The sequence below is a fragment of the Diceros bicornis genome, chromosome 20 (assembly GCF_020826845.1).
Source record: "Diceros bicornis minor isolate mBicDic1 chromosome 20, mDicBic1.mat.cur, whole genome shotgun sequence".
Taxonomy (NCBI): domain Eukaryota; kingdom Metazoa; phylum Chordata; class Mammalia; order Perissodactyla; family Rhinocerotidae; genus Diceros; species Diceros bicornis.
Window position 1 is genome coordinate 1,169,957 of NC_080759.1, and position 72,089 is coordinate 1,242,045.

The window sequence follows — 72,089 nt, forward strand, 5'->3', positions numbered from 1 at the left end:
TACTAGCTGGAAATAAGGGAGATGGGGCATGAAGTTATTTCTAGGAGTTGGACACATACCAAGTTTGGCTCAGTTCTGGGCATCTTTGAAATACCTATACAAACTTGTTCCTACATAGTAACTTGCATCTTTGAATGAGAATCTGCTTGCTTACAGCAACGTGCTATATGTTCTGAATGCCCGAATTGGCAATCTGTGTCAAAACTTTGTTAGGAATTATGTGATCCTTACTAGCTGGAAGTAAGGGAGATGGGGCATGAAGTTATTTCTAGGAGTTGGACATATACCAAGTTTAGCTCAGTTCTGGGCATCTTTGAAATACCTATACAAACTTGTTCCTACATAGTAACTTGCAACTTTGAATGAGAATGTGCTTGCTTACAGCAACGTGCTATATGTTCTGAATGCCCGAATTGGGAATCTGTGTCAAAACTTTGTTAGGAATTATGTGATCCTTACTAGCTGGAAGTAAGGGAGATGGGGCATGAAGTTATTTCTAGGAGTTGGACACATACCAAGTTTAGCTCAGTTCTGGGCATCTTTGAAATACCTATACAAACTTGTTCCTACATAGTAACTTGCAACTTTGAATGAGAATGTGCTTGCTTGCAGCAACGTGCTATATGTTCTGAATGCCCGAATTGGGAATCTGTGTCAAAACTTTGTTAGGAATTATGTGATCCTTACTAGCTGGAAGTAAGGGAGATGGGGCATGAAGTTATTTCTAGGAGTTGGACACATACCAAGTTTAGCTCAGTTCTGTGCATCTTTGAAATACCTATACAAACTTGTTCCTACATGGTAACTTGCATCTTTGAATGAGAATGTGCTTGCTTACAGCAACGTGCTATATGTTCTGAATGCCCGAATTGGGAATCTGTGTCAAAACTTTGTTAGGAATTATGTGATCCTTACTAGCTGGAAGTAAGGGAGATGGGGCATGAAGTTATTTCTAGGAGTTGGACACATACCAAGTTTAGCTCAGTTCTGGGCATCTTTGAAATACCTATACAAACTTGTTCCTACATAGTATCTTGCAACTTTGAATGAGAATCTGCTTGCTTGCAGCAACGTGCTATATGTTCTGAATGCCCGATTTGGGAATCTGTGTCAAAACCTTGTTCAGAATTATGTGATCCTTACTAGCTGGAAGTAAGGGAGATGGGGCATGAAGTTATTTCTAGGAGTTGGACACATACCAAGTTTAGCTCAGTTCTGGGCATCTTTGAAATACCTATACAAACTTGTTCCTACATAGTAATTTGCATCTTTGAATGAGAATGTGCTTGCTTGCAGCAACGTGCTATATGTTCTGAATGCCCGAATTGGGAATCTGTGTCAAAACTTTGTTAGGAATTATGTGATCCTTACTAGCTGGAAGTAAGGGAGATGGGGCATGAAGTTATTTCTAGGAGTTGGACACATACCAAGTTTAGCTCAGTTCTGGGCATCTTTGAAATACCTATACAAACTTGTTCCTACATAGTAACTTGCAACTTTGAATGAGAATGTGCTTGCTTGCAGCAACGTGCTATATGTTCTGAATGCCCGATTTGGGAATCTGTGTCAAAACTTTGTTAGGAATTATGTGATCCTTACTAGCTGGAAGTAAGGGAGATGGGGCATGAAGTTATTTCTAGGAGTTGGACACATACCAAGTTTAGCTCAGTTCTGGGCATCTTTGACACACCTATACAAACTTGTTCCTACATAGTAACTTGCAACTTTCAATGAGAATGTGCTTGCTTGCAGCAACGTGCTATATGTTCTGAATGCCCGATTTGGGAATCTGTGTCAAAACTTTGTTAGGAATTATGTGATCCTTACTAGCTGGAAGTAAGGGAGATGGGGCATGAAGTTATTTCTAGGAGTTGGACACATACCAAGTTTAGCTCAGTTCTGGGCATCTTTGACACACCTATACAAACTTGTTCCTACATAGTAACTTGCAACTTTGAATGAGAATGTGCTTGCTTACAGCAACGTGCTATATGTTCTGAATGCCCGATTTGGGAATCTGTGTCAAAACCTTATTAGGAATTATGTGATCCTTACTAGCTGGAAGTCAGGGAGATGGGGCATGAAGTTATTTCTAGGAGTTGGACACATACCAAGTTTAGCTCAGTTCTGGGCATCTTTGAAATACCTATACAAACTTGTTCCTACATAGTAACTTGCATCTTTGAATGAGAATGTGCTTGCTTACAGCAACGTGCTATATGTTCTGAATGCCCGAATTGGGAATCTGTGTCAAAACTTTGTTAGGAATTATGTGATCCTTACTAGCTGGAAGTAAGGGAGATGGGGCATGAAGTTACTTCTAGGAGTTGGACACATACCAAGTTTAGCTAAGTTCTGGGCATCTTTGAAATACCTATACAAACTTGTTCCTACATAGTAACTTGCATCTTTGAATGAGAATGTGCTTGCTTACAGCAACGTGCTCTATGTTCTGAATGCCCGAATTGGGAATCTGTGTCAAAACTTTGTTAGGAATTATGTGATCCGTACTACCTGGAAGTAAGGGAGATGGGGCATGAAGTTATTTCTAGGAGTTGGACACATACCAAGTTTAGCTCAGTTCTGGGCATCTTTGAAATACCTATACAAACTTGTTCCTACATAGTAACTTGCAACTTTGAATGAGAATGTGCTTGCTTACAGCAACGTGCTATATGTTCTGAATGCCCGAATTGGGAATCTGTGTCAAAACCTTGTTAGGAATTATGTGATCCTTACTAGCTGGAAGTAAGGCAGATGGGGCATGAAGTTAGTTCTAGGAGTTGGACACATGCCAAGTTTAGCTCAGTTCTGGGCATCTTTGAAATACCTATACAAACTTGTTCCTACATAGTAACTTGCATCTTTGAATGAGAATGTGCTTGCTTACAGCAACGTGCTATATGTTCTGAATGCCCGAATTGGGAATCTGTGTCAAAACCTTGTTAGGAATTATGTGATCCTTACTAGCTGGAAGTAAGGCAGATGGGGCATGAAGTTAGTTCTAGGAGTTGGACACATGCCAAGTTTAGCTCAGTTCTGGGCATCTTTGAAATACCTATACAAACTTGTTCCTACATAGTAACTTGCATCTTTGAATGAGAATGTGCTTGCTTACAGCAACGTGCTATATGTTCTGAATGCCCGAATTGGCAATCTGTGTCAAAACTTTGTTAGGAATTATGTGATCCTTACTAGCTGGAAGTAAGGGAGATGGGGCATGAAGTTATTTCTAGGAGTTGGACACATACCAAGTTTAGCTCGGTTCTGGGCATCTTTGAAATACCTATACAAACTTGTTCCTACGTAGTAACTTGCATCTTTGAATGAGAATGTGCTTGCTTACAGCAACGTGCTATATGTTCTGAATGCCCGAATTGGCAATCTGTGTCAAAACTTTGTTAGGAATTATGTGATCCTTACTAGCTGGAAGTAAGGGAGATGGGGCATGAAGTTATTTCTAGGAGTTGGACACATACCAAGTTTAGCTCAGTTCTGGGCATCTTTGAAATACCTATACAAACTTGTTCCTATATAGTAACTTGCATCTTTGAATGAGAATGTGCTTGCTTACAGCAACGTGCTATATGTTCTGAATGCCCGAATTGGGAATCTGTGTCAAAACTTTGTTAGGAATTATGTGATCCTTACTAGCTGGAAGTAAGGGAGATGGGGCATGAAGTTATTTCTAGGAGTTGGACACATACCAAGTTTGGCTCAGTTCTGGGCATCTTTGAAATACCTATACAAACTTGTTCCTACATAGTAACTTGCATCTTTGAATGAGAATGTGCTTGCTTACAGCAACGTGCTATATGTTCTGAATGCCCGAATTGGCAATCTGTGTCAAAACTTTGTTAGGAATTATGTGATCCTTACTAGCTGGAAGTAAGGGAGATGGGGCATGAAGTTATTTCTAGGAGTTGGACACATACCAAGTTTAGCTCAGTTCTGGGCATCTTTGAAATACCTATACAAACTTGTTCCTACATAGTAACTTGCATCTTTGAATGAGAATCTGCTTGCTTACAGCAACGTGCTATATGTTCTGAATGCCCGAATTGGCAATCTGTGTCAAAACTTTGTTAGGAATTATGTGATCCTTACTAGCTGGAAGTAAGGGAGATGGGGCATGAAGTTATTTCTAGGAGTTGGACACATACCAAATTTAGCTCAGTTCTGGGCATCTTTGAAATACCTATACAAACTTGTTCCTACATAGTAACTTGCAACTTTGAATGAGAATGTGCTTGCTTACAGCAACGTGCTATATGTTCTGAATGCCCGAATTGGGAATCTGTGTCAAAACTTTGTTAGGAATTATGTGATCCTTACTAGCTGGAAGTAAGGGAGATGGGGCATGAAGTTATTTCTAGGAGTTGGACACATACCAAGTTTAGCTCAGTTCTGGGCATCTTTGAAATACCTATACAAACTTGTTCCTACATAGTAACTTGCATCTTTGAATGAGAATCTGCTTGCTTACAGCAACGTGCTATATGTTCTGAATGCCCGATTTGGGAATCTGTGTCAAAACTTTGTTAGGAATTATGTGATCCTTACTAGCTGGAAGTAAGGGAGATGGGGCATGAAGTTATTTCTAGGAGTTGGACACATACCAAGTTTAGCTCAGTTCTGGGCATCTTTGAAATACCTATACAAACTTGTTCCTACATAGTAACTTGCAACTTTGAATGAGAATGTGCTTGCTTACAGCAACGTGCTATATGTTCTGAATGCCCGAATTGGGATCTGTGTCAAAACTTTGTTAGGAATTATGTGATCCTTACTAGCTGGAAGTAAGGGAGATGGGGCATGAAGTTATTTCTAGGAGTTGGACACATACCAAGTTTAGCTCAGTTCTGGGCATCTTTGAAATACCTATACAAACTTGTTCCTACATAGTAACTTGCAACTTTGAATGAGAATGTGCTTGCTTGCAGCAACGTGCTATATGTTCTGAATGCCCGAATTGGGAATCTGTGTCAAAACTTTGTTAGGAATTATGTGATCCTTACTAGCTGGAAGTAAGGGAGATGGGGCATGAATTTATTTCTAGGAGTTGGACACATACGAAGTTTAGCTCAGTTCTGGGCATCTTTGAAATACCTATACAAACTTGTTCCTACATAGTAACTTGCATCTTTGAATGAGAATGTGCTTGCTTACAGCAACGTGCTATATGTTCTGAATGCCCGAATTGGGAATCTGTGTCAAAACTTTGTTAGGAATTATGTGATCCTTACTAGCTGGAAGTAAGGGAGATGGGGCATGAAGTTATTTCTAGGAGTTGGACACATACCAAGTTTAGCTCAGTTCTGGGCATCTTTGAAATACCTATACAAACTTGTTCCTACATAGTAACTTGCATCTTTAATGAGAATCTGCTTGCTTACAGCAACGTGCTATATGTTCTGAATGCCCGATTTGGGAATCTGTGTCAAAACTTTGTTAGGAATTATGTGATCCTTACTAGCTGGAAGTAAGGGAGATGGGGCATGAAGTTATTTCTAGGAGTTGGACACATAACAAGTTTAGCTCAGTTCTGGGCATCTTTGAAATACCTATACACACTTGTTCCTACATAGTAACTTGCAACTTTGAATGAGAATGTGCTTGCTTGCAGCAACGTGCTATATGTTCTGAATGCCCGAATTGGGAATCTGTGTCAAAACTTTGTTAGGAATTATGTGATCCTTACTAGCTGGAAGTAAGGGAGATGGGGCATGAAGTTATTTCTAGGAGTTGGACACATACCAAGTTTAGCTCAGTTCTGGGCATCTTTGAAATACCTATACAAACTTGTTCCTATATAGTAACTTGCATCTTTGAATGAGAATGTGCTTGCTTACAGCAACGTGCTATATGTTCTGAATGCCCGAATTGGCAATCTGTGTCAAAACTTTGTTAGGAATTATGTGATCCTTACTAGCTGGAAGTAAGGGAGATGGGGCATGAAGTTATTTCTAGGAGTTGGACACATACCAAGTTTAGCTCAGTTCTGGGCATCTTTGAAATACCTATACAAACTTGTTCCTACATAGTAACTTGCATCTTTAATGAGAATCTGCTTGCTTACAGCAACGTGCTATATGTTCTGAATGCCCGATTTGGGAATCTGTGTCAAAACTTTGTTAGGAATTATGTGATCCTTACTAGCTGGAAGTAAGGGAGATGGGGCATGAAGTTATTTCTAGGAGTTGGACACATACCAAGTTTAGCTCAGTTCTGGGCATCTTTGAAATACCTATACAAACTTGTTCCTACATAGTAACTTGCAACTTTGAATGAGAATGTGCTTGCTTGCAGCAACGTGCTATATGTTCTGAATGCCCGATTTGGGAATCTGTGTCAAAACCTTGTAAGGAATTATGTGATCCTTACTAGCTGGATGTAAGGGAGATGGAGCATGAAGTTATTTCTATGAGTTGGACACATACCAAGTTTAGCTCAGTTCTGGGCATCTTTGAAATACCTATACAAACTTGTTCCTACATAGTAACTTGCATCTTTGAATGAGAATCTGCTTGCTTACAGCAACGTGCTATATGTTCTGAATGCCCGAATTGGCAATCTGTGTCAAAACTTTGTTAGGAATTATGTGATCCTTACTAGCTGGAAGTAAGGGAGATGGGGCATGAAGTTATTTCTAGGAGTTGGACACATACCAAGTTTAGCTCAGTTCTGGGCATCTTTGAAATACCTATACAAACTTGTTCCTACATAGTAACTTGCATCTTTGAATGAGAATCTGCTTGCTTACAGCAACGTGCTATATGTTCTGAATGCCCGAATTGGCAATCTGAGTCAAAACTTTGTTAGGAATTATGTGATCCTTACTAGCTGGAAGTAAGGCAGATGGGGCATGAAGGTATTTCTAGGAGTTGGACACATACCAAGTTTAGCTCAGTTCTAGGCATCTTTGAAATACCTCTACAAACTTGTTCCTACATAGTAACTTGCATCTTTGAATGAGAATGTGCTTGCTTACAGCAACGTGCTATATGTTCTGAATGCCCGAATTGGCAATCTGTGTCAAAACTTTGTTAGGAATTATGTGATCCTTACTAGCTGGAAGTAAGGAAGATGGGGCATGAAGTTATTTCCTGGAGTTGGACACATACCAAGTTTAGCTCAGTTCTGGGCATCTTTGAAATACCTATACAAACTTGTTCCTACATAGTAACTTGCATCTTTAATGAGAATCTGCTTGCTTACAGCAACGTGCTATATGTTCTGAATGCCCGATTAGGGAATCTGTGTCAAAACTTTGTTAGGAATTATGTGATCCTTACTAGCTGGAAGTAAGGGAGATGGGGCATGAAGTTATTTCTAGGAGTTGGACACATACCAAGTTTAGCTCAGTTCTGGGCATCTTTGAAATACCTATACAAACTTGTTCCTACATAGTAACTTGCAACTTTGAATGAGAATGTGCTTGCTTACAGCAACGTGCTATATGTTCTGAATGCCCGAATTGGGATCTGTGTCAAAACTTTGTTAGGAATTATGTGATCCTTACTAGCTGGAAGTAAGGGAGATGGGGCATGAAGTTATTTCTAGGAGTTGGACACATACCAAGATTAGCTCAGTTCTGGGCATCTTTGAAATACCTATACAAACTTGTTCCTACATAGTAACTTGCAACTTTGAATGAGAATGTGCTTGCTTGCAGCAACGTGCTATATGTTCTGAATGCCCGAATTGGGAATCTGTGTCAAAATTTTGTTAGGAATTATGTGATCCTTACTAGCTGGAAGTAAGGGAGATGGGGCATGAAGTTATTTCTAGGAGTTGGACACATACCAAGTTTAGCTCAGTTCTGGGCATCTTTGAAATACCTATACAAACTTGTTCCTACATAGTAACTTGCATCTTTGAATGAGAATGTGCTTGCTTACAGCAACGTGCTATATGTTCTGAATGCCCGAATTGGGAATCTGTGTCAAAACTTTGTTAGGAATTATGTGATCCTTACTAGCTGGAAGTAAGGGAGATGGGGCATGAAGTTATTTCTAGGAGTTGGACACATACCAAGTTTAGCTCAGTTCTGGGCATCTTTGAAATACCTATACAAACTTGTTCCTACATAGTAACTTGCATCTTTAATGAGAATCTGCTTGCTTACAGCAACGTGCTATATGTTCTGAATGCCCGATTTGGGAATCTGTGTCAAAACTTTGTTAGGAATTATGTGATCCTTACTAGCTGGAAGTAAGGGAGATGGGGCATGAAGTTATTTCTAGGAGTTGGACACATACCAAGTTTAGCTCAGTTCTGGGCATCTTTGAAATACCTATAGAAACTTGTTCCTACATAGTAACTTGCAACTTTGAATGAGAATGTGCTTGCTTGCAGCAACGTGCTATATGTTCTGAATGCCCGAATTGGGAATCTGTGTCAAAACTTTGTTAGGAATTATGTGATCCTTACTAGCTGGAAGTAAGGGAGATGGGGCATGAAGTTATTTCTAGGAGTTGGACACATACCAAGTTTAGCTCAGTTCTGGGCATCTTTGAAATACCTATACAAACTTGTTCCTACATAGTAACTTGCATCTTTGAATGAGAATGTGCTTGCTTACAGCAACGTGCTATATGTTCTGAATGCCCGAATTGGGAATCTGTGTCAAAACTTTGTTAGGAATTATGTGATCCTTACTAGCTGGAAGTAAGGGAGATGGGGCATGAAGTTATTTCTAGGAGTTGGACACATACCAAGTTTAGCTCAGTTCTGGGCATCTTTGAAATACCTATACAAACTTGTTCCTACATAGTAACTTGCATCTTTAATGAGAATCTGCTTGCTTACAGCAACGTGCTATATGTTCTGAATGCCCGATTTGGGAATCTGTGTCAAAACTTTGTTAGGAATTATGTGATCCTTACTAGCTGGAAGTAAGGGAGATGGGGCATGAAGTTATTTCTAGGAGTTGGACACATACCAAGTTTAGCTCAGTTCTGGGCATCTTTGAAATACCTATACAAACTTGTTCCTACATAGTAACTTGCAACTTTGAATGAGAATGTGCTTGCTTGCAGCAACGTGCTATATGTTCTGAATGCCCGATTTGGGAATCTGTGTCAAAACCTTGTAAGGAATTACGTGATCCTTACTAGCTGGAAGTAAGGGAGATGGAGCATGAAGTTATTTCTATGAGTTGGACACATACCAAGTTTAGCTCAGTTCTGGGCATCTTTGAAATACCTATACAAACTTGTTCCTACATAGTAACTTGCATCTTTGAATGAGAATGTGCTTGCTTACAGCAACGTGCTATATGTTCTGAATGCCCGAATTGGCAATCTGTGTCAAAACTTTGTTAGGAATTATGTGATCCTTACTAGCTGGAAGTAAGGGAGATGGGGCATGAAGTTATTTCTAGGAGTTGGACACATACCAAGTTTAGCTCAGTTCTGGGCATCTTTGAAATACCTATACAAACTTGTTCCTACATAGTAACTTGCATCTTTGAATGAGAATCTGCTTGCTTACAGCAACGTGCTATATGTTCTGAATGCCCGATTTGGGAATCTGTGTCAAAACTTTGTTAGGAATTATGTGATCCTTACTAGCTGGAAGTAAGGGAGATGGGGCATGAAGTTATTTCTAGGAGTTGGACACATACCAAGTTTAGCTCAGTTCTGGGCATCTTTGAAATACCTATACAAACTTGTTCCTACATAGTAACTTGCAACTTTGAATGAGAATGTGCTTGCTTACAGCAACGTGCTATATGTTCTGAATGCCCGAATTGGGATCTGTGTCAAAACTTTGTTAGGAATTATGTGATCCTTACTAGCTGGAAGTAAGGGAGATGGGGCATGAAGTTATTTCTAGGAGTTGGACACATACCAAGTTTAGCTCAGTTCTGGGCATCTTTGAAATACCTATACAAACTTGTTCCTACATAGTAACTTGCAACTTTGAATGAGAATGTGCTTGCTTGCAGCAACGTGCTATATGTTCTGAATGCCCGAATTGGGAATCTGTGTCAAAATTTTGTTAGGAATTATGTGATCCTTACTAGCTGGAAGTAAGGGAGATGGGGCATGAAGTTATTTCTAGGAGTTGGACACATACCAAGTTTAGCTCAGTTCTGGGCATCTTTGAAATACCTATACAAACTTGTTCCTACATAGTAACTTGCATCTTTGAATGAGAATGTGCTTGCTTACAGCAACGTGCTATATGTTCTGAATGCCCGAATTGGGAATCTGTGTCAAAACTTTGTTAGGAATTCTGTGATCCTTACTAGCTGGAAGTAAGGGAGATGGGGCATGAAGTTATTTCTAGGAGTTGGACACATACCAAGTTTAGCTCAGTTCTGGGCATCTTTGAAATACCTATACAAACTTGTTCCTACATAGTAACTTGCATCTTTAATGAGAATCTGCTTGCTTACAGCAACGTGCTATATGTTCTGAATGCCCGAATTGGGAATCTGTGTCAAAACTTTGTTAGGAATTATGTGATCCTTACTAGCTGGAAGTAAGGGAGATGGGGCATGAAGTTATTTCTAGGAGTTGGACACATACCAAGTTTAGCTCAGTTCTGGGCATCTTTGAAATACCTATAGAAACTTGTTCCTACATAGTAACTTGCAACTTTGAATGAGAATGTGCTTGCTTTCAGCAACGTGCTATATGTTCTGAATGCCCGAATTGGGAATCTGTGTCAAAACTTTGTTAGGAATTATGTGATCCTTACTAGCTGGAAGTAAGGGAGATGGGGCATGAAGTTATTTCTAGGAGTTGGACACATACCAAGTTTAGCTCAGTTCTGGGCATCTTTGAAATACCTATACAAACTTGTTCCTACATAGTAACTTGCATCTTTGAATGAGAATGTGCTTGCTTACAGCAACGTGCTATATGTTCTGAATGCCCGAATTGGCAATCTGTGTCAAAACTTTGTTAGGAATTATGTGATCCTTACTAGCTGGAAGTAAGGGAGATGGGGCATGAAGTTATTTCTAGGAGTTGGACACATACCAAGTTTAGCTCACTTCTGGGCATCTTTGAAATACCTATACAAACTTGTTCCTACATAGTAACTTGCATCTTTAATGAGAATCTGCTTGCTTACAGCAACGTGCTATATGTTCTGAATGCCCGATTTGGGAATCTGTGTCAAAACTTTGTTAGGAATTATGTGATCCTTACTAGCTGGAAGTAAGGGAGATGGGGCATGAAGTTATTTCTAGGAGTTGGACACATACCAAGTTTAGCTCAGTTCTGGGCATCTTTGAAATACCTATACAAACTTGTTCCTACATAGTAACTTGCAACTTTGAATGAGAATGTGCTTGCTTGCAGCAACGTGCTATATGTTCTGAATGCCCGATTTGGGAATCTGTGTCAAAACCTTGTAAGGAATTACGTGATCCTTACTAGCTGGAAGTAAGGGAGATGGAGCATGAAGTTATTTCTATGAGTTGGACACATACCAAGTTTAGCTCAGTTCTGGGCATCTTTGAAATACCTATACAAACTTGTTCCTACATAGTAACTTGCATCTTTGAATGAGAATGTGCTTGCTTAGAGCAACGTGCTATATGTTCTGAATGCCCGAATTGGCAATCTGTGTCAAAACTTTGTTAGGAATTATGTGATCCTTACTAGCTGGAAGTAAGGGAGATGGGGCATGAAGTTATTTCTAGGAGTTGGACACATACCAAGTTTAGCTCAGTTCTGGGCATCTTTGAAATACCTATACAAACTTGTTCCTACATAGTAACTTGCATCTTTGAATGAGAATGTGCTTGCTTACAGCAACGTGCTATATGTTCTGAATGCCCGAATTGGCAATCTGTGTCAAAACTTTGTTAGGAATTATGTGATCCTTACTAGCTGGAAGTAAGGGAGATGGGGCATGAAGTTATTTCTAGGAGTTGAACACATACCAAGTTTAGCTCAGTTCTGGGGATCTTTGAAATACCTATACAAACTTGTTCCTACATAGTAACTTGCATCTTTGAATGAGAATGTGCTTGCTTACAGCAACGTGCTATATGTTCTGAATGCCCGAATTGGGAATCTGTGTCAAAACTTTGTTAGGAATTATGTGATCCTTACTAGCTGGAAGTAAGGGAGATGGGGCATGAAGTTATTTCTAGGAGTTGGACACATACCAAGTTTAGCTCAGTTCTGGGGATCTTTGAAATACCTATACAAACTTGTTCCTACATAGTAACTTGCATCTTTGAATGAGAATCTGCTTGCTTACAGCAACGTGCTATATGTTCTGAATGCCCGAATTGGCAATCTGAGTCAAAACTTTGTTAGGAATTATGTGATCCTTACTAGCTGGAAGTAAGGCAGATGGGGCATGAAGTTATTTCTAGGAGTTGGACACATACCAAGTTTAGCTCAGTTCTAGGCATCTTTGAAATACCTATACAAACTTGTTCCTACATAGTAACTTGCATCTTTGAATGAGAATGTGCTTGCTTACAGCAACGTGCTATATGTTCTGAATGCCCGAATTGGCAATCTGTGTCAAAACTTTGTTAGGAATTATGTGATCCTTACTAGCTGGAAGTAAGGAAGATGGGGCATGAAGTTATTTCCTGGAGTTGGACACATACCAAGTTTAGCTCAGTTCTGGGCATCTTTGAAATACCTATACAAACTTGTTCCTACATAGTAACTTGCATCTTTAATGAGAATCTGCTTGCTTACAGCAATGTGCTATATGTTCTGAATGCCCGATTTGGGAATCTGTGTCAAAACCTTGTTAGGAATTATGTGATCCTTACTAGCTGGAAGTAAGGGAGATGGAGCAGAAGTTATTTCTATGAGTTGGACACATACCAAGTTTAGCTCAGTTCTGGGCATCTTTGAAATACCTATACAAACTTGTTCCTACATAGTAACTTGCATCTTTGAATGAGAATGTGCTTGCTTACAGCAACGTGCTATATGTTCTGAATGCCCGAATTGGCAATCTGTGTCAAAACTTTGTTAGGAATTCTGTGATCCTTACTAGCTGGAAGTAAGGGAGATGGGGCATGAAGTTATTTCTAGGAGTTGGACACATACCAAGTTTAGCTCAGTTCTGGGCATCTTTGAAATACCTATACAAACTTGTTCCTACATAGTAACTTGCATCTTTGAATGAGAATGTGCTTGCTTACAGCAACGTGCTATATGTTCTGAATGCCCGAACTGGGAATCTGTGTCAAAACTTTGTTAGGAATTATGTGATCCTTACTAGCTGGAAGTAAGGGAAATGGGGCATGAAGTTATTTCTAGGAGTTGGACACATACCAAGTTTAGCTCAGTTCTGGGCATCTTTGAAATACCTATACAAACTTGTTCCTACATAGTAACTTGCATCTTTGAATGAGAATGTGCTTGCTTACAGCAACGTGCTATATGTTCTGAATGCCCGAATTGGGAATCTGTGTCAAAACTTTGTTAGGAATTATGTGATCCTTACTAGCTGGAAGTAAGGGAGATGAGGCATGAAGTTATTTCTAGGAGTTGGACACATACCAAGTTTGGCTCACTTCTGGGCATCTTTGAAATACCTATACAAACTTGTTCCTACATAGTAACTTGCATCTTTGAATGAGAATGTGCTTGCTTACAGCAACGTGCTATATGTTCTGAATGCCCGAATTGGGAATCTGTGTCAAAACTTGGTTAGGAATTATGTGATCCTTAGTAGCTGGAAGTAAGGGAGATGGGGCATGAAGTTATTTCTAGGAGTTGGACACATACCAAGTTTGGCTCAGTTCTGGGCATCTTTGAAATACCTATACAAACTTGTGCCTACATAGTAACTTGCATCTTTGAATGAGAATGTGCTTGCTTACAGCAACGTGCTATATGTTCTGAATGCCCGAATTGGCAATCTGTGTCAAAATTGTTAGGAATTATGTGATCCTTACTAGCTGGAAGTAAGGGAGATGGGGCATGAAGTTATTTCTAGGAGTTGGACACATACCAAGTTTAGCTCAGTTCTGGGCATCTTTGAAATACCTATACAAACTTGTTCCTACATAGTAACTTGCAACTTTGAATGAGAATGTGCTTGCTTGCAGCAACGTGCTATATGTTCTGAATGCCCGAATTGGGAATCTGTGTCAAAACTTTGTTAGGAATTATGTGATCCTTACTAGCTGGAAGTAAGGGAGATGGGGCATGAAGTTATTTCTAGGAGTTGGACACATACCAAGTTTAGCTCAGTTCTGGGCATCTTTGAAATACCTATACAAACTTGTTCCTACATAGTAACTTGCATCTTTGAATGAGAATCTGCTTGCTTACAGCAACGTGCTATATGTTCTGAATGCCCGAATTGGGAATCTGTGTCAAAACTTTGTTAGGAATTATGTGATCCTTACTAGCTGGAAGTAAGGGAGATGGGGCATGAAGTTATTTCTAGGAGTTGGACACATACCAAGTTTAGCTCACTTCTGGGCATCTTTGAAATACCTATACAAACTTGTTCCTACATAGTAACTTGCAACTTTGAATGAGAATGTGCTTGCTTACAGCAACGTGCTATATGTTCTGAATGCCCGAATTGGGAATCTGTGTCAAAACTTTGTTAGGAATTATGTGATCCTTACTAGCTGGAAGTAAGGGAGATGGGGCATGAAGTTATTTCTAGGAGTTGGACACATACCAAGTTTAGCTCGGTTCTGGGCATCTTTGAAATACCTATACAAACTTGTTCCTACATAGTAACTTGCATCTTTGAATGAGAATGTGCTTGCTTACAGCAACGTGCTATATGTTCTGAATGCCTGAATTGGCAATCTGTGTCAAAACTTTGTTAGGAATTATGTGATCCTTACTAGCTGGAAGTAAGGGAGATGGGGCATGAAGTTATTTCTAGGAGTTGGACACATACCAAGTTTAGCTCAGTTCTGGGCATCTTTGAAATACCTATACAAACTTGTTCCTACATAGTAACTTGCATCTTTAATGAGAATCTGCTTGCTTACAGCAACGTGCTATATGTTCTGAATTCCCGATTTGGGAATCTGTGTCAAAACTTTGTTAGGAATTATGTGATCCTTACTAGCTGGAAGTAAGGGAGATGGGGCATGAAGTTATTTCTAGGAGTTGGACACATACCAAGTTTAGTTCAGTTCTGGGCATCTTTGAAATACCTATACAAACTTGTTCCTACATAGTAACTTGCAACTTTGAATGAGAATGTGCTTGCTTGCAGCAACGTGCTATATGTTCTGAATGCCCGATTTGGGAATCTGTGTCAAAACCTTGTTAGGAATTATGTGATCCTTACTAGCTGGAAGTAAGGGAGATGGAGCATGAAGTTATTTCTATGAGTTGGACACATACCAAGTTTAGCTCAGTTCTGGGCATCTTTGAAATACCTATACAAACTTGTTCCTACATAGTAACTTGCATCTTTGAATGAGAATGTGCTTGCTTACAGCAACGTGCTATATGTTCTGAATGCCCGAATTGGCAATCTGTGTCAAAACTTTGTTAGGAATTCTGTGATCCTTACTAGCTGGAAGTAAGGGAGATGGAGCATGAAGTTATTTCTATGAGTTGGACACATACCAAGTTTAGCTCAGTTCTGGGCATCTTTGAAATACCTATACAAACTTGTTCCTACATAGTAACTTGCATCTTTGAATGAGAATGTGCTTGCTTACAGCAACGTGCTATATGTTCTGAATGCCCGAATTGGGAATCTGTGTCAAAACTTTGTTAGGAATTCTGTGATCCTTACTAGCTGGAAGTAAGGGAGATGGGGCATGAAGTTATTTCTAGGAGTTGGACACATACCAAGTTTAGCTCAGTTCTGGGCATCTTTGAAATACCTATACAAACTTGTTCCTACATAGTAACTTGCATTTTTGAATGAGAATGTGCTTGCTTACAGCAACGTGCTATATGTTCTGAATTTCCGAACTGGGAATCTGTGTCAAAACTTTGTTAGGAATTATGTGATCCTTACTAGCTGGAAGTAAGGGAGATGGGGCATGAAGTTATTTCTAGGAGTTGGACACATACCAAGTTTAGCTCAGTTCTGGGCATCTTTGAAATACCTATACAAACTTCTTCCTACATAGTAACTTGCATCTTTGAATGAGAATGTGCTTGCTTACAGCAACGTGCTATATGTTCTGAATGCCCGAATTGGGAATCTGTGTCAAAACTTTGTTAGGAATTATGTGATCCTTACTAGCTGGAAGTAAGGGAGATGGGGCATGAAGTTATTTCTAGGAGTTGGACACATACCAAGTTTAGCTCAGTTCTGGGCATCTTTGAAATACCTATACAAACTTGTTCCTACATAGTAACTTGCAACTTTGAATGAAAATGTGCTTGCTTACAGCAACGTGCTATATGTTCTGAATGCCCGAATTGGGAATCTGTGTCAAAACTTTGTTAGGAATTATGTGATCCTTACTAGCTGGAAGTAAGGGAGATGGGGCATGAAGTTATTTCTAGGAGTTGGACACATACCAAGTTTAGCTCAGTTCTGGGCGTCTTTGAAATACCTATACAAACTTGTTCCTACATAGTAACTTGCAACTTTGAATGAGAATCTGCTTGCTTGCAGCAACGTGCTATATGTTCTGAATGCCCGATTTGGGAATCTGTGTCAAAACCTTGTAAGGAATTATGTGATCCTTACTAGCTGGAAGAAAGGGAGATGGAGCATGAAGTTATTTCTATGAGTTGGACACATACCAAGTTTAGCTCAGTTCTGGGCATCTTTGAAATACCTATACAAACTTGTTCCTACATAGTAACTTGCATCTTTGAATGAGAATGTGCTTGCTTACAGCAACGTGCTATATGTTCTGAATGCCCGAATTGGCAATCTGTGTCAAAACTTTGTTAGGAATTATGTGATCCTTACTAGCTGGAAGTAAGGGAGATGGGGCATGAAGTTATTTCTAGGAGTTGGACACATACCAAGTTTAGCTCAGTTCTGGGCATCTTTGAAATACCTATACAAACTTGTTCCTACATAGTAACTTGCATCTTTGAATGAGAATGTGCTTGCTTACAGCAACGTGCTATATGTTCTGAATGCCCGAATTGGCAATCTGTGTCAAAACTTTGTTAGGAATTATGTGATCCTTACTAGCTGGAAGTAAGGGAGATGGGGCATGAAGTTATTTCTAGGAGTTGGACACATACCAAGTTTAGCTCAGTTCTGGGCATCTTTGAAATACCTATACAAACTTCTTCCTACATAGTAACTTGCATCTTTGAATGAGAATGTGCTTGCTGACAGGAACGTGCTATATGTTCTGAATGCCCGAATTGGGAATCTGTGTCAAAACTTTGTTAGGAATTATGTGATCCTTACTAGCTGGAAGTAAGGGAGATGGGGCATGAAGTTATTTCTAGGAGTTGGACACATACCAAGTTTGGCTCAGTTCTGGGCATCTTTGAAATACCTATACAAACTTGTTCCTACATAGTAACTTGCCTCTTTGAATGAGAATGTGCTTGCTTACAGCAACGTGCTATATATTCTGAATGCCCGAATTGGCAATCTGTGTCAAAACTTTGTTAGGAATTATGTGATCCTTACTAGCTGGAAGTAAGGGAGATGGGGCATGAAGTTATTTCTAGGAGTTGGACACATACCAAGGTTGGCTCAGTTCTGGGCATCTTGGAAATACCTATACAAACTTGTTCCTACATAGTAACTTGCATCTTTGAATGAGAATGTGCTTGCTTACAGCAACGTGCTATATGTTCTAGAATGCCCGAATTGGGAATCTGTGTCAAAACTTTGTTAGGAATTATGTGATCCTTACTAGCTGGAAGTAAGGGAGATGGGGCATGAAGTTATTTCCTGGAGTTGGACACATACCAAGTTTAGCTCAGTTCTGGGCATCTTTGAAATACCTATACAAACTTGTTCCTACATAGTAACTTGCATCTTTAATGAGAATCTGCTTGCTTACAGCAACGTGCTATATGTTCTGAATGCCCGATTTGGGAATCTGTGTCAAAACTTTGTTAGGAATTATGTGATCCTTACTAGCTGGAAGTAAGGGAGATGGGGCATGAAGTTATTTCTAGGAGTTGGACACATACCAAGTTTAGCTCAGTTCTGGGCATCTTTGAAATACCTATACAAACTTGTTCCTACATAGTAACTTGCAACTTTGAATGAGAATGTGCTTGCTTGCAGCAACGTGCTATATGTTCTGAATACCCGATTTGGGAATCTGTGTCAAAACCTTGTTAGGAATTATGTGATCCTTACTAGCTGGAAGTAAGGGAGATGGAGCAGAAGTTATTTCTATGAGTTGGACACATACCAAGTTTAGCTCAGTTCTGGGCATCTTTGAAATACCTATACAAACTTGTTCCTACATAGTAACTTGCATCTTTGAATGAGAATGTGCTTGCTTACAGCAACGTGCTATATGTTCTGAATGCCCGAATTGGCAATCTGTGTCAAAACTTTGTTAGGAATTCTGTGATCCTTACTAGCTGGAAGTAAGGGAGATGGGGCATGAAGTTATTTCTAGGAGTTGGACACATTCCAAGTTTAGCTCAGTTCTGGGCATCATTGAAATACCTATACAAACTTGTTCCTACATAGTAACTTGCATCTTTGAATGAGAATGTGCTTGCTTACAGCAACGTGCTATATGTTCTGAATGCCCGAACTGGGAATCTGTGTCAAAACTTTGTTAGGAATTATGTGATCCTTACTAGCTGTAAGTAAGGGAGATGGGGCATGAAGTTATTTCTAGGAGTTGGACACATACCAAGTTTAGCTCAGTTCTGGGCATCTTTGAAATACCTATACAAACTTGTTCCTACATAGTAACTTGCATCTTTGAATGAGAATGTGCTTGCTTACAGCAACGTGCTATATGTTCTGAATGCCCGAATTGGGAATCTGTGTCAAAACTTTGTTAGGAATTATGTGATCCTTACTAGCTGGAAGTAAGGGAGATGGGGCATGAAGTTATTTCTAGGAGTTGGACACATACGAAGTTTGGCTCAGTTCTGGGCATCTTTGAAATACCTATACAAACTTGTTCCTACATAGTAACTTGCATCTTTGAATGAGAATGTGCTTGCTTACAGCAACGTGCTATATGTTCTGAATGCCCGAATTGGGAATCTGTGTCAAAACTTTGTTAGGAATTATGTGATCCTTACTAGCTGGAAGTAAGGGAGATGGGGCATGAAGTTATTTCTAGGAGTTGGACACATACCAAGTTTAGCTCAGTTCTGGGCATCTTTGAAATACCTATACAAACTTGTTCCTACATAGTAACTTGCATCTTTGAATGAGAATGTGCTTGCTTACAGCAACGTGCTATATGTTCTGAATGCCCAAATTGGCAATCTGTGTCAAAACTTTGTTAGGAATTATGTGATCCTTACTAGCTGGAAGTAAGGGAGATGGGGCATGAAGTTATTTCTAGGAGTTGGACACATACCAAGTTTGGCTCAGTTCTGGGCATCTTTGAAATACCTATACAAACTTGTTCCTACATAGTAACTTGCATCTTTGAATGAGAATCTGCTTGCTTACAGCAACGTGCTATATGTTCTGAATGCCCGAATTGGGAATCTGTGTCAAAACTTTGTTAGAAATTATGTGATCCTTACTAGCTGGAAGTAAGGGAGATGGGGCATGAAGTTATTTCTAGGAGTTGGACACATACCAAGTTTAGCTCAGTTCTGGGCATCTTTGAAATACCTATACAAACTTGTTCCTACATACTAACTTGCAACTTTGAATGAGAATGTGCTTGCTTACAGCAACGTGCTATATGTTCTGAATGCCCGAATTGGGAATCTGTGTCAAAACTTTGTTAGGAATTATGTGATCCTTACTAGCTGGAAGTAAGGGAGATGGGGCATGAAGTTATTTCTAGGAGTTGGACACATACCAAGTTTAGCTCAGTTCTGGGCATCTTTGAAATACCTATACAAACTTGTTCCTACATAGTAACTTGCAACTTTGAATGAGAATGTGCTTCCTTGCAGCAACGTGCTATATGTTCTGAATGCCCGAATTGGGAATCTGTGTCAAAACTTTGTTAGGAATTATGTGATCCTTACTAGCTGGAAGTAAGGGAGATGGGGCATGAAGTTATTTCTAGGAGTTGGACACATACCAAGTTTAGCTCAGTTCTGGGCATCTTTGAAATACCTATACAAACTTGTTCCTACCTAGTAACTTGCATCTTTGAATGAGAATGTGCTTGCTTACAGCAACGTGCTATATGTTCTGAATGCCCGAATTGGCAATCTGTGTCAAAACTTTGTTAGGAATTATGTCATCCTTACTAGCTGGAAGTAAGTGAGATTGGGCAAGAAGTTATTTCTAGGAGTTGGACACATACCAATTTTAGCTCAGTTCTGGGCATCTTTGAAATACCTATACAAACTTGTTCCTACATAGTAACTTGCACCTTTGAATGAGAATCTGCTTGCTTACAGCAACGTGCTATATGTTTTGAATGCCCGAATTGGGAATCTGTGTCAAAACCTTGTTAGAAATTATGTGATCCTTACTAGCTGGAAGTAAGGGAGATGGGGCATGAAGTTATTTCTAGGAGTTGGACACATACCAAGTTTAGCTCAGTTCTGGGCATCTTTGAAATACCTATACAAACTTGTTCCTACATAGTAACTTCCACCTTTGAATGAGAATCTGCTTGCTTACAGCAACGTGCTATATGTTCTGAATGCCCGAATTGGGAATCTGTGTCAAAACCTTGTTAGGAATTATGTGATCCTTACTAGCTGGAAGTAAGGGAGATGGGGCATGAAGTTATTTCTAGGAGTTGGACACATACCAAGTTTAGCTCAGTTCTGGGCATCTTTGACACACCTATACAAACTTGTTCCTACATAGTAACTTGCAACTTTGAATGAGAATGTGCTTGCTTGCAGCAACGTGCTATATGTTCTGAATGCCCGATTTGGGAATCTGTGTCAAAACTTTGTTAGGAATTATGTGATCCTTACTAGCTGGAAGTAAGGGAGATGGGGCATGAAGTTATTTCTAGGAGTTGGACACATGCCAAGTTTAGCTCAGTTCTGGGCATCTTTGAAATACCTATACAAACTTGTTCCTACATAGTAACTTGCATCTTTGAATGAGAATGTGCTTGCTTACAGCAACGTGCTATATGTTCTGAATGCCCGAATTGGGAATCTGTGTCAAAACTTTGTTAGGAATTATGTGATCCTTACTAGCTGGAAGTAAGTGAGATGGGGCAAGAAGTTATTTCTAGGAGTTGGACACATACCAATTTTAGCTCAGTTCTGGGCATCTTTGAAATACCTATACAAACTTGTTCCTACATAGTAACTTGCACCTTTGAATGAGAATCTGCTTGCTTACAGCAACGTGCTATATGTTTTGAATGCCCGAATTGGGAATCTGTGTCAAAACCTTGTTAGAAATTATGTGATCCTTACTAGCTGGAAGTAAGGGAGATGGGGCATGAAGTTATTTCTAGGAGTTGGACACATACCAAGTTTAGCTCAGTTCTGGGCATCTTTGAAATACCTATACAAACTTGTTCCTACATAGTAACTTCCACCTTTGAATGAGAATCTGCTTGCTTACAGCAACGTGCTATATGTTCTGAATGCCCGAATTGGGAATCTGTGTCAAAACCTTGTTAGGAATTATGTGATCCTTACTAGCTGGAAGTAAGGGAGATGGGGCATGAAGTTATTTCTAGGAGTTGGACACATACCAAGTTTAGCTCAGTTCTGGGCATCTTTGACACACCTATACAAACTTGTTCCTACATAGTAACTTGCAACTTTGAATGAGAATGTGCTTGCTTGCAGCAACGTGCTATATGTTCTGAATGCCCGATTTGGGAATCTGTGTCAAAACTTTGTTAGGAATTATGTGATCCTTACTAGCTGGAAGTAAGGGAGATGGGGCATGAAGTTATTTCTAGGAGTTGGACACATACCAAGTTTAGCTCAGTTCTGGGCATCTTTGACACACCTATACAAACTTGTTCCTACATAGTAACTTGCAACTTTGAATGAGAATGTGCTTGCTTGCAGCAACGTGCTATATGTTCTGAATGCCCGATTTGGGAATCTGTGTCAAAACTTTGTTAGGAATTATGTGATCCTTACTAGCTGGAAGTAAGGGAGATGGGGCATGAAGTTATTTCTAGGAGTTGGACACATACCAAGTTTAGCTCAGTTCTGGGCATCTTTGACACACCTATACAAACTTGTTCCTACATAGTAACTTGCAACTTTGAATGAGAATGTGCTTGCTTACAGCAACGTGCTCTATGTTCTGAATGCCCGAATTTGGAATCTGTGTCAAAACTTTGTTAGGAATTATGTGATCCGTACTACCTGGAAGTAAGGGAGATGGGGCATGAAGTTATTTCTAGGAGTTGGACACATACCAAGTTTAGCTCAGTTCTGGGCATCTTTGAAATACCTATACAAACTTGTTCCTACATAGTAACTTGCAACTTTGAATGAGAATGTGCTTGCTTACAGCAACGTGCTATATGTTCTGAATGCCCGAATTGGGAATCTGTGTCAAAACCTTGTTAGGAATTATGTGATCCGTACTACCTGGAAGTAAGGGAGATGGGGCATGAAGTTATTTCTTGGAGTTGGAGACATACCAAGTTTAGCTCAGTTCTGGGCATCTTTGAAATACCTATACAAACTTGTTCCTACATAGTAACTTGCATCTTTGAATGAGAATGTGCTTGCTTACAGCAACGTGCTATATGTTCTGAATGCCCGAATTGGGAATCTGTGTCAAAACCTTGTTAGGAATTATGTGATCCTTACTAGCTGGAAGTAAGGCAGATGGGGCATGAAGTTAGTTCTAGGAGTTGGACACATGCCAAGTTTAGCTCAGTTCTGGGCATCTTTGAAATACCTATACAAACTTGTTCCTACATAGTAACTTGCATCTTTGAATGAGAATGTGCTTGCTTACAGCAACGTGCTATATGTTCTGAATGCCCGAATTGGGAATCTGTGTCAAAACTTTGTTAGGAATTATGTGATCCTTACTAGCTGGAAGTAAGGGAGATGGGGCAAGAAGTTATTTCTAGGAGTTGGACACATACCAATTTTAGCTCAGTTCTGGGCATCTTTGAAATACCTATACAAACTTGTTCCTACATAGTAACTTGCACCTTTGAATGAGAATCTGCTTGCTTACAGCAACGTGCTATATGTTTTGAATGCCCGAATTGGGAATCTGTGTCAAAACCTTGTTAGAAATTATGTGATCCTTACTAGCTGGAAGTAAGTGAGATGGGGCATGAAGTTATTTCTAGGAGTTGGACACATACCAAGTTTAGCTCAGTTCTGGGCATCTTTGAAATACCTATACAAACTTGTTCCTACATAGTAACTTCCACCTTTGAATGAGAATCTGCTTGCTTACAGCAACGTGCTATATGTTCTGAATGCCCGAATTGGGAATCTGTGTCAAAACCTTGTTAGGAATTATGTGATCCTTACTAGCTGGAAGTAAGGGAGATGGGGCATGAAGTTATTTCTAGGAGTTGGACACATACCAAGTTTAGCTCAGTTCTGGGCATCTTTGAAATACCTATACAAACTTGTTCCTACATAGTAACTTGCATCTTTGAATGAGAATGTGCTTGCTTACAGCAACCTGCTATATGTTCTGAATGCCCGAATTGGCAATCTGTGTCAAAACTTTGTTAGGAATTATGTGATCCTTACTAGCTGGAAGTAAGGGAGATGGGGCATGAAGTTATTTCTAGGAGTTGGACACATACCAAGTTTAGCTCAGTTCTGGGCATCTTTGAAATACCTATACAAACTTGTTCCTACATAGTAACTTGCAACTATGAATGAGAATGTGCTTGCTTACAGCAACGTGCTATATGTTCTGAATGCCCGAATTGGGAATCTGTGTCAAAACTTTGTTAGGAATTATGTGATCCGTACTAGCTGGAAGTAAGGGAGATGGGGCATGAAGTTATTTCTTGGAGTTGGAGACATACCAAGTTTAGCTCAGTTCTGGGCATCTTTGAAATACCTATACAAACTTGTTCCTACATAGTAACTTGCATTTTTGAATGAGAATCTGCTTGCTTACAGCAACGTGCTATATGTTCTGAATGCCCGAATTGGGAATCTGTGTCAAAACTTTGTTAGGAATTATGTGATCCTTACTAGCTGGAAGTAAGGGAGATGGGGCATGAAGTTATTTCTAGGAGTTGGACACATACCAAGTTTAGCTCAGTTCTGGGCATCTTTGAAATACCTATACAAACTTGTTCCTACATAGTAACTTGCATCTTTGAATGAGAATCTGCTTGCTTACAGCAACGTGCTATATGTTCTGAATGCCCGAATTGGGAATCTGTGTCAAAACCTTGTTAGGAATTATGTGATCCTTACTAGCTGGAAGTAAGGCAGATGGGGCATGAAGTTATTTCTAGGAGTTGGACACATACCAAGTTTAGCTCAGTTCTGGGCATCTTTGAAATGCCTATACAAACTTGTTCCTACATAGTAACTTGCATCTTTGAATGAGAATGTGCTTGCTTACAGCAACGTGCTATATGTTCTGAATGCCCGAATTGGGAATCTGTGTCAAAACTTTGTTAGGAATTATGTGATCCTTACTATCTGGAAGTAAGGGAGATGGGGCATGAAGTTATTTCTAGGAGTTGGACACATACCAAGTTTAGCTCAGTTCTGGGCATGTTTGAAATACCTATACAAACTTGTTCCTACATAGTAACTTGCATCTTTGAATGAGAATGTGCTTGCTTACAGCAACGTGCTATATGTTCTGAATGCCCGAATTGGGAATCTGTGTCAAAACTTTGTTAGGAATTATGTGATCCTTACTAGCTGGAAGTAAGGGAGATGGGGCATGAAGTTATTTCTAGGAGTTGGACACATACCAAGTTTAGCTCAGTTCTGGGCATCTTTGAAATACCTATACAAACTTGTTCCTACATAGTAACTTGCAACTTTGAATGAAAATGTGCTTGCTTACAGCAACGTGCTATATGTTCTGAATGCCCGAATTGGGAATCTGTGTCAAAACTTTTTTAGGAATTATGTGATCCTTACTAGCTGGAAGTAAGGGAGATGGGGCATGAAGTTATTTCTAGGAGTTGGACACATACCAAGTTTAGCTCAGTTCTGGGCATCTTTGAAATACCTATACAAACTTGTTCCTACATAGTAACTTGCAACTTTGAATGAGAATCTGCTTGCTTACAGCAAAGTGCTATATGTTCTGAATGCCCGAATTGGGAATCTGTGTCAAAACCTTGTTAGGAATTATGTGATCCTTACTAGCTGGAAGTAAGGGAGATGGGGCATGAAGTTATTTCTAGGAGTTGGACACATACCAAGTTTAGCTCAGTTCTGGGCATCTTTGAAATACCTATACAAACTTGTTCCTACATAGTAACTTGCATCTTTGAATGAGAATGTGCTTGCTTACAGCAACGTGCTATATGTTCTGAATGCCCGAATTGGGAATCTGTGTCAAAACTTTGTTAGGAATTATGTGATCCTTACTAGCTGGAAATAAGGGAGATGGGGCATGAAGTTATTTCTAGGAGTTGGACACATACCAAGTTTAGCTCAGTTCTGGGCATCTTTGAAATACCTATACAAACTTGTTCCTACATAGTAACTTGCAACTTTGAATGAGAATGTGCTTGCTTACAGCAACGTGCTATATGTTCTGAATGCCCGAATTGGGAATCTGTGTCAAAACTTTGTTAGGAATTATGTGATCCTTACTAGCTGGAAATAAGGGAGATGGGGCATGAAGTTATTTCTAGGAGTTGGACACATACCAAGTTTGGCTCAGTTCTGGGCATCTTTGAAATACCTATACAAACTTGTTCCTACATAGTAACTTGCATCATTGAATGAGAATCTGCTTGCTTACAGCAACGTGCTATATGTTCTGAATGCCCGAATTGGCAATCTGTGTCAAAACTTTGTTAGGAATTATGTGATCCTTACTAGCTGGAAGTAAGGGAGATGGGGCATGAAGTTATTTCTAGGAGTTGGACACATACCAAGTTTAGCTCAGTTCTGGGCATCTTTGAAATACCTATACAAACTTGTTCCTACATAGTAACTTGCAACTTTGAATGAGAATGTGCTTGCTTACAGCAACGTGCTATATGTTCTGAATGCCCGAATTGGGAATCTGTGTCAAAACTTTGTTAGGAATTATGTGATCCTTACTAGCTGGAAGTAAGGGAGATGGGGCATGAAGTTATTTCTAGGAGTTGGACACATACCAAGTTTAGCTCAGTTCTGGGCATCTTTGAAATACCTATACAAACTTGTTCCTACATAGTAACTTGCAACTTTGAATGAGAATGTGCTTGCTTGCAGCAACGTGCTATATGTTCTGAATGCCCGAATTGGGAATCTGTGTCAAAACTTTGTTAGGAATTATGTGATCCTTACTAGCTGGAAGTAAGGGAGATGGGGCATGAAGTTATTTCTAGGAGTTGGACACATACCAAGTTTAGCTCAGTTCTGTGCATCTTTGAAATACCTATACAAACTTGTTCCTACATGGTAACTTGCATCTTTGAATGAGAATGTGCTTGCTTACAGCAACGTGCTATATGTTCTGAATGCCCGAATTGGGAATCTGTGTCAAAACTTTGTTAGGAATTATGTGATCCTTACTAGCTGGAAGTAAGGGAGATGGGGCATGAAGTTATTTCTAGGAGTTGGACACATACCAAGTTTAGCTCAGTTCTGGGCATCTTTGAAATACCTATACAAACTTGTTCCTACATAGTAACTTGCAACTTTGAATGAGAATCTGCTTGCTTGCAGCAACGTGCTATATGTTCTGAATGCCCGATTTGGGAATCTGTGTCAAAACCTTGTTCAGAATTATGTGATCCTTACTAGCTGGAAGTAAGGGAGATGGGGCATGAAGTTATTTCTAGGAGTTGGACACATACCAAGTTTAGCTCAGTTCTGGGCATCTTTGAAATACCTATACAAACTTGTTCCTACATAGTAATTTGCATCTTTGAATGAGAATGTGCTTGCTTGCAGCAACGTGCTATATGTTCTGAATGCCCGAATTGGGAATCTGTGTCAAAACTTTGTTAGGAATTATGTGATCCTTACTAGCTGGAAGTAAGGGAGATGGGGCATGAAGTTATTTCCAGGAGTTGGACACATACCAAGTTTAGCTCAGTTCTGGGCATCTTTGAAATACCTATACAAACTTGTTCCTACATAGTAACTTGCAACTTTGAATGAGAATGTGCTTGCTTGCAGCAACGTGCTATATGTTCTGAATGCCCGATTTGGGAATCTGTGTCAAAACTTTGTTAGGAATTATGTGATCCTTACTAGCTGGAAGTAAGGGAGATGGGGCATGAAGTTATTTCTAGGAGTTGGACACATACCAAGTTTAGCTCAGTTCTGGGCATCTTTGACACACCTATACAAACTTGTTCCTACATAGTAACTTGCAACTTTCAATGAGAATGTGCTTGCTTGCAGCAACGTGCTATATGTTCTGAATGCCCGATTTGGGAATCTGTGTCAAAACTTTGTTAGGAATTATGTGATCCTTACTAGCTGGAAGTAAGGGAGATGGGGCATGAAGTTATTTCTAGGAGTTGGACACATACCAAGTTTAGCTCAGTTCTGGGCATCTTTGACACACCTATACAAACTTGTTCCTACATAGTAACTTGCAACTTTGAATGAGAATGTGCTTGCTTACAGCAACGTGCTATATGTTCTGAATGCCCGATTTGGGAATCTGTGTCAAAACCTTATTAGGAATTATGTGATCCTTACTAGCTGGAAGTCAGGGAGATGGGGCATGAAGTTATTTCTAGGAGTTGGACACATACCAAGTTTAGCTCAGTTCTGGGCATCTTTGAAATACCTATACAAACTTGTTCCTACATAGTAACTTGCATCTTTGAATGAGAATGTGCTTGCTTACAGCAACGTGCTATATGTTCTGAATGCCCGAATTGGGAATCTGTGTCAAAACTTTGTTAGGAATTATGTGATCCTTACTAGCTGGAAGTAAGGGAGATGGGGCATGAAGTTACTTCTAGGAGTTGGACACATACCAAGTTTAGCTAAGTTCTGGGCATCTTTGAAATACCTATACAAACTTGTTCCTACATAGTAACTTGCATCTTTGAATGAGAATGTGCTTGCTTACAGCAACGTGCTCTATGTTCTGAATGCCCGAATTGGGAATCTGTGTCAAAACTTTGTTAGGAATTATGTGATCCGTACTACCTGGAAGTAAGGGAGATGGGGCATGAAGTTATTTCTAGGAGTTGGACACATACCAAGTTTAGCTCAGTTCTGGGCATCTTTGAAATACCTATACAAACTTGTTCCTACATAGTAACTTGCAACTTTGAATGAGAATGTGCTTGCTTACAGCAACGTGCTATATGTTCTGAATGCCCGAATTGGGAATCTGTGTCAAAACCTTGTTAGGAATTATGTGATCCTTACTAGCTGGAAGTAAGGCAGATGGGGCATGAAGTTAGTTCTAGGAGTTGGACACATGCCAAGTTTAGCTCAGTTCTGGGCATCTTTGAAATACCTATACAAACTTGTTCCTACATAGTAACTTGCATCTTTGAATGAGAATGTGCTTGCTTACAGCAACGTGCTATATGTTCTGAATGCCCGAATTGGGAATCTGTGTCAAAACCTTGTTAGGAATTATGTGATCCTTACTAGCTGGAAGTAAGGCAGATGGGGCATGAAGTTAGTTCTAGGAGTTGGACACATGCCAAGTTTAGCTCAGTTCTGGGCATCTTTGAAATACCTATACAAACTTGTTCCTACGTAGTAACTTGCATCTTTGAATGAGAATGTGCTTGCTTACAGCAACGTGCTATATGTTCTGAATGCCCGAATTGGCAATCTGTGTCAAAACTTTGTTAGGAATTATGTGATCCTTACTAGCTGGAAGTAAGGGAGATGGGGCATGAAGTTATTTCTAGGAGTTGGACACATACCAAGTTTAGCTCAGTTCTGGGCATCTTTGAAATACCTATACAAACTTGTTCCTACGTAGTAACTTGCATCTTTGAATGAGAATGTGCTTGCTTACAGCAACGTGCTATATGTTCTGAATGCCCGAATTGGCAATCTGTGTCAAAACTTTGTTAGGAATTATGTGATCCTTACTAGCTGGAAGTAAGGGAGATGGGGCATGAAGTTATTTCTAGGAGTTGGACACATACCAAGTTTAGCTCAGTTCTGGGCATCTTTGAAATACCTATACAAACTTGTTCCTACATAGTAACTTGCATCTTTGAATGAGAATGTGCTTGCTTACAGCAACGTGCTATATGTTCTGAATGCCCGAATTGGGAATCTGTGTCAAAACTTTGTTAGGAATTATGTGATCCTTACTAGCTGGAAGTAAGGGAGATGGGGCATGAAGTTATTTCTAGGAGTTGGACACATACCAAGTTTGGCTCAGTTCTGGGCATCTTTGAAATACCTATACAAACTTGTTCCTACATAGTAACTTGCATCTTTGAATGAGAATGTGCTTGCTTACAGCAACGTGCTATATGTTCTGAATGCCCGAATTGGCAATCTGTGTCAAAACTTTGTTAGGAATTATGTGATCCTTACTAGCTGGAAGTAAGGGAGATGGGGCATGAAGTTATTTCTAGGAGTTGGACACATACCAAGTTTAGCTCAGTTCTGGGCATCTTTGAAATACCTATACAAACTTGTTCCCACATAGTAACTTGCATCTTTGAATGAGAATCTGCTTGCTTACAGCAACGTGCTATATGTTCTGAATGCCCGAATTGGCAATCTGTGTCAAAACTTTGTTAGGAATTATGTGATCCTTACTAGCTGGAAGTAAGGGAGATGGGGCATGAAGTTATTTCTAGGAGTTGGACACATACCAAATTTAGCTCAGTTCTGGGCATCTTTGAAATACCTATACAAACTTGTTCCTACATAGTAACTTGCAACTTTGAATGAGAATGTGCTTGCTTACAGCAACGTGCTATATGTTCTGAATGCCCGAATTGGGAATCTGTGTCAAAACTTTGTTAGGAATTATGTGATCCTTACTAGCTGGAAGTAAGGGAGATGGGGCATGAAGTTATTTCTAGGAGTTGGACACATACCAAGTTTAGCTCAGTTCTGGGCATCTTTGAAATACCTATACAAACTTGTTCCTACATAGTAACTTGCATCTTTGAATGAGAATCTGCTTGCTTACAGCAACGTGCTATATGTTCTGAATGCCCGATTAGGGAATCTGTGTCAAAACTTTGTTAGGAATTATGTGATCCTTACTAGCTGGAAGTAAGGGAGATGGGGCATGAAGTTATTTCTAGGAGTTGGACACATACCAAGTTTAGCTCAGTTCTGGGCATCTTTGAAATACCTATACAAACTTGTTCCTACATAGTAACTTGCAACTTTGAATGAGAATGTGCTTGCTTGCAGCAACGTGCTATATGTTCTGAATGCCCGAATTGGGATCTGTGTCAAAACTTTGTTAGGAATTATGTGATCCTTACTAGCTGGAAGTAAGGGAGATGGGGCATGAAGTTATTTCTAGGAGTTGGACACATACCAAGTTTAGCTCAGTTCTGGGCATCTTTGAAATACCTATACAAACTTGTTCCTACATAGTAACTTGCATCTTTGAATGAGAATGTGCTTGCTTGCAGCAACGTGCTATATGTTCTGAATGCCCGAATTGGGAATCTGTGTCAAAATTTTGTTAGGAATTATGTGATCCTTACTAGCTGGAAGTAAGGGAGATGGGGCATGAAGTTATTTCTAGGAGTTGGACACATACCAAGTTTAGCTCAGTTCTGGGCATCTTTGAAATACCTATACAAACTTGTTCCTACATAGTAACTTGCATCTTTGAATGAGAATGTGCTTGCTTACAGCAACGTGCTATATGTTCTGAATGCCCGAATTGGGAATCTGTGTCAAAACTTTGTTAGGAATTATGTGATCCTTACTAGCTGGAAGTAAGGGAGATGGGGCATGAAGTTATTTCTAGGAGTTGGACACATACCAAGTTTAGCTCAGTTCTGGGCATCTTTGAAATACCTATACAAACTTGTTCCTACATAGTAACTTGCATCTTTAATGAGAATCTGCTTGCTTACAGCAACGTGCTATATGTTCTGAATGCCCGATTTGGGAATCTGTGTCAAAACTTTGTTAGGAATTATGTGATCCTTACTAGCTGGAAGTAAGGGAGATGGGGCATGAAGTTATTTCTAGGAGTTGGACACATACCAAGTTTAGCTCAGTTCTGGGCATCTTTGAAATACCTATAGAAACTTGTTCCTACATAGTAACTTGCAACTTTGAATGAGAATGTGCTTGCTTGCAGCAACGTGCTATATGTTCTGAATGCCCGAATTGGGAATCTGTGTCAAAACTTTGTTAGGAATTATGTGATCCTTACTAGCTGGAAGTAAGGGAGATGGGGCATGAAGTTATTTCTAGGAGTTGGACACATACCAAGTTTAGCTCAGTTCTGGGCATCTTTGAAATACCTATACAAACTTGTTCCTACATAGTAACTTGCATCTTTGAATGAGAATGTGCTTGCTTACAGCAACGTGCTATATGTTCTGAATGCCCGAATTGGGAATCTGTGTCAAAACTTTGTTAGGAATTATGTGATCCTTACTAGCTGGAAGTAAGGGAGATGGGGCATGAAGTTATTTCTAGGAGTTGGACACATACCAAGTTTAGCTCAGTTCTGGGCATCTTTGAAATACCTATACAAACTTGTTCCTACATAGTAACTTGCATCTTTAATGAGAATCTGCTTGCTTACAGCAACGTGCTATATGTTCTGAATGCCCGATTTGGGAATCTGTGTCAAAACTTTGTTAGGAATTATGTGATCCTTACTAGCTGGAAGTAAGGGAGATGGGGCATGAAGTTATTTCTAGGAGTTGGACACATACCAAGTTTAGCTCAGTTCTGGGCATCTTTGAAATACCTATACAAACTTGTTCCTACATAGTAACTTGCAACTTTGAATGAGAATGTGCTTGCTTGCAGCAACGTGCTATATGTTCTGAATGCCCGATTTGGGAATCTGTGTCAAAACCTTGTAAGGAATTACGTGATCCTTACTAGCTGGAAGTAAGGGAGATGGAGCATGAAGTTATTTCTATGAGTTGGACACATACCAAGTTTAGCTCAGTTCTGGGCATCTTTGAAATACCTATACAAACTTGTTCCTACATAGTAACTTGCATCTTTGAATGAGAATGTGCTTGCTTACAGCAACGTGCTATATGTTCTGAATGCCCGAATTGGCAATCTGTGTCAAAACTTTGTTAGGAATTATGTGATCCTTACTAGCTGGAAGTAAGGGAGATGGGGCATGAAGTTATTTCTAGGAGTTGGACACATACCAAGTTTAGCTCAGTTCTGGGCATCTTTGAAATACCTATACAAACTTGTTCCTACATAGTAACTTGCATCTTTGAATGAGAATCTGCTTGCTTACAGCAACGTGCTATATGTTCTGAATGCCCGATTTGGGAATCTGTGTCAAAACTTTGTTAGGAATTATGTGATCCTTACTAGCTGGAAGTAAGGGAGATGGGGCATGAAGTTATTTCTAGGAGTTGGACACATACCAAGTTTAGCTCAGTTCTGGGCATCTTTGAAATACCTATACAAACTTGTTCCTACATAGTAACTTGCAACTTTGAATGAGAATGTGCTTGCTTACAGCAACGTGCTATATGTTCTGAATGCCCGAATTGGGATCTGTGTCAAAACTTTGTTAGGAATTATGTGATCCTTACTAGCTGGAAGTAAGGGAGATGGGGCATGAAGTTATTTCTAGGAGTTGGACACATACCAAGTTTAGCTCAGTTCTGGGCATCTTTGAAATACCTATACAAACTTGTTCCTACATAGTAACTTGCAACTTTGAATGAGAATGTGCTTGCTTGCAGCAACGTGCTATATGTTCTGAATGCCCGAATTGGGAATCTGTGTCAAAATTTTGTTAGGAATTATGTGATCCTTACTAGCTGGAAGTAAGGGAGATGGGGCATGAAGTTATTTCTAGGAGTTGGACACATACCAAGTTTAGCTCAGTTCTGGGCATCTTTGAAATACCTATACAAACTTGTTCCTACATAGTAACTTGCATCTTTGAATGAGAATGTGCTTGCTTACAGCAACGTGCTATATGTTCTGAATGCCCGAATTGGGAATCTGTGTCAAAACTTTGTTAGGAATTATGTGATCCTTACTAGCTGGAAGTAAGGGAGATGGGGCATGAAGTTATTTCTAGGAGTTGGACACATACCAAGTTTAGCTCAGTTCTGGGCATCTTTGAAATACCTATACAAACTTGTTCCTACATAGTAACTTGCATCTTTAATGAGAATCTGCTTGCTTACAGCAACGTGCTATATGTTCTGAATGCCCGAATTGGGAATCTGTGTCAAAACTTTGTTAGGAATTATGTGATCCTTACTAGCTGGAAGTAAGGGAGATGGGGCATGAAGTTATTTCTAGGAGTTGGACACATACCAAGTTTAGCTCAGTTCTGGGCATCTTTGAAATACCTATAGAAACTTGTTCCTACATAGTAACTTGCAACTTTGAATGAGAATGTGCTTGCTTGCAGCAACGTGCTATATGTTCTGAATGCCCGAATTGGGAATCTGTGTCAAAACTTTGTTAGGAATTATGTGATCCTTACTAGCTGGAAGTAAGGGAGATGGGGCATGAAGTTATTTCTAGGAGTTGGACACATACCAAGTTTAGCTCAGTTCTGGGCATCTTTGAAATACCTATACAAACTTGTTCCTACATAGTAACTTGCATCTTTGAATGAGAATGTGCTTGCTTACAGCAACGTGCTATATGTTCTGAATGCCCGAATTGGCAATCTGTGTCAAAACTTTGTTAGGAATTATGTGATCCTTACTAGCTGGAAGTAAGGGAGATGGGGCATGAAGTTATTTCTAGGAGTTGGACACATACCAAGTTTAGCTCAGTTCTGGGCATCTTTGAAATACCTATACAAACTTGTTCCTACATAGTAACTTGCATCTTTAATGAGAATCTGCTTGCTTACAGCAACGTGCTATATGTTCTGATTGCCCGATTTGGGAATCTGTGTCAAAACTTTGTTAGGAATTATGTGATCCTTACTAGCTGGAAGTAAGGGAGATGGGGCATGAAGTTATTTCTAGGAGTTGGACACATACCAAGTTTAGCTCAGTTCTGGGCATCTTTGAAATACCTATACAAACTTGTTCCTACATAGTAACTTGCAACTTTGAATGAGAATGTGCTTGCTTGCAGCAACGTGCTATATGTTCTGAATGCCCGATTTGGGAATCTGTGTCAAAACCTTGTAAGGAATTACGTGATCCTTACTAGCTGGAAGTAAGGGAGATGGAGCATGAAGTTATTTCTATGAGTTGGACACATACCAAGTTTAGCTCAGTTCTGGGCATCTTTGAAATACCTATACAAACTTGTTCCTACATAGTAACTTGCATCTTTGAATGAGAATGTGCTTGCTTAGAGCAACGTGCTATATGTTCTGAATGCCCGAATTGGCAATCTGTGTCAAAACTTTGTTAGGAATTATGTGATCCTTACTAGCTGGAAGTAAGGGAGATGGGGCATGAAGTTATTTCTAGGAGTTGGACACATACCAAGTTTAGCTCAGTTCTGGGCATCTTTGAAATACCTATACAAACTTGTTCCTACATAGTAACTTGCAACTTTGAATGAGAATGTGCTTGCTTACAGCAACGTGCTATATGTTCTGAATGCCCGAATTGGGATCTGTGTCAAAACTTTGTTAGGAATTATGTGATCCTTACTAGCTGGAAGTAAGGGAGATGGGGCATGAAGTTATTTCTAGGAGTTGGACACATACCAAGTTTAGCTCAGTTCTGGGCATCTTTGAAATACCTATACAAACTTGTTCCTACATAGTAACTTGCAACTTTGAATGAGAATGTGCTTGCTTGCAGCAACGTGCTATATGTTCTGAATGCCCGAATTGGGAATCTGTGTCAAAATTTTGTTAGGAATTATGTGATCCTTACTAGCTGGAAGTAAGGGAGATGGGGCATGAAGTTATTTCTAGGAGTTGGACACATACCAAGTTTAGCTCAGTTCTGGGCATCTTTGAAATACCTATACAAACTTGTTCCTACATAGTAACTTGCATCTTTGAATGAGAATGTGCTTGCTTACAGCAACGTGCTATATGTTCTGAATGCCCGAATTGGGAATCTGTGTCAAAACTTTGTTAGGAATTATGTGATCCTTACTAGCTGGAAGTAAGGGAGATGGGGCATGAAGTTATTTCTAGGAGTTGGACACATACCAAGTTTAGCTCAGTTCTGGGCATCTTTGAAATACCTATACAAACTTGTTCCTACATAGTAACTTGCATCTTTAATGAGAATCTGCTTGCTTACAGCAACGTGCTATATGTTCTGAATGCCCGAATTGGGAATCTGTGTCAAAACTTTGTTAGGAATTATGTGATCCTTACTAGCTGGAAGTAAGGGAGATGGGGCATGAAGTTATTTCTAGGAGTTGGACACATACCAAGTTTAGCTCAGTTCTGGGCATCTTTGAAATACCTATAGAAACTTGTTCCTACATAGTAACTTGCAACTTTGAATGAGAATGTGCTTGCTTGCAGCAACGTGCTATATGTTCTGAATGCCCGAATTGGGAATCTGTGTCAAAACTTTGTTAGGAATTATGTGATCCTTACTAGCTGGAAGTAAGGGAGATGGGGCATGAAGTTATTTCTAGGAGTTGGACACATACCAAGTTTAGCTCAGTTCTGGGCATCTTTGAAATACCTATACAAACTTGTTCCTACATAGTAACTTGCATCTTTGAATGAGAATGTGCTTGCTTACAGCAACGTGCTATATGTTCTGAATGCCCGAATTGGCAATCTGTGTCAAAACTTTGTTAGGAATTATGTGATCCTTACTAGCTGGAAGTAAGGGAGATGGGGCATGAAGTTATTTCTAGGAGTTGGACACATACCAAGTTTAGCTCAGTTCTGGGCATCTTTGAAATACCTATACAAACTTGTTCCTACATAGTAACTTGCATCTTTAATGAGAATCTGCTTGCTTACAGCAACGTGCTATATGTTCTGATTGCCCGATTTGGGAATCTGTGTCAAAACTTTGTTAGGAATTATGTGATCCTTACTAGCTGGAAGTAAGGGAGATGGGGCATGAAGTTATTTCTAGGAGTTGGACACATACCAAGTTTAGCTCAGTTCTGGGCATCTTTGAAATACCTATACAAACTTGTTCCTACATAGTAACTTGCAACTTTGAATGAGAATGTGCTTGCTTGCAGCAACGTGCTATATGTTCTGAATGCCCGATTTGGGAATCTGTGTCAAAACCTTGTAAGGAATTACGTGATCCTTACTAGCTGGAAGTAAGGGAGATGGAGCATGAAGTTATTTCTATGAGTTGGACACATACCAAGTTTAGCTCAGTTCTGGGCATCTTTGAAATACCTATACAAACTTGTTCCTACATAGTAACTTGCATCTTTGAATGAGAATGTGCTTGCTTAGAGCAACGTGCTATATGTTCTGAATGCCCGAATTGGCAATCTGTGTCAAAACTTTGTTAGGAATTATGTGATCCTTACTAGCTGGAAGTAAGGGAGATGGGGCATGAAGTTATTTCTAGGAGTTGGACACATACCAAGTTTAGCTCAGTTCTGGGCATCTTTGAAATACCTATACAAACTTGTTCCTACATAGTAACTTGCATCTTTGAATGAGAATGTGCTTGCTTACAGCAACGTGCTATATGTTCTGAATGCCCGAATTGGCAATCTGTGTCAAAACTTTGTTAGGAATTATGTGATCCTTACTAGCTGGAAGTAAGGGAGATGGGGCATGAAGTTATTTCTAGGAGTTGAACACATACCAAGTTTAGCTCAGTTCTGGGGATCTTTGAAATACCTATACAAACTTGTTCCTACATAGTAACTTGCATCTTTGAATGAGAATGTGCTTGCTTACAGCAACGTGCTATATGTTCTTAATGCCCGAATTGGGAATCTGTGTCAAAACTTTGTTAGGAATTATGTGATCCTTACTAGCTGGAAGTAAGGGAGATGGGGCATGAAGTTATTTCTAGGAGTTGGACACATACCAAGTTTAGCTCAGTTCTGGGGATCTTTGAAATACCTATACAAACTTGTTCCTACATAGTAACTTGCATCTTTGAATGAGAATCTGCTTGCTTACAGCAACGTGCTATATGTTCTGAATGCCCGAATTGGCAATCTGAGTCAAAACTTTGTTAGGAATTATGTGATCCTTACTAGCTGGAAGTAAGGCAGATGGGGCATGAAGTTATTTCTAGGAGTTGGACACATACCAAGTTTAGCTCAGTTCTAGGCATCTTTGAAATACCTATACAAACTTGTTCCTACATAGTAACTTGCATCTTTGAATGAGAATGTGCTTGCTTACAGCAACGTGCTATATGTTCTGAATGCCCGAATTGGCAATCTGTGTCAAAACTTTGTTAGGAATTATGTGATCCTTACTAGCTGGAAGTAAGGAAGATGGGGCATGAAGTTATTTCCTGGAGTTGGACACATACCAAGTTTAGCTCAGTTCTGGGCATCTTTGAAATACCTATACAAACTTGTTCCTACATAGTAACTTGCATCTTTAATGAGAATCTGCTTGCTTACAGCAATGTGCTATATGTTCTGAATGCCCGATTTGGGAATCTGTGTCAAAACCTTGTTAGGAATTATGTGATCCTTACTAGCTGGAAGTAAGGGAGATGGAGCAGAAGTTATTTCTATGAGTTGGACACATACCAAGTTTAGCTCAGTTCTGGGCATCTTTGAAATACCTATACAAACTTGTTCCTACATAGTAACTTGCATCTTTGAATGAGAATGTGCTTGCTTACAGCAACGTGCTATATGTTCTGAATGCCCGAATTGGCAATCTGTGTCAAAACTTTGTTAGGAATTCTGTGATCCTTACTAGCTGGAAGTAAGGGAGATGGGGCATGAAGTTATTTCTAGGAGTTGGACACATACCAAGTTTAGCTCAGTTCTGGGCATCTTTGAAATACCTATACAAACTTGTTCCTACATAGTAACTTGCATCTTTGAATGAGAATGTGCTTGCTTACAGCAACGTGCTATATGTTCTGAATGCCCGAACTGGGAATCTGTGTCAAAACTTTGTTAGGAATTATGTGATCCTTACTAGCTGGAAGTAAGGGAAATGGGGCATGAAGTTATTTCTAGGAGTTGGACACATACCAAGTTTAGCTCAGTTCTGGGCATCTTTGAAATACCTATACAAACTTGTTCCTACATAGTAACTTGCATCTTTGAATGAGAATGTGCTTGCTTACAGCAACGTGCTATATGTTCTGAATGCCCGAATTGGGAATCTGTGTCAAAACTTTGTTAGGAATTATGTGATCCTTAGTAGCTGGAAGTAAGGGAGATGGGGCATGAAGTTATTTCTAGGAGTTGGACACATACCAAGTTTGGCTCAGTTCTGGGCATCTTTGAAATACCTATACAAACTTGTTCCTACATAGTAACTTGCATCTTTGAATGAGAATGTGCTTGCTTACAGCAACGTGCTATATGTTCTGAATGCCCGAATTGGCAATCTGTGTCAAAATTGTTAGGAATTATGTGATCCTTACTAGCTGGAAGTAAGGGAGATGGGGCATGAAGTTATTTCTAGGAGTTGGACACATACCAAGTTTAGCTCAGTTCTGGGCATCTTTGAAATACCTATACAAACTTGTTCCTACATAGTAACTTGCAACTTTGAATGAGAATGTGCTTGCTTGCAGCAACGTGCTATATGTTCTTAATGCCCGAATTGGGAATCTGTGTCAAAACTTTGTTAGGAATTATGTGATCCTTACTAGCTGGAAGTAAGGGAGATGGGGCATGAAGTTATTTCTAGGAGTTGGACACATACCAAGTTTAGCTCAGTTCTGGGCATCTTTGAAATACCTATACAAACTTGTTCCTACATAGTAACTTGCATCTTTGAATGAGAATCTGCTTGCTTACAGCAACGTGCTATATGTTCTGAATGCCCGAATTGGGAATCTGTGTCAAAACTTTGTTAGGAATTATGTGATCCTTACTAGCTGGAAGTAAGGGAGATGGGGCATGAAGTTATTTCTAGGAGTTGGACACATACCAAGTTTAGCTCACTTCTGGGCATCTTTGAAATACCTATACAAACTTGTTCCTACATAGTAACTTGCAACTTTGAATGAGAATGTGCTTGCTTACAGCAACGTGCTATATGTTCTGAATGCCCGAATTGGGAATCTGTGTCAAAACTTTGTTAGGAATTATGTGATCCTTACTAGCTGGAAGTAAGGGAGATGGGGCATGAAGTTATTTCTAGGAGTTGGACACATACCAAGTTTAGCTCGGTTCTGGGCATCTTTGAAATACCTATACAAACTTGTTCCTACATAGTAACTTGCATCTTTGAATGAGAATGTGCTTGCTTACAGCAACGTGCTATATGTTCTGAATGCCTGAATTGGCAATCTGTGTCAAAACTTTGTTAGGAATTATGTGATCCTTACTAGCTGGAAGTAAGGGAGATGGGGCATGAAGTTATTTCTAGGAGTTGGACACATACCAAGTTTAGCTCAGTTCTGGGCATCTTTGAAATACCTATACAAACTTGTTCCTACATAGTAACTTGCATCTTTAATGAGAATCTGCTTGCTTACAGCAACGTGCTATATGTTCTGAATTCCCGATTTGGGAATCTGTGTCAAAACTTTGTTAGGAATTATGTGATCCTTACTAGCTGGAAGTAAGGGAGATGGGGCATGAAGTTATTTCTAGGAGTTGGACACATACCAAGTTTAGTTCAGTTCTGGGCATCTTTGAAATACCTATACAAACTTGTTCCTACATAGTAACTTGCAACTTTGAATGAGAATGTGCTTGCTTGCAGCAACGTGCTATATGTTCTGAATGCCCGATTTGGGAATCTGTGTCAAAACCTTGTTAGGAATTATGTGATCCTTACTAGCTGGAAGTAAGGGAGATGGAGCATGAAGTTATTTCTATGAGTTGGACACATACCAAGTTTAGCTCAGTTCTGGGCATCTTTGAAATACCTATACAAACTTGTTCCTACATAGTAACTTGCATCTTTGAATGAGAATGTGCTTGCTTACAGCAACGTGCTATATGTTCTGAATGCCCGAATTGGCAATCTGTGTCAAAACTTTGTTAGGAATTCTGTGATCCTTACTAGCTGGAAGTAAGGGAGATGGAGCATGAAGTTATTTCTATGAGTTGGACACATACCAAGTTTAGCTCAGTTCTGGGCATCTTTGAAATACCTATACAAACTTGTTCCTACATAGTAACTTGCATCTTTGAATGAGAATGTGCTTGCTTACAGCAACGTGCTATATGTTCTGAATGCCCGAATTGGGAATCTGTGTCAAAACTTTGTTAGGAATTCTGTGATCCTTACTAGCTGGAAGTAAGGGAGATGGGGCATGAAGTTATTTCTAGGAGTTGGACACATACCAAGTTTAGCTCAGTTCTGGGCATCTTTGAAATACCTATACAAACTTGTTCCTACATAGTAACTTGCATTTTTGAATGAGAATGTGCTTGCTTACAGCAACGTGCTATATGTTCTGAATTTCCGAACTGGGAATCTGTGTCAAAACTTTGTTAGGAATTATGTGATCCTTACTAGCTGGAAGTAAGGGAGATGGGGCATGAAGTTATTTCTAGGAGTTGGACACATACCAAGTTTAGCTCAGTTCTGGGCATCTTTGAAATACCTATACAAACTTCTTCCTACATAGTAACTTGCATCTTTGAATGAGAATGTGCTTGCTTACAGCAACGTGCTATATGTTCTGAATGCCCGAATTGGGAATCTGTGTCAAAACTTTGTTAGGAATTATGTGATCCTTACTAGCTGGAAGTAAGGGAGATGGGGCATGAAGTTATTTCTAGGAGTTGGACACATACCAAGTTTAGCTCAGTTCTGGGCATCTTTGAAATACCTATACAAACTTGTTCCTACATAGTAACTTGCAACTTTGAATGAAAATGTGCTTGCTTACAGCAACGTGCTATATGTTCTGAATGCCCGAATTGGGAATCTGTGTCAAAACTTTGTTAGGAATTATGTGATCCTTACTAGCTGGAAGTAAGGGAGATGGGGCATGAAGTTATTTCTAGGAGTTGGACACATACCAAGTTTAGCTCAGTTCTGGGCGTCTTTGAAATACCTATACAAACTTGTTCCTACATAGTAACTTGCAACTTTGAATGAGAATCTGCTTGCTTGCAGCAACGTGCTATATGTTCTGAATGCCCGATTTGGGAATCTGTGTCAAAACCTTGTAAGGAATTATGTGATCCTTACTAGCTGGAAGAAAGGGAGATGGAGCATGAAGTTATTTCTATGAGTTGGACACATACCAAGTTTAGCTCAGTTCTGGGCATCTTTGAAATACCTATACAAACTTGTTCCTACATAGTAACTTGCATCTTTGAATGAGAATGTGCTTGCTTACAGCAACGTGCTATATGTTCTGAATGCCCGAATTGGCAATCTGTGTCAAAACTTTGTTAGGAATTATGTGATCCTTACTAGCTGGAAGTAAGGGAGATGGGGCATGAAGTTATTTCTAGGAGTTGGACACATACCAAGTTTAGCTCAGTTCTGGGCATCTTTGAAATACCTATACAAACTTGTTCCTACATAGTAACTTGCATCTTTGAATGAGAATGTGCTTGCTTACAGCAACGTGCTATATGTTCTGAATGCCCGAATTGGCAATCTGTGTCAAAACTTTGTTAGGAATTATGTGATCCTTACTAGCTGGAAGTAAGGGAGATGGGGCATGAAGTTATTTCTAGGAGTTGGACACATACCAAGTTTAGCTCAGTTCTGGGCATCTTTGAAATACCTATACAAACTTGTTCCTACATAGTAACTTGCATCTTTGAATGAGAATGTGCTTGCTTACAGGAACGTGCTATATGTTCTGAATGCCCGAATTGGGAATCTGTGTCAAAACTTTGTTAGGAATTATGTGATCCTTACTAGCTGGAAGTAAGGGAGATGGGGCATGAAGTTATTTCTAGGAGTTGGACACATACCAAGTTTGGCTCAGTTCTGGGCATCTTTGAAATACCTATACAAACTTGTTCCTACATAGTAACTTGCATCTTTGAATGAGAATGTGCTTGCTTACAGCAACGTGCTATATATTCTGAATGCCCGAATTGGCAATCTGTGTCAAAACTTTGTTAGGAATTATGTGATCCTTACTAGCTGGAAGTAAGGGAGATGGGGCATGAAGTTATTTCTAGGAGTTGGACACATACCAAGGTTGGCTCAGTTCTGGGCATCTTTGAAATACCTATACAAACTTGTTCCTACATAGTAACTTGCATCTTTGAATGAGAATGTGCTTGCTTACAGCAACGTGCTATATGTTCTAGAATGCCCGAATTGGGAATCTGTGTCAAAACTTTGTTAGGAATTATGTGATCCTTACTAGCTGGAAGTAAGGGAGATGGGGCATGAAGTTATTTCCTGGAGTTGGACACATACCAAGTTTAGCTCAGTTCTGGGCATCTTTGAAATACCTATACAAACTTGTTCCTACATAGTAACTTGCATCTTTAATGAGAATCTGCTTGCTTACAGCAACGTGCTATATGTTCTGAATGCCCGAATTGGCAATCTGTGTCAAAACTTTGTTAGGAATTATGTGATCCTTACTAGCTGGAAGTAAGGGAGATGGGGCATGAAGTTATTTCTAGGAGTTGGACACATACCAAGTTTAGCTCAGTTCTGGGCATCTTTGAAATACCTATACAAACTTGTTCCTACATAGTAACTTGCATCTTTGAATGAGAATGTGCTTGCTTACAGGAACGTGCTATATGTTCTGAATGCCCGAATTGGGAATCTGTGTCAAAACTTTGTTAGGAATTATGTGATCCTTACTAGCTGGAAGTAAGGGAGATGGGGCATGAAGTTATTTCTAGGAGTTGGACACATACCAAGTTTGGCTCAGTTCTGGGCATCTTTGAAATACCTATACAAACTTGTTCCTACATAGTAACTTGCATCTTTGAATGAGAATGTGCTTGCTTACAGCAACGTGCTATATATTCTGAATGCCCGAATTGGCAATCTGTGTCAAAACTTTGTTAGGAATTATGTGATCCTTACTAGCTGGAAGTAAGGGAGATGGGGCATGAAGTTATTTCTAGGAGTTGGACACATACCAAGGTTGGCTCAGTTCTGGGCATCTTTGAAATACCTATACAAACTTGTTCCTACATAGTAACTTGCATCTTTGAATGAGAATGTGCTTGCTTACAGCAACGTGCTATATGTTCTAGAATGCCCGAATTGGGAATCTGTGTCAAAACTTTGTTAGGAATTATGTGATCCTTACTAGCTGGAAGTAAGGGAGATGGGGCATGAAGTTATTTCCTGGAGTTGGACACATACCAAGTTTAGCTCAGTTCTGGGCATCTTTGAAATACCTATACAAACTTGTTCCTACATAGTAACTTGCATCTTTAATGAGAATCTGCTTGCTTACAGCAACGTGCTATATGTTCTGAATGCCCGATTTGGGAATATGTGTCAAAACTTTGTTAGGAATTATGTGATCCTTACTAGCTGGAAGTAAGGGAGATGGGGCATGAAGTTATTTCTAGGAGTTGGACACATACCAAGTTTAGCTCAGTTCTGGGCATCTTTGAAATACCTATACAAACTTGTTCCTACATAGTAACTTGCAACTTTGAATGAGAATGTGCTTGCTTGCAGCAACGTGCTATATGTTCTGAATACCCGATTTGGGAATCTGTGTCAAAACCTTGTTAGGAATTATGTGATCCTTACTAGCTGGAAGTAAGGGAGATGGAGCAGAAGTTATTTCTATGAGTTGGACACATACCAAGTTTAGCTCAGTTCTGGGCATCTTTGAAATACCTATACAAACTTGTTCCTACATAGTAACTTGCATCTTTGAATGAGAATGTGCTTGCTTACAGCAACGTGCTATATGTTCTGAATGCCCGAATTGGCAATCTGTGTCAAAACTTTGTTAGGAATTCTGTGATCCTTACTAGCTGGAAGTAAGGCAGATGGGGCATGAAGTTATTTCTAGGAGTTGGACACATACCAAGTTTAGCTCAGTTCTGGGCATCATTGAAATACCTATACAAACTTGTTCCTACATAGTAACTTGCATCTTTGAATGAGAATGTGCTTGCTTACAGCAACGTGCTATATGTTCTGAATGCCCGAACTGGGAATCTGTGTCAAAACTTTGTTAGGAATTATGTGATCCTTACTAGCTGGAAGTAAGGGAGATGGGGCATGAAGTTATTTCTAGGAGTTGGACACATACCAAGTTTAGCTCAGTTCTGGGCATCTTTGAAATACCTATACAAACTTGTTCCTACATAGTAACTTGCATCTTTGAATGAGAATGTGCTTGCTTACAGCAACGTGCTATATGTTCTGAATGCCCGAATTGGGAATCTGTGTCAAAACTTTGTTAGGAATTATGTGATCCTTACTAGCTGGAAGTAAGGGAGATGGGGCATGAAGTTATTTCTAGGAGTTGGACACATACGAAGTTTGGCTCAGTTCTGGGCATCTTTGAAATACCTATACAAACTTGTTCCTACATAGTAACTTGCATCTTTGAATGAGAATGTGCTTGCTTACAGCAACGTGCTATATGTTCTGAATGCCCGAATTGGGAATCTGTGTCAAAACTTTGTTAGGAATTATGTGATCCTTACTAGCTGGAAGTAAGGGAGATGGGGCATGAAGTTATTTCTAGGAGTTGGACACATACCAAGTTTAGCTCAGTTCTGGGCATCTTTGAAATACCTATACAAACTTGTTCCTACATAGTAACTTGCATCTTTGAATGAGAATGTGCTTGCTTACAGCAACGTGCTATATGTTCTGAATGCCCGAATTGGCAATCTGTGTCAAAACTTTGTTAGGAATTATGTGATCCTTACTAGCTGGAAGTAAGGGAGATGGGGCATGAAGTTATTTCTAGGAGTTGGACACATACCAAGTTTGGCTCAGTTCTGGGCATCTTTGAAATACCTATACAAACTTGTTCCTACATAGTAACTTGCATCTTTGAATGAGAATCTGCTTGCTTACAGCAACGTGCTATATGTTCTGAATGCCCGAATTGGGAATCTGTGTCAAAACTTTGTTAGAAATTATGTGATCCTTACTAGCTGGAAGTAAGGGAGATGGGGCATGAAGTTATTTCTAGGAGTTGGACACATACCAAGTTTAGCTCAGTTCTGGGCATCTTTGAAATACCTATACAAACTTGTTCCTACATACTAACTTGCAACTTTGAATGAGAATGTGCTTGCTTACAGCAACGTGCTATATGTTCTGAATGCCCGAATTGGGAATCTGTGTCAAAACTTTGTTAGGAATTATGTGATCCTTACTAGCTGGAAGTAAGGGAGATGGGGCATGAAGTTATTTCTAGGAGTTGGACACATACCAAGTTTAGCTCAGTTCTGGGCATCTTTGAAATACCTATACAAACTTGTTCCTACATAGTAACTTGCAACTTTGAATGAGAATGTGCTTCCTTGCAGCAACGTGCTATATGTTCTGAATGCCCGAATTGGGAATCTGTGTCAAAACTTTGTTAGGTATTATGTGATCCTTACTAGCTGGAAGTAAGGGAGATGGGGCATGAAGTTATTTCTAGGAGTTGGACACATACCAAGTTTAGCTCAGTTCTGGGCATCTTTGAAATACCTATACAAACTTGTTCCTACCTAGTAACTTGCATCTTTGAATGAGAATGTGCTTGCTTACAGCAACGTGCTATATGTTCTGAATGCCCGAATTGGCAATCTGTGTCAAAACTTTGTTAGGAATTATGTGATCCTTACTAGCTGGAAGTAAGGGAGATGGGGCATGAAGTTATTTCTAGGAGTTGGACACATACCAAGTTTAGCTCAGTTCTGGGCATCTTTGAAATACCTATACAAACTTGTTCCTACATAGTAACTTGCATCTTTAATGAGAATCTGCTTGCTTACAGCAACGTGCTATATGTTCTGAATGCCCGATTTGGGAATCTGTGTCAAAACTTTGTTAGGAATTATGTGATCCTTACTAGCTGGAAGTAAGGGAGATGGGGCATGAAGTTATTTCTAGGAGTTGGACACATACCAAGTTTAGCTCAGTTCTGGGCATCTTTGAAATACCTATACAAACTTGTTCCTACATAGTAACTTGCAACTTTGAATGAGAATGTGCTTGCTTGCAGCAACGTGCTATATGTTCTGAATGCCCGATTTGGGAATCTGTGTCAAAACCTTGTTAGGAATTATGTGATCTTTACTAGCTGGAAGTAAGGGAGATGGAGCATGAAGTTATTTCTATGAGTTGGACACATACCATTTTGGCTCAGTTCTGGGCATCTTTGAAATACCTATACAAACTTGTTCCTACATAGTAACTTGCAACTTTGAATGAGAATGTGCTTGCTTGCAGCAACGTGCTATATGTTCTGAATGCCCGATTTGGGAATCTGTGTCAAAACCTTGTAAGGAATTATGTGATCCTTACTAGCTGGATGTAAGGGAGATGGAGCATGAAGTTATTTCTATGAGTTGGACACATACCAAGTTTAGCTCAGTTCTGGGCATCTTTGAAATACCTATACAAACTTGTTCCTACATAGTAACTTGCATCTTTGAATGAGAATGTGCTTGCTTACAGCAACGTGCTATATGTTCTGAATGCCCGAATTGGCAATCTGTGTCAAAACTTTGTTAGGAATTATGTGATCCTTACTAGCTGGAAGTAAGGGAGATGGGGCATGAAGTTATTTCTAGGAGTTGGACACATACCAAGTTTAGCTCAGTTCTGGGCATCTTTGAAATACCTATACAAACTTGTTCCTACATAGTAACTTGCATCTTTGAATGAGAATCTGCTTGCTTACAGCAACGTGCTATATGTTCTGAATGCCCGAATTGGCAATCTGAGTCAAAACTTTGTTAGGAATTATGTGATCCTTACTAGCTGGAAGTAAGGCAGATGGGGCATGAAGGTATTTCTAGGAGTTGGACACATACCAAGTTTAGCTCAGTTCTAGGCATCTTTGAAATACCTCTACAAACTTGTTCCTACATAGTAACTTGCATCTTTGAATGAGAATGTGCTTGCTTACAGCAACGTGCTATATGTTCTGAATGCCCGAATTGGCAATCTGTGTCAAAACTTTGTTAGGAATTATGTGATCCTTACTAGCTGGAAGTAAGGAAGATGGGGCATGAAGTTATTTCCTGGAGTTGGACACATACCAAGTTTAGCTCAGTTCTGGGCATCTTTGAAATACCTATACAAACTTGTTCCTACATAGTAACTTGCATCTTTAATGAGAATCTGCTTGCTTACAGCAACGTGCTATATGTTCTGAATGCCCGATTAGGGAATCTGTGTCAAAACTTTGTTAGGAATTATGTGATCCTTACTAGCTGGAAGTAAGGGAGATGGGGCATGAAGTTATTTCTAGGAGTTGGACACATACCAAGTTTAGCTCAGTTCTGGGCATCTTTGAAATACCTATACAAACTTGTTCCTACATAGTAACTTGCAACTTTGAATGAGAATGTGCTTGCTTACAGCAACGTGCTATATGTTCTGAATGCCCGAATTGGGATCTGTGTCAAAACTTTGTTAGGAATTATGTGATCCTTACTAGCTGGAAGTAAGGGAGATGGGGCATGAAGTTATTTCTAGGAGTTGGACACATACCAAGTTTAGCTCAGTTCTGGGCATCTTTGAAATACCTATACAAACTTGTTCCTACATAGTAACTTGCAACTTTGAATGAGAATGTGCTTGCTTGCAGCAACGTGCTATATGTTCTGAATGCCCGAATTGGGAATCTGTGTCAAAATTTTGTTAGGAATTATGTGATCCTTACTAGCTGGAAGTAAGGGAGATGGGGCATGAAGTTATTTCTAGGAGTTGGACACATACCAAGTTTAGCTCAGTTCTGGGCATCTTTGAAATACCTATACAAACTTGTTCCTACATAGTAACTTGCATCTTTGAATGAGAATGTGCTTGCTTACAGCAACGTGCTATATGTTCTGAATGCCCGAATTGGGAATCTGTGTCAAAACTTTGTTAGGAATTATGTGATCCTTACTAGCTGGAAGTAAGGGAGATGGGGCATGAAGTTATTTCTAGGAGTTGGACACATACCAAGTTTAGCTCAGTTCTGGGCATCTTTGAAATACCTATACAAACTTGTTCCTACATAGTAACTTGCATCTTTAATGAGAATCTGCTTGCTTACAGCAACGTGCTATATGTTCTGAATGCCCGATTTGGGAATCTGTGTCAAAACTTTGTTAGGAATTATGTGATCCTTACTAGCTGGAAGTAAGGGAGATGGGGCATGAAGTTATTTCTAGGAGTTGGACACATACCAAGTTTAGCTCAGTTCTGGGCATCTTTGAAATACCTATAGAAACTTGTTCCTACATAGTAACTTGCAACTTTGAATGAGAATGTGCTTGCTTGCAGCAACGTGCTATATGTTCTGAATGCCCGAATTGGGAATCTGTGTCAAAACTTTGTTAGGAATTATGTGATCCTTACTAGCTGGAAGTAAGGGAGATGGGGCATGAAGTTATTTCTAGGAGTTGGACACATACCAAGTTTAGCTCAGTTCTGGGCATCTTTGAAATACCTATACAAACTTGTTCCTACATAGTAACTTGCATCTTTGAATGAGAATGTGCTTGCTTACAGCAACGTGCTATATGTTCTGAATGCCCGAATTGGGAATCTGTGTCAAAACTTTGTTAGGAATTATGTGATCCTTACTAGCTGGAAGTAAGGGAGATGGGGCATGAAGTTATTTCTAGGAGTTGGACACATACCAAGTTTAGCTCAGTTCTGGGCATCTTTGAAATACCTATACAAACTTGTTCCTACATAGTAACTTGCATCTTTAATGAGAATCTGCTTGCTTACAGCAACGTGCTATATGTTCTGAATGCCCGATTTGGGAATCTGTGTCAAAACTTTGTTAGGAATTATGTGATCCTTACTAGCTGGAAGTAAGGGAGATGGGGCATGAAGTTATTTCTAGGAGTTGGACACATACCAAGTTTAGCTCAGTTCTGGGCATCTTTGAAATACCTATACAAACTTGTTCCTACATAGTAACTTGCAACTTTGAATGAGAATGTGCTTGCTTGCAGCAACGTGCTATATGTTCTGAATGCCCGATTTGGGAATCTGTGTCAAAACCTTGTAAGGAATTACGTGATCCTTACTAGCTGGAAGTAAGGGAGATGGAGCATGAAGTTATTTCTATGAGTTGGACACATACCAAGTTTAGCTCAGTTCTGGGCATCTTTGAAATACCTATACAAACTTGTTCCTACATAGTAACTTGCATCTTTGAATGAGAATGTGCTTGCTTACAGCAACGTGCTATATGTTCTGAATGCCCGAATTGGCAATCTGTGTCAAAACTTTGTTAGGAATTATGTGATCCTTACTAGCTGGAAGTAAGGGAGATGGGGCATGAAGTTATTTCTAGGAGTTGGACACATACCAAGTTTAGCTCAGTTCTGGGCATCTTTGAAATACCTATACAAACTTGTTCCTACATAGTAACTTGCATCTTTGAATGAGAATCTGCTTGCTTACAGCAACGTGCTATATGTTCTGAATGCCCGATTTGGGAATCTGTGTCAAAACTTTGTTAGGAATTATGTGATCCTTACTAGCTGGAAGTAAGGGAGATGGGGCATGAAGTTATTTCTAGGAGTTGGACACATACCAAGTTTAGCTCAGTTCTGGGCATCTTTGAAATACCTATACAAACTTGTTCCTACATAGTAACTTGCAACTTTGAATGAGAATGTGCTTGCTTACAGCAACGTGCTATATGTTCTGAATGCCCGAATTGGGATCTGTGTCAAAACTTTGTTAGGAATTATGTGATCCTTACTAGCTGGAAGTAAGGGAGATGGGGCATGAAGTTATTTCTAGGAGTTGGACACATACCAAGTTTAGCTCAGTTCTGGGCATCTTTGAAATACCTATACAAACTTGTTCCTACATAGTAACTTGCAACTTTGAATGAGAATGTGCTTGCTTGCAGCAACGTGCTATATGTTCTGAATGCCCGAATTGGGAATCTGTGTCAAAATTTTGTTAGGAATTATGTGATCCTTACTAGCTGGAAGTAAGGGAGATGGGGCATGAAGTTATTTCTAGGAGTTGGACACATACCAAGTTTAGCTCAGTTCTGGGCATCTTTGAAATACCTATACAAACTTGTTCCTACATAGTAACTTGCATCTTTGAATGAGAATGTGCTTGCTTACAGCAACGTGCTATATGTTCTGAATGCCCGAATTGGGAATCTGTGTCAAAACTTTGTTAGGAATTATGTGATCCTTACTAGCTGGAAGTAAGGGAGATGGGGCATGAAGTTATTTCTAGGAGTTGGACACATACCAAGTTTAGCTCAGTTCTGGGCATCTTTGAAATACCTATACAAACTTGTTCCTACATAGTAACTTGCATCTTTAATGAGAATCTGCTTGCTTACAGCAACGTGCTGTATGTTCTGAATGCCCGAATTGGGAATCTGTGTCAAAACTTTGTTAGGAATTATGTGATCCTTACTAGCTGGAAGTAAGGGAGATGGGGCATGAAGTTATTTCTAGGAGTTGGACACATACCAAGTTTAGCTCAGTTCTGGGCATCTTTGAAATACCTATAGAAACTTGTTCCTACATAGTAACTTGCAACTTTGAATGAGAATGTGCTTGCTTGCAGCAACGTGCTATATGTTCTGAATGCCCGAATTGGGAATCTGTGTCAAAACTTTGTTAGGAATTATGTGATCCTTACTAGCTGGAAGTAAGGGAGATGGGGCATGAAGTTATTTCTAGGAGTTGGACACATACCAAGTTTAGCTCAGTTCTGGGCATCTTTGAAATACCTATACAAACTTGTTCCTACATAGTAACTTGCATCTTTGAATGAGAATGTGCTTGCTTACAGCAACGTGCTATATGTTCTGAATGCCCGAATTGGCAATCTGTGTCAAAACTTTGTTAGGAATTATGTGATCCTTACTAGCTGGAAGTAAGGGAGATGGGGCATGAAGTTATTTCTAGGAGTTGGACACATACCAAGTTTAGCTCACTTCTGGGCATCTTTGAAATACCTATACAAACTTGTTCCTACATAGTAACTTGCATCTTTAATGAGAATCTGCTTGCTTACAGCAACGTGCTATATGTTCTGAATGCCCGATTTGGGAATCTGTGTCAAAACTTTGTTAGGAATTATGTGATCCTTACTAGCTGGAAGTAAGGGAGATGGGGCATGAAGTTATTTCTAGGAGTTGGACACATACCAAGTTTAGCTCAGTTCTGGGCATCTTTGAAATACCTATACAAACTTTTTCCTACATAGTAACTTGCAACTTTGAATGAGAATGTGCTTGCTTGCAGCAACGTGCTATATGTTCTGAATGCCCGATTTGGGAATCTGTGTCAAAACCTTGTAAGGAATTACGTGATCCTTACTAGCTGGAAGTAAGGGAGATGGAGCATGAAGTTATTTCTATGAGTTGGACACATACCAAGTTTAGCTCAGTTCTGGGCATCTTTGAAATACCTATACAAACTTGTTCCTACATAGTAACTTGCATCTTTGAATGAGAATGTGCTTGCTTAGAGCAACGTGCTATATGTTCTGAATGCCCGAATTGGCAATCTGTGTCAAAACTTTGTTAGGAATTATGTGATCCTTACTAGCTGGAAGTAAGGGAGATGGGGCATGAAGTTATTTCTAGGAGTTGGACACATACCAAGTTTAGCTCAGTTCTGGGCATCTTTGAAATACCTATACAAACTTGTTCCTACATAGTAACTTGCATCTTTGAATGAGAATGTGCTTGCTTACAGCAACGTGCTATATGTTCTGAATGCCCGAATTGGCAATCTGTGTCAAAACTTTGTTAGGAATTATGTGATCCTTACTAGCTGGAAGTAAGGGAGATGGGGCATGAAGTTATTTCTAGGAGTTGAACACATACCAAGTTTAGCTCAGTTCTGGGGATCTTTGAAATACCTATACAAACTTGTTCCTACATAGTAACTTGCATCTTTGAATGAGAATGTGCTTGCTTACAGCAACGTGCTATATGTTCTTAATGCCCGAATTGGGAATCTGTGTCAAAACTTTGTTAGGAATTATGTGATCCTTACTAGCTGGAAGTAAGGGAGATGGGGCATGAAGTTATTTCTAGGAGTTGGACACATACCAAGTTTAGCTCAGTTCTGGGGATCTTTGAAATACCTATACAAACTTGTTCCTACATAGTAACTTGCATCTTTGAATGAGAATCTGCTTGCTTACAGCAACGTGCTATATGTTCTGAATGCCCGAATTGGCAATCTGAGTCAAAACTTTGTTAGGAATTATGGGATCCTTACTAGCTGGAAGTAAGGCAGATGGGGCATGAAGTTATTTCTAGGAGTTGGACACATACCAAGTTTAGCTCAGTTCTAGGCATCTTTGAAATACCTATACAAACTTGTTCCTACATAGTAACTTGCATCTTTGAATGAGAATGTGCTTGCTTACAGCAACGTGCTATATGTTCTGAATGCCCGAATTGGCAATCTGTGTCAAAACTTTGTTAGGAATTATGTGATCCTTACTAGCTGGAAGTAAGGAAGATGGGGCATGAAGTTATTTCCTGGAGTTGGACACATACCAAGTTTAGCTCAGTTCTGGGCATCTTTGAAATACCTATACAAACTTGTTCCTACATAGTAACTTGCATCTTTAATGAGAATCTGCTTGCTTACAGCAATGTGCTATATGTTCTGAATGCCCGATTTGGGAATCTGTGTCAAAACCTTGTTAGGAATTATGTGATCCTTACTAGCTGGAAGTAAGGGAGATGGAGCAGAAGTTATTTCTATGAGTTGGACACATACCAAGTTTAGCTCAGTTCTGGGCATCTTTGAAATACCTATACAAACTTGTTCCTACATAGTAACTTGCATCTTTGAATGAGAATGTGCTTGCTTACAGCAACGTGCTATATGTTCTGAATGCCCGAATTGGCAATCTGTGTCAAAACTTTGTTAGGAATTCTGTGATCCTTACTAGCTGGAAGTAAGGGAGATGGGGCATGAAGTTATTTCTAGGAGTTGGACACATACCAAGTTTAGCTCAGTTCTGGGCATCTTTGAAATACCTATACAAACTTGTTCCTACATAGTAACTTGCATCTTTGAATGAGAATGTGCTTGCTTACAGCAACGTGCTATATGTTCTGAATGCCCGAACTGGGAATCTGTGTCAAAACTTTGTTAGGAATTATGTGATCCTTACTAGCTGGAAGTAAGGGAAATGGGGCATGAAGTTATTTCTAGGAGTTGGACACATACCAAGTTTAGCTCAGTTCTGGGCATCTTTGAAATACCTATACAAACTTGTTCCTACATAGTAACTTGCATCTTTGAATGAGAATGTGCTTGCTTACAGCAACGTGCTATATGTTCTGAATGCCCGAATTGGGAATCTGTGTCAAAACTTTGTTAGGAATTATGTGATCCTTACTAGCTGGAAGTAAGGGAGATGAGGCATGAAGTTATTTCTAGGAGTTGGACACATACCAAGTTTGGCTCACTTCTGGGCATCTTTGAAATACCTATACAAACTTGTTCCTACATAGTAACTTGCATCTTTGAATGAGAATGTGCTTGCTTACAGCAACGTGCTATATGTTCTGAATGCCCGAATTGGGAATCTGTGTCAAAACTTGGTTAGGAATTATGTGATCCTTAGTAGCTGGAAGTAAGGGAGATGGGGCATGAAGTTATTTCTAGGAGTTGGACACATACCAAGTTTGGCTCAGTTCTGGGCATCTTTGAAATACCTATACAAACTTGTTCCTACATAGTAACTTGCATCTTTGAATGAGAATGTGCTTGCTTACAGCAACGTGCTATATGTTCTGAATGCCCGAATTGGCAATCTGTGTCAAAATTTTTAGGAATTATGTGATCCTTACTAGCTGGAAGTAAGGGAGATGGGGCATGAAGTTATTTCTAGGAGTTGGACACATACCAAGTTTAGCTCAGTTCTGGGCATCTTTGAAATACCTATACAAACTTGTTCCTACATAGTAACTTGCAACTTTGAATGAGAATGTGCTTGCTTGCAGCAACGTGCTATATGTTCTTAATGCCCGAATTGGGAATCTGTGTCAAAACTTTGTTAGGAATTATGTGATCCTTACTAGCTGGAAGTAAGGGAGATGGGGCATGAAGTTATTTCTAGGAGTTGGACACATACCAAGTTTAGCTCAGTTCTGGGCATCTTTGAAATACCTATACAAACTTGTTCCTACATAGTAACTTGCATCTTTGAATGAGAATCTGCTTGCTTACAGCAACGTGCTATATGTTCTGAATGCCCGAATTGGGAATCTGTGTCAAAACTTTGTTAGGAATTATGTGATCCTTACTAGCTGGAAGTAAGGGAGATGGGGCATGAAGTTATTTCTAGGAGTTGGACACATACCAAGTTTAGCTCACTTCTGGGCATCTTTGAAATACCTATACAAACTTGTTCCTACATAGTAACTTGCAACTTTGAATGAGAATGTGCTTGCTTACAGCAACGTGCTATATGTTCTGAATGCCCGAATTGGGAATCTGTGTCAAAACTTTGTTAGGAATTATGTGATCCTTACTAGCTGGAAGTAAGGGAGATGGGGCATGAAGTTATTTCTAGGAGTTGGACACATACCAAGTTTAGCTCGGTTCTGGGCATCTTTGAAATACCTATACAAACTTGTTCCTACATAGTAACTTGCATCTTTGAATGAGAATGTGCTTGCTTACAGCAACGTGCTATATGTTCTGAATGCCTGAATTGGCAATCTGTGTCAAAACTTTGTTAGGAATTATGTGATCCTTACTAGCTGGAAGTAAGGGAGATGGGGCATGAAGTTATTTCTAGGAGTTGGACACATACCAAGTTTAGCTCAGTTCTGGGCATCTTTGAAATACCTATACAAACTTGTTCCTACATAGTAACTTGCATCTTTAATGAGAATCTGCTTGCTTACAGCAACGTGCTATATGTTCTGAATTCCCGATTTGGGAATCTGTGTCAAAACTTTGTTAGGAATTATGTGATCCTTACTAGCTGGAAGTAAGGGAGATGGGGCATGAAGTTATTTCTAGGAGTTGGACACATACCAAGTTTAGTTCAGTTCTGGGCATCTTTGAAATACCTATACAAACTTGTTCCTACATAGTAACTTGCAACTTTGAATGAGAATGTGCTTGCTTGCAGCAACGTGCTATATGTTCTGAATGCCCGATTTGGGAATCTGTGTCAAAACCTTGTTAGGAATTATGTGATCCTTACTAGCTGGAAGTAAGGGAGATGGAGCATGAAGTTATTTCTATGAGTTGGACACATACCAAGTTTAGCTCAGTTCTGGGCATCTTTGAAATACCTATACAAACTTGTTCCTACATAGTAACTTGCATCTTTGAATGAGAATGTGCTTGCTTACAGCAACGTGCTATATGTTCTGAATGCCCGAATTGGCAATCTGTGTCAAAACTTTGTTAGGAATTCTGTGATCCTTACTAGCTGGAAGTAAGGGAGATGGAGCATGAAGTTATTTCTATGAGTTGGACACATACCAAGTTTAGCTCAGTTCTGGGCATCTTTGAAATACCTATACAAACTTGTTCCTACATAGTAACTTGCATCTTTGAATGAGAATGTGCTTGCTTACAGCAACGTGCTATATGTTCTGAATGCCCGAATTGGGAATCTGTGTCAAAACTTTGTTAGGAATTCTGTGATCCTTACTAGCTGGAAGTAAGGGAGATGGGGCATGAAGTTATTTCTAGGAGTTGGACACATACCAAGTTTAGCTCAGTTCTGGGCATCTTTGAAATACCTATACAAACTTGTTCCTACATAGTAACTTGCATTTTTGAATGAGAATGTGCTTGCTTACAGCAACGTGCTATATGTTCTGAATTTCCGAACTGGGAATCTGTGTCAAAACTTTGTTAGGAATTATGTGATCCTTACTAGCTGGAAGTAAGGGAGATGGGGCATGAAGTTATTTCTAGGAGTTGGACACATACCAAGTTTAGCTCAGTTCTGGGCATCTTTGAAATACCTATACAAACTTCTTCCTACATAGTAACTTGCATCTTTGAATGAGAATGTGCTTGCTTACAGCAACGTGCTATATGTTCTGAATGCCCGAATTGGGAATCTGTGTCAAAACTTTGTTAGGAATTATGTGATCCTTACTAGCTGGAAGTAAGGGAGATGGGGCATGAAGTTATTTCTAGGAGTTGGACACATACCAAGTTTAGCTCAGTTCTGGGCATCTTTGAAATACCTATACAAACTTGTTCCTACATAGTAACTTGCAACTTTGAATGAAAATGTGCTTGCTTACAGCAACGTGCTATATGTTCTGAATGCCCGAATTGGGAATCTGTGTCAAAACTTTGTTAGGAATTATGTGATCCTTACTAGCTGGAAGTAAGGGAGATGGGGCATGAAGTTATTTCTAGGAGTTGGACACATACCAAGTTTAGCTCAGTTCTGGGCGTCTTTGAAATACCTATACAAACTTGTTCCTACATAGTAACTTGCAACTTTGAATGAGAATCTGCTTGCTTGCAGCAACGTGCTATATGTTCTGAATGCCCGATTTGGGAATCTGTGTCAAAACCTTGTAAGGAATTATGTGATCCTTACTAGCTGGAAGAAATGGAGATGGAGCATGAAGTTATTTCTATGAGTTGGACACATACCAAGTTTAGCTCAGTTCTGGGCATCTTTGAAATACCTATACAAACTTGTTCCTACATAGTAACTTGCATCTTTGAATGAGAATGTGCTTGCTTACAGCAACGTGCTATATGTTCTGAATGCCCGAATTGGCAATCAGTGTCAAAACTTTGTTAGGAATTATGTGATCCTTACTAGCTGGAAGTAAGGGAGATGGGGCATGAAGTTATTTCTAGGAGTTGGACACATACCAAGTTTAGCTCAGTTCTGGGCATCTTTGAAATACCTATACAAACTTGTTCCTACATAGTAACTTGCATCTTTGAATGAGAATGTGCTTGCTTACAGCAACGTGCTATATGTTCTGAATGCCCGAATTGGCAATCTGTGTCAAAACTTTGTTAGGAATTATGTGATCCTTACTAGCTGGAAGTAAGGGAGATGGGGCATGAAGTTATTTCTAGGAGTTGGACACATACCAAGTTTAGCTCAGTTCTGGGCATCTTTGAAATACCTATACAAACTTGTTCCTACATAGTAACTTGCATCTTTGAATGAGAATGTGCTTGCTTACAGGAACGTGCTATATGTTCTGAATGCCCGAATTGGGAATCTGTGTCAAAACTTTGTTAGGAATTATGTGATCCTTACTAGCTGGAAGTAAGGGAGATGGGGCATGAAGTTATTTCTAGGAGTTGGACACATACCAAGTTTGGCTCAGTTCTGGGCATCTTTGAAATACCTATACAAACTTGTTCCTACATAGTAACTTGCATCTTTGAATGAGAATGTGCTTGCTTACAGCAACGTGCTATATATTCTGAATGCCCGAATTGGCAATCTGTGTCAAAACTTTGTTAGGAATTATGTGATCCTTACTAGCTGGAAGTAAGGGAGATGGGGCATGAAGTTATTTCTAGGAGTTGGACACATACCAAGGTTGGCTCAGTTCTGGGCATCTTTGAAATACCTATACAAACTTGTTCCTACATAGTAACTTGCATCTTTGAATGAGAATGTGCTTGCTTGCAGCAACGTGCTATATGTTCTGAATGCCCGAATTGGCAATCTGTGTCAAAACTTTGTTAGGAATTATGTGATCCTTACTAGCTGGAAGTAAGGGAGATGGGGCATGAAGTTATTTCTAGGAGTTGGACACATACCAAGTTTAGCTCAGTTCTGGGCATCTTTGAAATACCTATACAAACTTGTTCCTACATAGTAACTTGCATCTTTAATGAGAATCTGCTTGCTTACAGCAACGTGCTATATGTTCTGAATGCCCGATTTGGGAATCTGTGTCAAAACTTTGTTAGGAATTATGTGATCCTTACTAGCTGGAAGTAAGGGAGATGGGGCATGAAGTTATTTCTAGGAGTTGGACACATACCAACTTTAGCTCAGTTCTGGGCATCTTTGAAATACCTATACAAACTTGTTCCTATATAGTAACTTGCAACTTTGAATGAGAATGTGCTTGCTTGCAGCAACGTGCTATATGTTCTGAATGCCCGATTTGGGAATCTGTGTCAAAACCTTGTTAGGAATTATGTGATCCTTACTAGCTGGAAGTAAGGGAGATGGAGCATGAAGTTATTTCTATGAGTTGGACACATACCAAGTTTAGCTCAGTTCTGGGCATCTTTGAAATACCTATACAAACTTGTTCCTACATAGTAACTTGCATCTTTGAATGAGAATGTGCTTGCTTACAGCAACGTGCTATATGTTCTGAATGCCCGAATTGGGAATCTGTGTCAAAACTTTGTTAGGAATTCTGTGATCCTTACTAGCTGGAAGTAAGGGAGATGGGGCATGAAGTTATTTCTAGGAGTTGGACACATACCAAGTTTAGCTCAGTTCTGGGCATCTTTGAAATACCTATACAAACTTGATCCTACATAGTAACTTGCATCTTTGAATGAGAATGTGCTTGCTTACAGCAACGTGCTATATGTTCTGAATGCCCGAACTGGGAATCTGTGTCAAAACTTTGTTAGGAATTATGTGATCCTTACTAGCTGGAAGTAAGGGAGATGGGGCATGAAGTTATTTCTAGGAGTTGGACACATACCAAGTTTAGCTCAGTTCTGGGCATCTTTGAAATACCTATACAAACTTGTTCCTACATAGTAACTTGCATCTTTGAATGAGAATGTGCTTGCTTACAGCAACGTGCTATATGTTCTGAATGCCCGAACTGGGAATCTGTGTCAAAACTTTGTTAGGAATTATGTGATCCTTACTAGCTGGAAGTAAGGGAGATGGGGCATGAAGTTATTTCTAGGAGTTGGACACATACCAAGTTTGGCTCAGTTCTGGGCATCTTTCAAATACCTATACAAACTTGTTCCTACATAGTAACTTGCATCTTTGAATGAGAATCTGCTTGCTTACAGCAACGTGCTATATGTTCTGAATGCTCGAATTGGGAATCTGTGTCAAAACTTTGTTAGGAATTATGTGATCCTTACTAGCTGGAAGTAAGGGAGATGGGGCATGAAGTTATTTCTAGGAGTTGGACACATACCAAGTTTGGCTCAGTTCTGGGCATCTTTGAAATACCTATACAAACTTGTTCCTACATAGTAACTTGCATCTTTGAATGAGAATCTGCTTGCTTACAGCAACGTGCTATATGTTCTGAATGCCCGAATTGGGAATCTGTGTCAAAACTTTGTTAGGAATTATGTGATCCTTACTAGCTGGAAGTAAGGGAGATGGGGCATGAAGTTATTTCTAGGAGTTGGACACATACCAAGTTTAGCTCAGTTCTGGGCATCTTTGAAATACCTATACAAACTTGTTCCTACATAGTAACTTGCAACTTTGAATGAGAATGTGCTTGCTTACAGCAACGTGCTATATGTTCTGAATGCCCGAATTGGGAATCTGTGTCAAAACTTTGTTAGGAATTATGTGATCCTTACTAGCTGGATGTAAGGGAGATGGGGCATGAAGTTATTTCTAGGAGTTGGACACATACCAAGTTTAGCTCAGTTCTGGGCATCTTTGAAATACCTATACAAACTTGTTCCTACATAGTAACTTGCAACTTTGAATGAGAATGTGCTTGCTTGCAGCAACGTGCTATATGTTCTGAATGCCCGAATTGGGAATCTGTGTCAAAACTTTGTTAGGAATTATGTGATCCTTACTAGCTGGAAGTAAGGGAGATGGGGCATGAAGTTATTTCTAGGAGTTGGACACATACCAAGTTTAGCTCAGTTCTGGGCATCTTTGAAATACCTATACAAACTTGTTCCTACATAGTAACTTGCATCTTCGAATGAGAATGTGCTTGCTTACAGCAACGTGCTATATGTTCTGAATGCCCGAATTGGCAATCTGTGTCAAAACTTTGTTAGGAATTATGTGATCCTTACTAGCTGGAAGTAAGGGAGATGGGGCATGAAGTTATTTCTAGGAGTTGGACACATACCAAGTTTAGCTCAGTTCTGGGCATCTTTGAAATACCTATACAAACTTGTTCCTACATAGTAACTTGCATCTTTAATGAGAATCTGCTTGCTTACAGCAACGTGCTATATGTTCTGAATGCCCGATTTGGGAATCTGTGTCAAAACTTTGTTAGGAATTATGTGATCCTTACTAGCTGGAAGTAAGGGAGATGGGGCATGAAGTTATTTCTAGGAGTTGGACACATACCAAGTTTAGCTCAGTTCTGGGCATCTTTGAAATACCTATACAAACTTGTTCCTACATAGTAACTTGCAACTTTGAATGAGAATGTGCTTGCTTGCAGCAACGTGCTATATGTTCTGAATGCCCGATTTGGGAATCTGTGTCAAAACCTTGTTAGGAATTATGTGATCCTTACTAGCTGGAAGTAAGGGAGATGGAGCATGAAGTTATTTCTATGAGTTGGACACATACCAAGTTTAGCTCAGTTCTGGGCATCTTTGAAATACCTATACAAACTTGTTCCTACATAGTAACTTGCATCTTTGAATGAGAATGTGCTTGCTTACAGCAACGTGCTATATGTTCTGAATGCCCGAATTGGCAATCTGTGTCAAAACTTTGTTAGGAATTATGTGATCCTTACTAGCTGGAAGTAAGGGAGATGGGGGATGAAGTTATTTCTATGAGTTGGACACATACCAAGTTTAGCTCAGTTCTGGGCATCTTTGAAACACCTATACAAACTTGTTCCTACATAGTAACTTGCATCTTTGAATGAGAATCTGCTTGCTTACAGCAACGTGCTATATGTTCTGAATGCCCGAATTGGGAATCTGTGTCAAAACTTTGTTAGGAATTATGTGATCCTTACTAGCTGGAAGTAAGGCAGATGGGGCATGAAGTTATTTCTAGGAGTTGGACACATACCAAGTTTAGCTCAGTTCTGGGCATCTTTGAAATACCTATACAAACTTGTTCCTACATAGTAACTTGCAACTTTGAATGAGAATGTGCTTGCTTGCAGCAACGTGCTATATGTTCTGAATGCCCGAATTGGGAATCTGTGTCAAAACTTTGTTAGGAATTATGTGATCCTTACTAGCTGGAAGTAAGGGAGATGGGGCATGAAGTTATTTCTAGGAGTTGGACACATACCAAGTTTAGCTCAGTTCTGGGCATCTTTGAAATACCTATACAAACTTGTTCCTACATAGTAACTTGCATCTTTAATGAGAATGTGCTTGCTTACAGCAACGTGCTATATGTTCTGAATGCCCGAATTGGCAATCTGTGTCAAAACTTTGTTAGGAATTATGTGATCCTTACTAGCTGGAAGTAAGGGAGATGGGGCATGAAGTTATTTCTAGGAGTTGGACACATACCAAGTTTAGCTCAGTTCTGGGCATCTTTGAAATACCTATACAAACTTGTTCTTACATAGTAACTTGCAACTTTGAATGAGAATGTGCTTGCTTACAGCAACGTGCTATATGTTCTGAATGCCCGAATTGGGAATCTGTGTCAAAACTTTGTTAGGAATTATGTGATCCTTACTAGCTGGAAGTAAGGGAGATGGGGCATGAAGTTATTTCTAGGAGTTGGACACATACAAGTTTAGCTCAGTTCTGGGCATCTTTGAAATACCTATACAAACTTGATCCTACATAGTAACTTGCATCTTTGAATGAGAATCTGCTTGCTTACAGCAACGTGCTATATGATCTGAATGCCCGAATTGGGAATCTGTGTCAAAACTTTGTTAGGAATTATGTGATCCTTACTAGCTGGAAGTAAGGGAGATGGGGCATGAAGTTATTTCTAGGAGTTGGACACATACCAAGTTTAGCTCAGTTCTGGGCATCTTTGAAATACCTATACAAACTTGTTCCTACATAGTAACTTGCAACTTTGAATGAGAATGTGCTTGCTTGCAGCAACGTGCTATATGTTCTGAATGCCCGAATTGGGAATCTGTGTCAAAACTTTGTTAGGAATTATGTGATCCTTACTAGTTGGAAGTAAGGGAGATGGGGCATGAAGTTATTTCTAGGAGTTGGACACATACCAAGTTTAGCTCAGTTCTGGGCATCTTTGAAATACCTATACAAACTTGTTCCTACATAGTAACTTGCAACTTTGAATGAGAATGTGCTTGCTTACAGCAACGTGCTATATGTTCTGAATGCCCGAATTGGCAATCTGTGTCAAAACTTTGTTAGGAATTATGTGATCCTTACTAGCTGGAAGTAAGGGAGATGGGGCATGAAGTTATTTCTAGGAGTTGGACACATACCAAGTTTAGCTCAGTTCTGGGCATCTTTGAAATACCTATACAAACTTGTTCCTACATAGTAACTTGCATCTTTAATGAGAATCTGCTTGCTTACAGCAACGTGCTATATGTTCTGAATGCCCAATTTGGGAATCTGTGTCAAAACTTTGTTAGGAATTATGTGATCCTTACTAGCTGGAAGTAAGGGAGATGGGGCATGAAGTTATTTCTAGGAGTTGGACACATACCAAGTTTAGCTCAGTTCTGGGCATCTTTGAAATACCTATACAAACTTGTTCCTACATAGTAACTTGCAACTTTGAATGAGAATGTGCTTGCTTGCAGCAACGTGCTATATGTTCTGAATGCCCGATTTGGGAATCTGTGTCAAAACCTTGTTAGGAATTATGTGATCCTTACTAGCTGGAAGTAAGGGAGATGGAGCATGAAGTTATTTCTATGAGTTGGACACATACCAAGTTTAGCTCAGTTCTGGGCATCTTTGAAATACCTATACAAACTTGTTCCTACATAGTAACTTGCATCTTTGAATGAGAATGTGCTTGCTTACAGCAACGTGCTATATGTTCTGAATGCCCGAATTGGCAATCTGTGTCAAAACTTTGTTAGGAATTATGTGATCCTTACTAGCTGGAAGTAAGGGAGATGGGGGATGAAGTTATTTCTAGGAGTTGGACACATACCAAGTTTAGCTCAGTTCTGGGCATCTTTGAAACACCTATACAAACTTGTTCCTACATAGTAACTTGCATCTTTGAATGAGAATCTGCTTGCTTACAGCAACGTGCTATATGTTCTGAATGCCCGAATTGGGAATCTGTGTCAAAACTTTGTTAGGAATTATGTGATCCTTACTAGCTGGAAGTAAGGCAGATGGGGCATGAAGTTATTTCTAGGAGTTGGACACATACCAAGTTTACCTCAGTTCTGGGCATCTTTGAAATACCTATACAAACTTGTTCCTACATAGTAACTTGCAACTTTGAATGAGAATGTGCTTGCTTGCAGCAACGTGCTATATGTTCTGAATGCCCGAATTGGGAATCTGTGTCAAAACTTTGTTAGGAATTATGTGATCCTTACTAGCTGGAAGTAAGGGAGATGGGGCATGAAGTTATTTCTAGGAGTTGGACACATACCAAGTTTAGCTCAGTTCTGGGCATCTTTGAAATACCTATACAAACTTGTTCCTACATAGTAACTTGCATCTTTAATGAGAATGTGCTTGCTTACAGCAACGTGCTATATGTTCTGAATGCCCGAATTGGCAATCTGTGTCAAAACTTTGTTAGGAATTATGTGATCCTTACTAGCTGGAAGTAAGGGAGATGGGGCATGAAGTTATTTCTAGGAGTTGGACACATACCAAGTTTAGCTCAGTTCTGGGCATCTTTGAAATACCTATACAAACTTGTTCCTACATAGTAACTTGCAACTTTGAATGAGAATGTGCTTGCTTACAGCAACGTGCTATATGTTCTGAATGCCCGAATTGGGAATCTGTGTCAAAACTTTGTTAGGAATTATGTGATCCTTACTAGCTGGAAGTAAGGGAGATGGGGCATGAAGTTATTTCTAGGAGTTGGACACATACAAGTTTAGCTCAGTTCTGGGCATCTTTGAAATACCTATACAAACTTGATCCTACATAGTAACTTGCATCTTTGAATGAGAATCTGCTTGCTTACAGCAACGTGCTATATGATCTGAATGCCCGAATTGGGAATCTGTGTCAAAACTTTGTTAGGAATTATGTGATCCTTACTAGCTGGAAGTAAGGGAGATGGGGCATGAAGTTATTTCTAGGAGTTGGACACATACCAAGTTTAGCTCAGTTCTGGGCATCTTTGAAATACCTATACAAACTTGTTCCTACCTAGTAACTTGCAACTTTGAATGAGAATGTGCTTGCTTACAGCAACGTGCTATATGTTCTGAATGCCCGAATTGGGAATCTGTGTCAAAACTTTGTTAGGAATTATGTGATCCTTACTAGCTGGAAGTAAGGGAGAAGGGGCATGAAGTTATTTCTAGGAGTTGGACACATACCAAGTTTAGCTCAGTTCTGGGCATCTTTGAAATACCTATACAAACTTGTTCCTACATAGTAACTTGCATCTTTGAATGAGAATGTGCTTGCTTACAGCAACGTGCTATATGTTCTAGAATGCCCGAATTGGGAATCTGTGTCAAAACTTTGTTAGGAATTATGTGATCCTTACTAGCTGGAAGTAAGGGAGATGGGGCATGAAGTTATTTCTAGGAGTTGGACACATACCAAGTTTAGCTCAGTTCTGGGCATCTTTGAAATACCTATACAAACTTGTTCCTACATAGTAACTTGCAACTTTGAATGAAAATGTGCTTGCTTACAGCAACGTGCTATATGTTCTGAATGCCCGAATTGGGAATCTGTGTCAAAACTTTGTTAGGAATTATGTGATCCTTACTAGCTGGAAGTAAGGGAGATGGGGCATGAAGTTATTTCTAGGAGTTGGACACATACCAACTTTAGCTCAGTTCTGGGCATCTTTGAAATACCTATACAAACTTGTTCCTACATAGTAACTTGCAACTTTGAATGAAAATGTGCTTGCTTACAGCAACGTGCTATATGTTCTGAATGCCCGAATTGGGAATCTGTGTCAAAACTTTGTTAGGAATTATGTGATCCTTACTAGCTGGAAGTAAGGGAGATGGGGCATGAAGTTATTTCTAGGAGTTGGACACATACCAAGTTTAGCTCAGTTCTGGGCATCTTTGAAATACCTATACAAACTTGTTCCTACATAGTAACTTGCATCTTTGAATGAGAATCTGCTTGCTTACAGCAACGTGCTATATGTTCTGAATGCCCGAATTGGGAATCTGTGTCAAAACTTTGTTAAGAATTATGTGATCCTTACTAGCTGGAAGTAAGGGAGATGGGGCATGAAGTTATTTCTAGGAGTTGGACACATACCAAGTTTAGCTCAGTTCTGGGCATCTTTGAAATACCTATACAAACTTGTTCCTACATAGTAACTTGCAACTTTGAATGAGAATGTGCTTGCTTGCAGCAACGTGCTATATGTTCTGAATGCCCGAATTGGGAATCTGTGTCAAAACTTTGTTAGGAATTATGTGATCCTTACTAGCTGGAAGTAAGGGAGATGGGGCATGAAGTTATTTCTAGGAGTTGGACACATACCAAGTTTAGCTCAGTTCTGGGCATCTTTGAAATACCTATACAAACTTGTTCCTACATAGTAACTTGCATCTTTGAATGAGAATGTGCTTGCTTACAGCAACGTGCTATATGTTCTAGAATGACCGAATTGGGAATCTGTGTCAAAACTTTGTTAGGAATTATGTGATCCTTACTAGCTGGAAGTAAGGGAGATGGGGCATGAAGTTATTTCTAGGAGTTGGACACATACCAAGTTTAGCTCAGTTCTAGGCATCTTTGAAATACCTATACAAACTTGTTCCTACATAGTAACTTGCAACTTTGAATGAAAATGTGCTTGCTTACAGCAACGTGCTATATGTTCTGAATGCCCGAATTGGGAATCTGTGTCAAAACTTTGTTAGGAATTATGTGATCCTTACTAGCTGGAAGTAAGGGAGATGGGGCATGAAGTTATTTCTAGGAGTTGGACACATACCAAGTTTAGCTCAGTTCTGGGCATCTTTGAAATACCTATACAAACTTGTTCCTACATAGTAACTTGCAACTTTGAATGAAAATGTGCTTGCTTACAGCAACGTGCTATATGTTCTGAATGCCCGAATTGGGAATCTGTGTCAAAACTTTGTTAGGAATTATGTGATCCTTACTAGCTGGAAGTAAGGGAGATGGGGCATGAAGTTATTTCTAGGAGTTGGACACATACCAAGTTTAGCTCAGTTCTGGGCATCTTTGAAATACCTATACAAACTTGTTCCTACATAGTAACTTGCATCTTTGAATGAGAATCTGCTTGCTTACAGCAACGTGCTATATGTTCTGAATGCCCGAATTGGGAATCTGTGTCAAATCTTTGTTAAGAATTATGTGATCCTTACTAGCTGGAAGTAAGGGAGATGGGGCATGAAGTTATTTCTAGGAGTTGGACACATACCAAGTTTAGCTCAGTTCTGGGCATCTTTGAAATACCTATACAAACTTGTTCCTACATAGTAACTTGCAACTTTGAATGAGAATGTGCTTGCTTGCAGCAACGTGCTATATGTTCTGAATGCCCGAATTGGGAATCTGTGTCAAAACTTTGTTAGGAATTATGTGATCCTTACTAGCTGGAAGTAAGGGAGATGGGGCATGAAGTTATTTCTAGGAGTTGGACACATACCAAGTTTAGCTCAGTTCTGGGCATCTTTGAAATACCTATACAAACTTGTTCCTACATAGTAACTTGCATCTTTAATGAGAATGTGCATGCTTACAGCAACGTGCTATATGTTCTGAATGCCCGAATTGGCAATCTGTGTCAAAACTTTGTTAGGAATTATGTGATCCTTACTAGCTGGAAGTAAGGGAGATGGGGCATGAAGTTATTTCTAGGAGTTGGACACATACCAAGTTTAGCTCAGTTCTGGGCATCTTTGAAATACCTATACAAACTTGTTCCTACATAGTAACTTGCAACTTTGAATGAGAATGTGCTTGCTTACAGCAACGTGCTATATGTTCTGAATGCCCGAATTGGCAATCTGTGTCAAAACTTTGTTAGGAATTATGTGATCCTTACTAGCTGGAAGTAAGGGAGATGGGGCATGAAGTTATTTCTAGGAGTTGGACACATACCAAGTTTAGCTCAGTTCTGGGCATCTTTGAAATACCTATACAAACTTGTTCCTACATAGTAACTTGCAACTTTGAATGAGAATGTGCTTGCTTACAGCAACGTGCTATATGTTCTGAATGCCCGAATTGGCAATCTGTGTCAAAACTTTGTTAGGAATTATGTGATCCTTACTAGCTGGAAGTAAGGGAGATGGGGCATGAAGTTATTTCTAGGAGTTGGACACATACCAAGTTTAGCTCAGTTCTGGGCATCTTTGAAATACCTATACAAACTTGATCCTACATAGTAACTTGCATCTTTGAATGAGAATGTGCTTGCTTACAGCAACGTGCTATATGTTCTGAATGCCCGAACTGGGAATCTGTGTCAAAACTTTGTTAGGAATTATGTGATCCTTACTAGCTGGAAGTAAGGGAGATGGGGCATGAAGTTATTTCTAGGAGTTGGACACATACCAAGTTTAGCTCAGTTCTGGGCATCTTTGAAATACCTATACAAACTTGTTCCTACATAGTAACTTGCATCTTTGAATGAGAATGTGCTTGCTTACAGCAACGTGCTATATGTTCTGAATGCCCGAACTGGGAATCTGTGTCAAAACTTTGTTAGGAATTATGTGATCCTTACTAGCTGGAAGTAAGGGAGATGGGGCATGAAGTTATTTCTAGGAGTTGGACACATACCAAGTTTGGCTCAGTTCTGGGCATCTTTCAAATACCTATACAAACTTGTTCCTACATAGTAACTTGCATCTTTGAATGAGAATCTGCTTGCTTACAGCAACGTGCTATATGTTCTGAATGCTCGAATTGGGAATCTGTGTCAAAACTTTGTTAGGAATTATGTGATCCTTACTAGCTGGAAGTAAGGGAGATGGGGCATGAAGTTATTTCTAGGAGTTGGACACATACCAAGTTTGGCTCAGTTCTGGGCATCTTTGAAATACCTATACAAACTTGTTCCTACATAGTAACTTGCATCTTTGAATGAGAATCTGCTTGCTTACAGCAACGTGCTATATGTTCTGAATGCCCGAATTGGGAATCTGTGTCAAAACTTTGTTAGGAATTATGTGATCCTTACTAGCTGGAAGTAAGGGAGATGGGGCATGAAGTTATTTCTAGGAGTTGGACACATACCAAGTTTAGCTCAGTTCTGGGCATCTTTGAAATACCTATACAAACTTGTTCCTACATAGTAACTTGCAACTTTGAATGAGAATGTGCTTGCTTACAGCAACGTGCTATATGTTCTGAATGCCCGAATTGGGAATCTGTGTCAAAACTTTGTTAGGAATTATGTGATCCTTACTAGCTGGATGTAAGGGAGATGGGGCATGAAGTTATTTCTAGGAGTTGGACACATACCAAGTTTAGCTCAGTTCTGGGCATCTTTGAAATACCTATACAAACTTGTTCCTACATAGTAACTTGCAACTTTGAATGAGAATGTGCTTGCTTGCAGCAACGTGCTATATGTTCTGAATGCCCGAATTGGGAATCTGTGTCAAAACTTTGTTAGGAATTATGTGATCCTTACTAGCTGGAAGTAAGGGAGATGGGGCATGAAGTTATTTCTAGGAGTTGGACACATACCAAGTTTAGCTCAGTTCTGGGCATCTTTGAAATACCTATACAAACTTGTTCCTACATAGTAACTTGCATCTTCGAATGAGAATGTGCTTGCTTACAGCAACGTGCTATATGTTCTGAATGCCCGAATTGGCAATCTGTGTCAAAACTTTGTTAGGAATTATGTGATCCTTACTAGCTGGAAGTAAGGGAGATGGGGCATGAAGTTATTTCTAGGAGTTGGACACATACCAAGTTTAGCTCAGTTCTGGGCATCTTTGAAATACCTATACAAACTTGTTCCTACATAGTAACTTGCATCTTTAATGAGAATCTGCTTGCTTACAGCAACGTGCTATATGTTCTGAATGCCCGATTTGGGAATCTGTGTCAAAACTTTGTTAGGAATTATGTGATCCTTACTAGCTGGAAGTAAGGGAGATGGGGCATGAAGTTATTTCTAGGAGTTGGACACATACCAAGTTTAGCTCAGTTCTGGGCATCTTTGAAATACCTATACAAACTTGTTCCTACATAGTAACTTGCAACTTTGAATGAGAATGTGCTTGCTTGCAGCAACGTGCTATATGTTCTGAATGCCCGATTTGGGAATCTGTGTCAAAACCTTGTTAGGAATTATGTGATCCTTACTAGCTGGAAGTAAGGGAGATGGAGCATGAAGTTATTTCTATGAGTTGGACACATACCAAGTTTAGCTCAGTTCTGGGCATCTTTGAAATACCTATACAAACTTGTTCCTACATAGTAACTTGCATCTTTGAATGAGAATGTGCTTGCTTACAGCAACGTGCTATATGTTCTGAATGCCCGAATTGGCAATCTGTGTCAAAACTTTGTTAGGAATTATGTGATCCTTACTAGCTGGAAGTAAGGGAGATGGGGGATGAAGTTATTTCTATGAGTTGGACACATACCAAGTTTAGCTCAGTTCTGGGCATCTTTGAAACACCTATACAAACTTGTTCCTACATAGTAACTTGCATCTTTGAATGAGAATCTGCTTGCTTACAGCAACGTGCTATATGTTCTGAATGCCCGAATTGGGAATCTGTGTCAAAACTTTGTTAGGAATTATGTGATCCTTACTAGCTGGAAGTAAGGCAGATGGGGCATGAAGTTATTTCTAGGAGTTGGACACATACCAAGTTTAGCTCAGTTCTGGGCATCTTTGAAATACCTATACAAACTTGTTCCTACATAGTAACTTGCAACTTTGAATGAGAATGTGCTTGCTTGCAGCAACGTGCTATATGTTCTGAATGCCCGAATTGGGAATCTGTGTCAAAACTTTGTTAGGAATTATGTGATCCTTACTAGCTGGAAGTAAGGGAGATGGGGCATGAAGTTATTTCTAGGAGTTGGACACATACCAAGTTTAGCTCAGTTCTGGGCATCTTTGAAATACCTATACAAACTTGTTCCTACATAGTAACTTGCATCTTTAATGAGAATGTGCTTGCTTACAGCAACGTGCTATATGTTCTGAATGCCCGAATTGGCAATCTGTGTCAAAACTTTGTTAGGAATTATGTGATCCTTACTAGCTGGAAGTAAGGGAGATGGGGCATGAAGTTATTTCTAGGAGTTGGACACATACCAAGTTTAGCTCAGTTCTGGGCATCTTTGAAATACCTATACAAACTTGTTCTTACATAGTAACTTGCAACTTTGAATGAGAATGTGCTTGCTTACAGCAACGTGCTATATGTTCTGAATGCCCGAATTGGGAATCTGTGTCAAAACTTTGTTAGGAATTATGTGATCCTTACTAGCTGGAAGTAAGGGAGATGGGGCATGAAGTTATTTCTAGGAGTTGGACACATACAAGTTTAGCTCAGTTCTGGGCATCTTTGAAATACCTATACAAACTTGATCCTACATAGTAACTTGCATCTTTGAATGAGAATCTGCTTGCTTACAGCAACGTGCTATATGATCTGAATGCCCGAATTGGGAATCTGTGTCAAAACTTTGTTAGGAATTATGTGATCCTTACTAGCTGGAAGTAAGGGAGATGGGGCATGAAGTTATTTCTAGGAGTTGGACACATACCAAGTTTAGCTCAGTTCTGGGCATCTTTGAAATACCTATACAAACTTGTTCCTACATAGTAACTTGCAACTTTGAATGAGAATGTGCTTGCTTGCAGCAACGTGCTATATGTTCTGAATGCCCGAATTGGGAATCTGTGTCAAAACTTTGTTAGGAATTATGTGATCCTTACTAGTTGGAAGTAAGGGAGATGGGGCATGAAGTTATTTCTAGGAGTTGGACACATACCAAGTTTAGCTCAGTTCTGGGCATCTTTGAAATACCTATACAAACTTGTTCCTACATAGTAACTTGCAACTTTGAATGAGAATGTGCTTGCTTACAGCAACGTGCTATATGTTCTGAATGCCCGAATTGGCAATCTGTGTCAAAACTTTGTTAGGAATTATGTGATCCTTACTAGCTGGAAGTAAGGGAGATGGGGCATGAAGTTATTTCTAGGAGTTGGACACATACCAAGTTTAGCTCAGTTCTGGGCATCTTTGAAATACCTATACAAACTTGTTCCTACATAGTAACTTGCATCTTTAATGAGAATCTGCTTGCTTACAGCAACGTGCTATATGTTCTGAATGCCCAATTTGGGAATCTGTGTCAAAACTTTGTTAGGAATTATGTGATCCTTACTAGCTGGAAGTAAGGGAGATGGGGCATGAAGTTATTTCTAGGAGTTGGACACATACCAAGTTTAGCTCAGTTCTGGGCATCTTTGAAATACCTATACAAACTTGTTCCTACATAGTAACTTGCAACTTTGAATGAGAATGTGCTTGCTTGCAGCAACGTGCTATATGTTCTGAATGCCCGATTTGGGAATCTGTGTCAAAACCTTGTTAGGAATTATGTGATCCTTACTAGCTGGAAGTAAGGGAGATGGAGCATGAAGTTATTTCTATGAGTTGGACACATACCAAGTTTAGCTCAGTTCTGGGCATCTTTGAAATACCT